Below are 72,089 nucleotides of genomic sequence, written 5' to 3'. Positions count from 1 at the left end.
AGTAATATTACTACATTTTTATCTCAAGAGGCTGAACCGGTTACACTAGTTTTTCTCTAATCAAATTTTGTATTACATTCTCACTGTACCTCAGGCAAGAAAAGTCAAAAAAAAACAGAAATAGAAGCCATGATTAAATATTCCAATCACCTTCCAGCTGCTTCAGCTATAGCTTTGCCCTTCCTGAAGGACAGAGGAGACAAGTGGGGGCAGAAAGTACCATGGAACACTGGTAAGCAGGGAAGATTTGACCCAGGAACCAGATCCTATCAGGTCAGAATCCCTAGTCTCTGAAACTCCTAAGAGCCTGAGATTCAAGCCACCTCCCAGCAAGAAGAGCAGGACTCAGGGACATTCTAGCAGTGGCCATAAGACTTAAAGTGAAGTATCAGTTCTAGAAAGCAGTGAAGGTTCCCAGTGTCCACAGAGCTTCTGAAGACCAAATGGTAAGGCCATGAGGAAGCCTTTGCTAATTTCTATAAAGAAAGGTAGAAAGGAAACCGCATTAAGCCAGTCCTTCAGATAGGTGAGGGGTGAGCTCAGACAGAACCCCCAAAATAGACCCGGGTGGCTCCTAAGTCAGCTTTCACTTCCACCAGACCTGGAGTTGCACTTCCAGACAGGCCCGGTGGTTGTTGGAAGGGCCCACAGTGGTGAGCTGTGACTCAAGCTTCTCCAGCCACTCAGTGCCACCTGCAACCACAGTCAGGTTAGTAGAGGAAGTTCCCTGGCAGAGTGCAGCCATTGTGAAACTGGCTGAAAGCAACGGGTTCTGACTAACGTCTTCACCTGTTTCACACAGACTGGGGGCAAAGTTCTTTGTGTTCTCTCAGGAGCCTTCCCAACTGCTAGCTCACTGGCCTCCATCTCTATACAACAGGAAGAGTCAAGGACCCATCAGTTCACTCAAGAGGCTCACAGCTTCTTTACCTCTTTGTACTTCTTTACATCAAAGACCTTAGGGGCTGGGGAGATGGCTCAGGAGAAGGCGACTGCTGCCAGGCCTAATGACCTGAGTTCCATCCCCAAGAATCACATGGTAAAAGAAAAGTACAGCCTTCCACAAATTGTCTTCTCACCTCCACACACAAACCACAGCACACACGTACCAATGCATGTACGTACATACACACATAGATACATAGATAGATAGATAGATAGATAGATAGATAGATAGATAGATAGATAGAGCAGCCTATTGGGTACATGCCTATAGTCCCAGCACTTGGAATGGGAAGGTAAGACAGGAGGATTGAAAGTTCAAGACTAGTCTGGACTATTTTGGAAGACCATGTCTCAAAAACAAAAGGACCTAGGTTTTCAGAGGTCCATAGAAAGAAAAGGAAGCTAGCCACACAGCAATGGCAATGCCTCACATGCTAGTCATTCAATTTCCCTTGGGTTTTTGTCTAGAGAAAAAAAGAAGTGCTACTTTTAGATCTCTATCTGTCCTAAATCTACCCAAAGAAATACTCTGTGAAGGTGCAGATATGAACTCTTGACGGTAAGAAAACTCTTAACGTGGAATGAGCAGGAGAGATAAACAGGAAAAATGCAAGAGAAAGGGGGTCTTGGAGATACAGCAGGACTGCAGAATGATTTCCCTTATGTAGACTGTAATTTTCTTCCTCTAATAAAGAAAAGCCGCCACTCTGCTATAAACAGAAATGGAGTCTTCCAAAGGTTTGTAACTTGATCCCTTTCTACCCTCACTGCCAGCCAAGGATCCACAGCCAAACCTTTCTGCATTCACAGGAAAAGTGGGATCTGAGACTCAATCTACGTAAATTGGTGGTTGCTAAGATTAGAAGAAATAGGGCAGGACTGCTGCTCAGCCAGTGCTTACCTACCGCAGAAATGGGGGCAGAGGACTGGACGTTTAAGGTCAGCCTTGGCTATGAAGAGCAGCCAAGGGCAGCCTTGGGTCCATGAAACCCTGTGTCAAAAGAGTAAATTAAAACAAGTGTGGTCATGATGCAACAGAAGGACCTTGGCACTTCACCCAAAAAGCTGGAGGTTGGTCAGTCTCAAGCACAGTCATCTGCTTAGTCCCTCCCCAAGTTCCTTCAGCAGGGTGTACTTCATGACCTGTAGGAGAGTGGTGGAGACTATTTTAACTCATAGATGATCTTACCGGTGGTACAAAGCCGAGATGAACTTCTTCTTCAAAACAACCAGTTTAGAAGAGTTATAGCATTGTGGCCATGGCAGCCATGAAGGTACTCTGAAGTAGGAGAGCATTAGATATGGACAGTTGTTATATATAGCATGACAGTGATGCTGAACATGGAGACATCAGGTCCCTTTAGTTATAAAGGTTAGGAGGTACAGCATTGTGTCACAGACAACATGATGGGATCCAGAAGGAGACAGAAGGAGCCTTCAGCTTTATGGGAACAAAGACAATGACTTGCTCTTGTAGGCCTCTGTTGAAGGGGGAGCTAAGTTCCATTCCGCATGACCTACTTACTGTACCTACCATGCATTAGGATGGGTTCGGCACTTGACAGGAGTCCAATTCAAGGTCGCCTTGGGTCTGGGTGATGGGGAGGGAAGCAGCTCTTGCTTACAGATATAAGGGGGAGGGAGAGTTTAGCTGTTCTGTCCAGAAAGAGGGAGACTGAGAAGAGTAGGTGTAGCCTGATTTCTCAGAAAGATGATCTGGGATCTATCAATCATGGGATTGGATCTGGGATCAGAGATCAGAGATCAACCATGACCCCTATGACAAGGTAAGCCTCATAGGGCTTCTCCACCCTCAGCAAGCTCCAAAGGGGCAAACAATTGATGGGAAAGCTAGCACGAAAGGAAGTCATCATCGCAACTTAACTCCTTTACCTGACTCAACTAGTTCATTGCCTCTTCATGTCCCATGACTGGGGCTACAAGGGTGAATATGATGGAAGTCTCAGGTATAGACTGGACCCAGATTCTGCTTGAACTTAAACATAGTAGACAGAGAGATGACTCATTGCTCGCGGCACCATAGTCATAAAACAGCAACTGTCATAAATACTGCATTCGCCCTAGTATCTGGTGCTTAGACACCTGATAGACCTGTCAGTCTCCCTTTCACAGGGAAGAAGGCCAAGGCCAATAGACCTTAGAGCAATCCAAGATTTAAAGCAACACCATGGGAGAGAGCAATACTCAGGAGTGATGAGGGTACATGCAGCCAGAAGGGGAGGATGGCTTAAAGTCACATCTATTGGTGAGGTTTCTCTTCTCCTTATTCTGACTGATTTGTGCTTTCATGGTCCAGGGTATAATTACTTCTGGAGTGAGAACATTAAAGTAGGCTACAAGGTGTATTTGGGGAAGAAACTAGATTAAACTTTTAAATAGAGAAAACAGCACTCTTCTTATTTGAAGGGAAAATATAGAAGGAAAAAAAGGTCTTCACAAAGTAGGTTGGGGTCCCCGGTGCTGATGTATGTCTTGACGTTGCAGCCAATACTTAAATGGGGCATGTTAGACACTGAGGAAGACAGTGGCTAGCAACACATTACTGTTGTGTACTGGTGTGCTTTCTTCGAGTGCTCTCTGCCAGGATGATGTTACACCAAAAAGGCTGCTAGGCAGACATGCTTCAAAGTGCAAGGCTGAGGCTGCCATGGACAAGCAGAACATTCTGCTCTGGGCCTCAGGTTTCTTCCATGTAAAATCCTGATCAAAGTCATATCTTACAAGGCTATGAAAATTATATAATTTACAGCATCTATGGACCTCTCATGGTATGGATGCTATTCTAAACTGCAACACATTAACTCTCTCAATCCACACACAGCACCGTGGGTAAGCTCTATCACAGACCGCATTTAACAGATCTGAGGTTCCCATTACTTCCTGGGAGGAAAACTACTGCCCATTGTCTGGCATGAGGCTGCAACTTAGAGTTTCTTTTAGATTAGAAACTCGTGCCACTAGGACTGCATCTCACTTTCCTCTCAGTCTCTGTTATCTACCAGCAGCCTGTAGTAGATGCCCAGTAAGGATTCATTGAGTTAGCAAACACAGATTCTTGAAATCCTGAAGAACCCCAGAGAGAGACCCTAACAAGTTGATCGTTTTTCTACAAGAAATCTACACTTGCAAATCAGAATCAATCTCTCTCTCTCTCTCTCTCTCTCTCTCTCTCTCTCTCTCTCTCTCTCTCTCTCTCTCTCTCTCTCTCTCTCATTGAGTTGGTTTCATAACCTAAATACAGGAATGCCAAGTAAATGCTTCCATTGAGAAAGCCTTGAATGTGTGCTATGGTGAGAGCTGCAAGCCATGGTGAGCCTGTGTGCTGGTCTTGTTGTGACTCTGCACTACCCCAGGGGCAGCTTCCCTCTGAAGGACCAACAGATACCTCAGGAGTCCCTTAGAAGCCATGGACAGGAGCCACCTTCAGAAGCAATGGTACCTCGGAATCTTGCCTCAATTGCCAAGCAAAGGCTTGTAAACATCGGCCCTCTTCCTCTTTCCCTCTTCCTTTCCTTCCACGCCTTCCTCCATATCCCTCCTCTCTCCCTCCTTCCACACTTTCCCCTCCAGACTGCAGAATCCTACAGCACACTAGCCAGAATTCCAATACAGAAAGCCTTCCCACTGGCCACATGCTGAGGCAAATGTATAAAGACACAGAGCCAGGAGACACTACTAGCTTCTTCATGCTGCTAGAGGAGAAAGAAGGCACCGTCTACAGCCGATCATAGACTCGGGAGCCTGATGCCTCCGGTTCCATCCCTGTGCAAACATTTTCTCCAGGAAAGGGATCTGTCTTTGCCATCTTCTTGGACTACATACTCCCCATTTTCAAAATATCCCATCAGACTCCACTGGTACAGTTCTTCTTAGAGTTCATTTAGGGTAAAAAAAAAAAAAAAAAAAAAAAAAAAACGGGCCATTAAACACATGTCCCTCCACAACTGTGCAATAGAACAGGAAATTGAAATGACCTGTGCTCTGGCACAGAGAAGCGCTGAGCCAAAGGAGCCCCAAATTTTAAAACTCCACTCATCCCCAGCTGCCAGTTAGGTTGGCGTTATTGCGATGATGCTCAGTGGCGTGTGTTCTGTGCTAGCCTCCACAGGGTTTTTATTGTCTGCCTTCCTAGTTCTGCCCTGCTATAAGGAAACTAAGTTACAACATCTCTATGAAACTATCTAGTTCTAAGCTGTGACGTTTGTTTGCTGAAGTCAGCACTGCAGCATCAAGAATTCCACTGGCACTGTGTCCCGAGATAAACAGTGCCTCCAGCCTGTGGCATCGACTAAGATTTATTCTGCAAACTTTGCCAACCCCCAAACAGTGATTATGCTTGGGGAGACCCAGTAGCATAGCCATGTTCATTTAGATTATTTTTTGACACCAAAGGGACACTGCATCATCTTCATAAATATTAACAAAACTTTGTTGAGAAGTACAAGCCCTGCAGCAGAAGTCAACCCACAGACTGTCCCCACTGGCCATGTGATACCCAGAGAGGAGCTCTTCTCTCCTGGAGGCACACTTTGTAGACATTCACAGAAATATGTCAATAGCCCTCCCAGAACCAGAGTTTTGTTTTTAATCGTAACTACATATTCGGTGGCAACTGAGACTTTCAGGCCCTAAGTCAGTGTCGTTCCTGCTGACCGGACGTCATTTTTTTATAAATTAGACAGGCTTTTACAGGTGTTTATCTATAAAAGTAACAACAACAACAACAAAAATGGGATTATATTCCTGCAATCATCAGGGATCTGTGTCCCCTTTAGGGGTGTATCCCATTATCTAAGGCTGATATCAAGTCTTTGTCATGGGAGTGCTTGGAGAATGATGCAGATCCAGGCTACAAGTGTTGAGTGTTGGTGTGAGCCTTTCCTGCTAGGTCTTACTAAAGCAGGGTAAGAGAAAGTCAGCTAAAAAAAAAGTCTTCAACATGTAAGCCAATTTCATATTGAGCAGTGCTTTCACGTTTTGAAGTAAGATCATTGAGAAGGAAGTGAGAGGAAAAAAAAAAGTCTGAAACCTGAGTGAAGAAAATGCACTTTAAAAAATATAGTCATAAGAGAGTGGAGTCATTTTGACTCAATTGTTTGCCAGTTTCAGGCCTATGGAAGTCCCCAGCAAAGCCACAGGGGATCCATCAGTCCATGAGACCTCTTCTCCTATGGACTGGCCAGCCACACCCCTGCCCCATGGGGATCAGCGTCACTCAGGTGAGCTGGCAATGCCACCAAGCACAATGGAAAACACAACCTCCTGACTTCAATGACGCTCATTACCATGATGTCATTGGACTAACCGGAAGTCATAGCTGAGAGGAGGAAAGGGACAGTGCTGGGCTCTTAACAAATGCTGGGTGACAGGTGCCATGACTTCAGTCGAGGTAACACAGAGGATATGTGAGTTTCATATTCAATCATTCCTCTCTGCTCTGAAAACCCAAACATTAACATGAGAAGAACAGAAAGTAAAATTCATAGTGACTAGTGAAGCCCGTCCACCATGCAGGAGGCTCACTTGTCACCTTGATGCTAAATGAAAGGACAAAAAGTCCAACCACTTAAAACCTGTTCGAGGTTCCTCAGACAAAATCCCTGAGATTCTCAAATGGCAACGCTTGCATACTGTCGAGGTGACAGAAAGCACAATTTAAATGTACGACTTTGTGATCTTTGATGTGTCTGGGGTTATTTGGAGAGCATTAAAATCTCCATCGCAGCTGTGTTCTTCAGTCCTGGTGGCATTGGGGAAAACACTTGTCAAAGCCATATCTGGAGCCAAAACTGCCTGCGTGAAAATAACTTTTTTCCTCTATTGTTAAGTAAAAATTCCATGAGAGAAAAAAAAATCCTTGCATTGTGTCCAGCAGAAATACATCTTTCCACTGAAAATGTTGCCCTAATGAGCTCGCCTGTAATGTTTATATTGAAAATGAGTAACAAAAACATGCAGGGCTCTCTCTCTCGCGCTCTCTCTCTCTCTCTCTCCTTCCCTCCATCCCTCCCTCTCATAAACTCATCTTCATCTTTTATTAAGAATGGAAGCAAGTTGGAGGGCTATCAGTTGCCCCTTTCCCCCCCCCCTGGATGTTAGGAGCCCTTCAGAGAATGCCCTCCATCTGTACCACTGTACCCTTCTCCTCTGTGATGCATAGCTCTTTAATGCATGGCTAAGGCAGCTCTGCCTCAGAACCGTGGCACAGGCTTCTGGCTTCACACAATTGCAGAATCTGGCCCAACTGGCTGAAATAAGTCTCTGCTAATTTATCTGCCGGTTCAGGTCTCAGCTGCAGTTCTCAGCTTTGATCATGGCCAAAGCCCATATCATTCTAACATCATGTGTGATCCTGAGGGTCTGGAGCAGGGGAGGCTGGGAGGACCAAGAAGCATCACAAAGGGGACAAGGAATGTGGCTGGGCCACCTGCTCCCCTCATTAGCATGAGATGAGATGCCACAGCTGATTGGCCCAGGGAGAAGTGGAGGTCTGGTGGAAACAGGGAGAGGAGGCTAGCAATGTTCCCAGAGGGACTCACATTGCCTCCCACCTGCTGCCTCTCATTAGCCTTTACTATGTACCAGGCTCTGGACTTGGCACTCAGAGACAGAGCCAAGGCCCCAAAGACTTGGAGTCCAGTGGGAGACACGGAGAGAGCAATTTCACATAATGTCCAGCAGACTGACAACAGCCTGGTCTAAGGGGAGGAGAAAAAGAACCACAGGAGCAGAGAGGCAGGTTGCAAAGAGGTTCCCTTGGAAATGTTTCTTTGAAGGGAAAGTTGGTGGAAAAAAAAAGTATCTAAGACCCTATTTTCCTTATTTGGATCCAAGCAGATACACAGAGTTCTCACCCTCTTAGAACTGCAAGACAAGGGGGAAGAGGTATGCGGTGAATTACCTGTTTAGCATTCCATGCTAGTAGATGCTTCCAGGGAAACCAAAATCTTCAAGGAGTCTTCAAGGTGAGCAGGACTTCGACTTCCCAAGATAGGAGGGGAGTCGTGATGGAAGTCTTGGGAGCTGGACAAGGTAGCCCGGCCAGGTGCCTTTGGCAGCAAGCCTGAAGAGAGGAGGCAGGCAGCCTACAGGCAGCACATCTGGAGCAGCATCTGGTGCCCCCTTAGGATAGAGGGGTCACTTTGAGATGCAGTTTCCTTGTTCTGCAGGTGTAACCACCTAGCAGGAGGGAATCTACTCTAAGGAGAAACACTTGTGTCCTTCCCTTTAGCCATCAGACTGCTGAAGTCATAGTCCCGGAGGAACTGAACTTCCTTAGGAGTCTCCTGCTGGGGCAGGAAAACGATCATCAGTGTCTGGTGCCAGCTAGTGGGGCAGCCTGTCTCCTAGAAAGAGATTTCATTCCATTCCATCACCTTGATCGGGCCTGGTTAGTGACGTACACCTCTTGCTCCATTTAAACAACCTTACTATAAGGACCCCAAAGATGGTGGGGGTGGGGTCTTTAGACCTGTTTGTTCCTCTTTGCAAAGTAAACACATTAAATATGCCTCCTTTCTCTGCTGAGACAGCACTTCTTGCTGTTCTTTCTATGTGGGTCACAGTCTGCTTAAGCCAACAATGGTTTCACACTCCTCCCAGAATTCCCTCCCCCTTATTCAGTCTGATATCAGTATCTGTTAACAATGAATTAACCTGGAAGGAGGGGCCGAATGCCAACCATGACGTATAAACAATGCCGGCAGCAGTGGGGACATCTACACGCCAGCTCACTCTTCCCTTCGGGTTTTATTTCCCCAGGACTTCCTAGAACATGCCACACGTTGGCTTGTGAGGAGTGGCCAGGCTTGGCTTGCTGGTTTCCCTTTATTTTCCTGCCAGACTCACTTCCTCCTCAGGCTCACGAGCAGGGCTCTAGAGTTTGCCTTTCATTTCAATTTCTCCTGGTGATTAAGGACCATAATTACCACAGAACAGTCTGGTTTAGCATAGGGACAAAGGCAACCAATGCCCAGTAGGACTCTGTCAGTGCTGGCAGTGGGAGCAGCCAGGGAAAGTTCACTGGGCAGTGAATGGCAAAAGAAGCAGGAGAGACACAGACTGAAGAGCCCCTCCACCCCAGGCACCCAGAGAGCTGGGTACTGAGACCTTTCTAACATGATATAGAGAAATAGCATCAGAAAACTGCAACAGACAGCAATCTAAAGTAACAAGCCTATTCTTACTTCACGGTGACACCGTGCACGTCCATGAAGATGGATCGTGTTCCAGAGTCCCTGAGAGGTCAGTGGATGTGGCATTTGGCCCTTCCCTCCAAAGGCATCTACATCCTAAACAGATGCCCACATCAAGCCAGGTGATGTGTGGGAGACCCTTGAACAACCCATGAGGTTACTGGCCTCAGGGATCCAGGAATAAATACTGTATGGAAGTTTGTTTTTGTTTTTGTTTTTGTTTCACATGGCAGACAGGGCAGGTGCATCCCAAATGCATAAGCAATACCTATGTCACCTGGTTAGATCCTGCCAGTCCAGAAACTAATTAGAGATCTGGCTAGATTGGGCAAGAGGGCAGGCTACAGGGCTTTTGAAATACATCCAAACCCAGGGTATTGTCACATCCTTCAACATGCTCCTTAGGGGGGAAAAAAAACAGTTTTAGTCAATGGCACTTGCCACTTTTAGCTTTTATCCACGTATTCAGGAGGCAAAGGCAGGCATATTGCTACATTCAAGGCCAGCTAGAGCTACACAGCAGAACCCTAAATTGAGATGCTGCCTCAAAACAAAAAGTACAACAGCAACAACAACAACAAAAAGCATTTATATGGGAGGGGGCAAAATGTGAAGTTAAGAAAGAGTACTTCTCATTCTAAGTTTGCAGCCAAAAATCAAGAGGAAACCGAAAACAGGTACATGTGTGTGTACACACATGAGTACACACATACACATGCTCATATGCACATATACACATACACACTGTATACACACACACACACACACACACACACACACACATGCATTAGGGTTCTCTATAGGGACAGAATAAGACTGTAGATTGGCTTACATGGGTGGTCTGGGTTGTTCTAACAGCAGCTATCTGCACACTGGGGAGGAAGCTAAGAACTCAGGAGCTGCTCAGGCCACAAGACTGGATGACTCTGCTGTCCCTACCTGGGCTGAAGGCCTGACAGATTCCTGGAGAGCCCCTTGCCTTCAGTCTTCCTTGGAAGGCAATGGAGTTGGGTTCTGAGATTGATGAAGAAATGTAGCTGCTGCTGCAGCAGTGACAACAGTGGCAGCAACTGCAGTGACAGGGTAGATAAACTCACCAGCAAGATATTATAGGAATGAGGCAAAACCCAGAACTTTCCCCAGGGGATCTCTTTTTATCTAAGCTAGCAATGAGAGGTACCTCTCATACTTAGGAGGCATCATTCACTTCAAATAACCTGATCAACAAAAGCTCTCGCAGAAGTTTGTCTCTTGGTTGATTTTAGATCCAGTCACATTGACTAACAAGGTTAACCATCACTACTGTACATGTATGGGTATATGTGTACATGTATGTGTATGTATATGTATACATGTGTATGTACATCTATCTGTATATGTGTATATGTTTTTGTGTGTGTATGTGCATATGAACACATATGTGTCTAAGGTTAAAGCTTTGGTCACTCTACCACAGAGACTTTGGAGTTAATAGGATGCTTCCTCTCCCAGGACTAGCCATAAGATGCACCTTCAAGGATGCAGAGCAGCCACTATGTGTAGAAAATGAGAGAAAATTTCAGCTTTTCAGAACACCTGTGAGCAGAGGCATCATGGGCAGACCATAAGTAGAGGACCAGGTAAAGTATGGTCCAATCCAGGCTGTATGTGAGAAGTTGTTGCTAATAACATCTGGGCAGCCCAGCACAAATCACACTGCCAGGCTCTAGGTGCATGAGGAACCTCGTGATGGGGAAGCAGGTCCCATGGGAAGAGAAGCCCAGAAGCTTCAAATGCCAAGATTTTTTCAGGCATCACCCTCCCCAAACTTAGTTTACTTCTGACTTTACCCAACCCACATCACAAGCTCTGTCATTTGTTGGCTTGCTTGTTTGATATAGGGTCTCATGTAGCCCAGATGAAGCTCAAGTTATAGCTGAGGCTGGCCTGAACTCCTAGTCCTCTGGTCTTTTGCATTCTGAGTGCTTCCTAGTAGTCAGATTACAATTATGTGCCACCACACCCAGTTCCTCACATGGGCATCTGCTATCAGTAAAAGCAGGCAATGAAAATGGGAAGGACTGTCAGAGAAATGGGCCAGAACCCTTGTGAAACTCTTTCAACACGCTAGCATGCTCTGCAAAGCAGGAAACATTCAGCAAGCAGCATGCTCACTGCCCAGAGAGGTGAAGCAAAGGACAAAAGTCATCCTTATCCCAGTGGTGGATTCTGAGGGAGTTGAGAAAGAAGACACAATGTATCAGCTCTGTCAGGAAATGTCACGAGGGTCTTCAGAAACTCAATGGTGTAGTGGTCACCTCAGGGTCACCACTGAGAAGAGCATCCTTTAAGTCTAGGTCTGCTTCAGAGAAAAGATCCATGAGGAATCTGAAGCCATTTAAAAACAAACAAAATTAATAAATAGCACAAAAGGCAAACAAACTTAGAGGTTTTTGCAGCCACTTTTCTTCTGGATTTTTGGTTGGTTGGTTGGTTGGTTGGTTTGGGTTTGTTTGTTTGTTTGTTGTATTTTTCTTCCTCCAACTTTTTTCTCTTCCTGTCTCCTTCAGCAGCAAAGAAAATATAGGCCTGAAAACCTGGTCTAGCTGAATTGGCATCCGCAGATGGAGAGACACCAAGCAAAGAGAAGGTTACTGAAAGCAGGCTTTCAGAATGCACACCTAGCAGTGTGACCATCAAAGAAGAAATGAGGTCTCTAATTCCATTTTTCACTCATTGACCCCACAAAGTCCATTAGTCTACAAAAGATTGCCTCTTCCACTCCCACTTACCCTCATATAGTTAGTGTTTGACAGGGACAGGAAATGGGGGGAAACATGACATCACCATGGAATACACCAATTTAGAGTAGTTCACACTAAGCTGAAGTTTGGCTTTACTTGGAAAACCTTTCCCTGATGCAGCAATTTTAACTGACAACAGCATTGGGGGAGGGGGTGTGCCCCACTTTGCTCTCTGTTACTGTGACAGGCATCATGGCCAGAATTAGCTCGGGAAGGAAAGGGTTTATTTCAATTTACAGTTTATAATAAGCCATCAAGAAAAGCCTAGAAGCCAGAATGAAGCAGGGACCTGCTTATTGACTTGCTCTCTATGGCTCTCTATGGCTCCCAGGGATGGCACTGCCCACGATGGCTAAACCCTCCTGTACTGTTGAAATCAATTAATCTTAATTAAATTAAAATCAAATTTAATTTAAAGTGTTTAATTAATTAAAGAAATGCCCCATGGGCATGCGCAAAGGCCAGTCTGATGGAGGCAACTCCTCAGTTGAGTTCCCTCTTCCCAGTCTCTAGATCATATCAAGTTGACAAAACAAACCAGCACAGGAGGGGGGCACCCAAGCACAGCACCCAAGCACATCAGTGAGTGCAGCTCCCACACACCCCAGGAACTCGCTCACAGATGATCATTACAGGAAACAGTCACCGTCAGATATGCAGTAACTAAAGTTCCCTAAAGGCACAGCGTCTATCTTACTTGTGTTTCTCGTGACTCATTCGAACAGTCTACTCTTCATTTAAGTGGGTGCTTCCCTGGGTTATCTCAAATGAGAGCCACCTCACTCTATTTGAAATTGAAAGAATATGTGTCTAAGAAGCATTAATAATTTAATTTTAATGTGTTTTCTGTGAGCTCTCAATAAGGAGTGTGGCTGGAGCTACTTCTTCTACAGGAACTGAACAACTTCCCACCCCTCTATGTCCCATCCATGCATGCTCCATGTCCCGCAGGAGATTCAAGAGGGAGGGAGGGAGGCAAGACCACTACAAAGTCCAGAGTGTGCTGTGGTTTGAACGTGTTCCCTAGAGCACATTGTTAGTTGGATGTGAGGACCTAGACGCTCTAAGAAATGATTAGGCATGAGGTTTTTGTCCCTGTAAGCAGAAGAATGGCTCTATCATTAGTAGGTAAATCAACTTGTTATTATGCAAGTAAGCTCCAAACATAATGGTGATTTGGATCCCCTTCTGCCCACCTATCTTCTAAGTTATGAACAAACCAGTACATCTTCCTGTGCCTGATCCATCTCACTTCTAAGGTTTGATCTGTTTCTTAATCTTGGATAAGTCCTAACTTTCCACATTCTGACTCACGTTGATTCTGATCCACGTGATAAGAAAACATGTCCTAGAAAATGACTCACCCTGCCAGCATATGCTCAGGGTCAATAACTGGAGTTGACATGTAGGGAGCTGGCTTGGCTGTGGTATGTGGTGTGACCACTAACAAGAGATGGCCAGTCTCACTCACTCACCGCCCTGCCCTTCCCCCAGAGTCTCAAAAAACACAAAAGACCTGAAAGCAAGCTGAATCGGGGGCCTGGTAGACAGCAAATGTACATAGTGTCCACTGTCTCTCCAACAGGGCCTGGCTCAATCAATGAATGGGTCAGCCACATCCTGGACTCACTTCAGAGATGAGAAGGCAGAACAGGGAAATGAGGAAAGACCAGATAGATACCCATGCATGGGAAGAGGCATAGGCTTCACACCATCAAATATGGCTTTGAGTTCTAGATTTCCTAACTGCTGGCCATAGGACTTGGGAGAGGGAGTGCCAACCTTCTATGTCTTAGTTATTCAGATATAAAAGTAATGGTGGTAATAATAGAAATAATAATATCTTTCCCACTGGGATGTGTGTATGTGAGGATAAAGATTGCATGATGAGTTTCCAGAGACTAGCACCCAGCTATGTAGATAAGCCAGATCATCTCTTCTTATCTAAATCTATATATTTAACCAATTATCAGTTCTTGGAAGCAGATACCATTCCTAGCTCATTACCTACGAGAGACGGGGGCTTACTGAGTGCTAATGAATCCCTGTTGTTAAATTCATACTTGAGTCCAACTTGCTGTCATCTGAGAAGGATTCTAATGATTGCAAGACACTGGTAGAGAAAAACATGAGCTGTTCTTTCTCTTTCCATACCAGGATTTCTGAGGTTGCTCTTAAACCTCCATACATCTGCTTATTTCTTGTGAAAACAACTGCAGGCCAGCACAGGAAGAGGCTTAGAGATCAGCCTGGACAGTTGCCACAATGCATGTGCAGAGGGATATACAAGGAAGCTATGGGGTAGAGAGCAGCAGGCAGGGGCAATGCTCTGCCAGAGTAAAACATTGACTGACACTCAGGCACTCTTTGAGAGCTTTACACTTCAACACCTCACTGACCTGCTATCTGGGCAGCACAAAGGCAGAGGGTGGTTATGCACACACATGAGCTCAAAACTCAAGTCTGACTTAAAACAGAGAGATGGTTGAGGTCATAGTGAAATCCTTAGTTGGTATAGCTGGAAAATTATTTGAAGCACCCACCTAAATCCACATGGCAAAGTATTGCTAAAGCTCTACAAAGAGAAGACATCAGTAAGTCTGCCCCTCTTTTTAGTGCCAATGATAAACTAAGGTGCAGTTCTGCTAAGTTTATTCTGGGAAACCAGTAATATTATTAGGCTCACTTATAGAGCAATGGGTGAGGGGTGATAGCCAGGAGCACAGGTGACCTAAAGCAGCCACATTGGAAGGTCTGAATCCAGCATGGATGATGACCACCCCACAGATGTATAGATGATACCCCCCCCCAGTCTTTCTGACCTATATACTCTAAACCTTCACAGAGTCCTGGAGGGCAAGTGCAATCAGGGCAGAAGTGCACACAACTAGCTGGAAGACGTTGCTAGATACTCAAGTAACAATTCCATGACTCCAACAACTCCTTCTATGAGGGAATGTTGACAAGCTCAGCTATGGTGATCTTTTGTAACAACTCCCACTGAATTCTAGAAGGTGGTGACTTGAAGGATAGTCTCATACAACAGGAAGAAACACAATAAAAGGATCTTTCCCATTAAAGGCGTCTTCTGCAAAGTGCCTGAGTGTAGAGGCATGGATAGAATAATGGTATGAAGTGAGCCAGTGTTCTGATAGAAGCTTCTACAATGTGAGTAGGAATCAGGAAGAAATGTCTAGTTCAAGTCTGCCAATGGGTTGTACAAATGGGGGGAAGCAACAAGAGTCCTACCTAGATATCATACTTATGAACCACAGCTATAATCATTATGACCCAACAATCCTAAAGGGTGTAACAGTGGCATGCATACGTTGGCAGTAACCAACAATTCTCTAAGTATACCTGAGGCCCACTCAACAAGAGTGAAATCATGCCTGGTACTGGAAGCCTAGACTATCTGGGGCTAGTAAAGTGTTGGATCTTGGAGGAGAACCTATAACTGCCACTTTACTAGCCCAGCATAATCTCTAGCTACATTCTAAATATGTATCCTCATACCCACGGATAAGTACATTCTTCAACTCTCATCAAGGCAACACAGAAAGCATTACAGAAAACCCCAGCCAATCGAAATGCAAAGGAGTGAAGCCCAGTCTCAACTGATACATCTGCAAAACAACTTCCACTCGTAAGGCTCACTGCAGACAAGGGATCAGAAAGATTGTAAGAGTCAGAGAAACAGGGAGTTTGCTGTGAAACTATCTCTCCTAGAAAGGTCAAAAACTAAACCCATGATGTCTTACCAAAGTGGCTGCCTAAACAAGACCCAAACAAAGATGACACCAATAGATGTGCTAACGTGGAAAGAGAAACTTCAGGAGGTTCCAATCCTCCACAAAGAACTCCAGACAACCAAGAAATCCTAACTAAGATCAGGAGAAATAGTCTTCCCCAGGGAAGAACATACCAGTTGGGTATCTAATACCAAGTGGTCAGTCCTAAAAACATGTACATACAAGTAACATTATACAGACTTAGCAGGTTGTTTTTTATATAGGAATATACATATCCACATACATACATATACATAACAACAATTACAGCAAAAGAGGCCATAAGCATGAAAGAGACCAAGGAGGGTACAGGTGAGGACTTGGGAGGAGGACAGGGGAGTAGAAAATGATGTAATTAATTGAAAAGGAGAGAGATCAAATAAAACTTTAATACTGGGCCAGCAAGATGAGATGCTTCAGCCTGCAAAGATGCTTGCCACATAAGCCTAGAAACCTGAGTTTGGTCCCCAGGAGCCCATGAAGGTAGAAGGAGAGAACTGACTCTGACTAGTTGTTCTCTGACCTCCACGAATGCCCCCATGGCACTCTTACCCACAACTCCACATTGTCCATCCTTAGTATGGTGTGTACAGACACACACCATACTAATACTAACCTTAAATTCAAGCTTACTCAAAACCACACTTGACAGTCATTGGTTCTTCAACTTGGGGAACACAGAATTGAGCAAATGTTTGTGAAAATAAGGGTTTTCTTCCCACAAAGAGGGGAACTGCAAATGGGCAGGTTCCTGTGTGAGCGTGCTTCTTTGCACAGACTGTTTCTGTCATCCTTGTAGCCCCTTCCAAATATACCTTATTCTCATTAGCTGTTAAGAAAACAGAGAGCAAAGAATTTGAAATTTAATTTAAAATACCAAGCTTAAAAAACAAAAATAGCCTGATTATAACCACACACAGGCTTGGGAGATGGCTTAGTGGGTAAGCCCTACGTATCCAAGCACAAAGAATGGAGATTAGATATCCATCACCCACATAGATGTCAGGTGTGTGACAGCCTGCCTGTAACCCCAGCTTTAGAAGGGGATCCCCAGAGCAAGGTGACTAAGACTAGCCAGGAGGTGAGCTCTGGGTTGGATTGAGTGATCCCACCACACTGAATAAGGTGGAAGAGTTATAAAGGATGAGTCCCAAGGTCAAACTCCACATGCATGTGTACAGACATATATATGTACCTGCACACACAACAGACACACACTGAGGAAAATGGGAAACAAACCCACATACTTTCTTAATCCAAAACCCACATCCATCTTTGACTTGGCATATACCAAATAATTCTCTTTTTTTATCATCAGAATTATTTGTTATTCTTATTGGCCCACCTATACCTAGGAAAACCTGAAACAGTCACACCCACAAATACTCAGACACCAGCTACCCAGCAAGAGTTCTCAGAGGCAGTGAGGAGGCTATGATTCTTATGAAAAAACAAAACAAAACAAAACAAATCAAAACAAAACAAAACAAAACAAAACAAAACAAAACAAAACAGTGAGCCCAAGAAAGACTCAAGACCCCAGCTCCTACAGCAGGGCCATCTATAGCAGGATTAAAACCCTCATGCCAGAATCAACAACCACCCTCAAGATCGCTCAGGGCTAGGATGGTGACACGAGCAAGATGGAACTTAAGAAGAAACTGACAAGACTAAGACATAATGCAGAAAAACCCAAGGGGAAGAAACTGCCAGCCTTTCTGTCAGAACTAACATAGTTCGCCATTTACTTCTTTGGTAACCCAGTGTTATGACCCAGGGTTTTCAATCAGTGTGGTTCCCAGGCCCCTGTGGCCTTTGTGTCCATTCTAGATATCATGACAGCAGTGACAGTAGTGACAATGGGCAATGCTGGACTTCATAGCTACTTGTGTTTATGGTAGAATTTCTGTTCTTTTTCTCCCTTTCGAGTTAAGATATGACAAGGAGCATTCACGTGTTCTTCCTTTTGCCTTGAACTCCAGCATGTGACTCTACCCTCCACCCCATATCATTTTGCTATTGCAGAAAAGAGACCAGAAATGGAGCCTTGAGAACAATAGTTGCGTTAGTGACTTCACAGCTTCCTGTGGGTTAACCCTTTCCATCCTTACTCAGCACACAGCTGTTAACTACAGCACACTTTGCAAATGGCCCTGGCTTTTCAGAGACACTGTGATTTTTTTTTTTTTGAATGACCTTAACAATGTTGAAATGACCTTGTCCGCCTCACAAGATCTCCTGCATGTAGCAGTGAGCAGCCCAGACATGAAACTTGTTCTTTATTAACAGGGACATTAATAATTACTCTGACAACAGTAGAGAGGCTGGAAGGCTAGAGGCCGGGTACAGGACAATGAAAACCAGACTAGAGTCATTTGCATTTAAAAGGTTGCAAGAGCAATTAGTACCTCATTAATATGACATAAATGCAAATTTACATAGCTCCCTCTCGGCCTCCGATTCTTTCCACCCAACTAAGGAAAGCAGGGTATTAGTAAATACCACTAAGATGCCCGTGCAGGGCAGACAGGGAACAAGTCCACTGTCCAGCCTCTCTGAAGAGGTCTAGATAAGAGTCTTCACTCAGAGCTTGAGTGGCCACTTAACAGAGACTGGGCAGTGCTGTCAGATGAAAGGGACTATGGGAATTCCACAGTCACAGCAGGCTGTGTTCAGTGAGGAGCCCGGCTGACTGTTGCTCATGACAGGGGGTGACAGAACACAGAGACACCAAGGTGGCCCTCAGAAGGGCTGCTTCCATGCTGAGAGGGCAGAGGCAGGCAGGGAACTGCACAGCTGAGGGTTTTTGCCATTGAAAACCCATAGCTGCTGATCAAAGCAATCACCTTAAATAATTGATTTTCTTACACCAGTATGAAGAAAGAAAAAGAAACTGTGAACAGTGGAAGATATAATCACACCGCTAGGAATGAGAGGTGCTTGGAGAGATGAGGGCTGAATGCCCAGGGGTGTGATTAGGGTACCCTACATCAAAGGACAGTGTCCTAAAATAGCTCGCCCTGAAAACGCTTCACACAATCCGTTGTAAATGGCACCACTGATAAGAATACTTCAGAAGAGCGTCTTTCTGCCTCTTATATTTATCACTAGCCCCTCAGGGGTGGGGGTGGGGGTGGGGGTAAGGGGACAAAATAGCAGGAGTATGGGATAACTGGAGACAGAGTGACTTCCTGTAGGTACAATATCCAATTACTATGGCTACCTGTTAAAATTTGGTAAGCACACACACACAATGCACTCACCAACACAAACCTAACACACACAGTAGGTGCACACATACATACAAATGTGCTTGCAAACAAACACACAAATACATTCATACATACTTACAAATCTACAAAATATAATAAAAAGCACACACAGAGAAATCTACATACATACATATATACATACTCACTAATATACACTCTCACATGCAAACACAAACTCACAAACATATAAATATACAGAACCTGTAATAAAATATGCCCCTCTCGACAGTCCTGGGTATTCCCCATAATGTCAGTGTGGTAAGGTTTTATGGCACACAGTCTAGATATATGGGGGCAACAGGCTCTGAACTCAGACCCTATGAAGTATCTCTTCAATTGCATGGTGATCCACAATGGAAATCAAACCCAAACAACATCGAAGGGAATGACTGGAAGCTCCAGAAAAGTCCCAACAGAGTGTAACCTCCCCTCCCCAGCCTGAAACCTGTTTGCTCAGGTTTCAGTGTTAGAGAGCATAGGGTGGAGCTTGCAGCCCTATCATCCTGCCACTCCCACTGCCGCTGCCTGCCAACTATCTGTTCCGGAGCTATCACGTGTTCACCTGCAACTTTACTCCAAGATGATTTGGCGGGAATCCGGCCCCTTCCCCTGCTTCATAACTGAGTGTCGGAAATAGTAAAATTGAACCTTGATCAGACTGACTGTCTTGGTTTCATCTCTCTCTCACACCGCCTAGCCCCACTCTTCTCTTCCAGATTCCAAGATGCCTTTCCAGAACAGAACCCAGACATGTGAGCCGCTGGCCGGACACAACACAGAGGGCCCTGCTGGAGAGCAGAGTTGCTCAGCTCACAAGAGTTAAATTCCTCCACACCCTGACATAGAAATCTGAATAAGGAACATCCCAAGCCAAAAATGTGTGCTCTTCAGGCTGGTGTGTGCTTCATTGGGAAATGCTTGGCTTTATACACTCAGAACTACATGCCTAGAGAGGTAGATTCCCAGATGTGTGTTTGTGTGTACAGAATGCATTGCATACCTCACTTGGTGACTATGATTTTCTTTCTTCTTTACAAGGGGTCTCTGGGGTTCTAGGAGCTCTGCAGATCAGTGCACTGGGAGCAGTCCTTCACTGCTGTCGCTAGCAGAGCCCTAGCAGTGGAAGGAATTTGATGGAGATGTAACGTCTATTGGGAGAAGGATAGATTAACCTCCCAGGCATTGTAGACATCCTTTGACAAAGCAAGTTACACAAGACAATAGCATCCTGGACAATAGTGTATAGGTTCACCAGGAGGAACAGATATCTAGAGAGATTGATGGAAAACACAGAGCTCAGAGGAGGAGACTTGAGGCTCAGGGACTCAGGTATTATTAAAATTATAAGCCATGGGGTGGAGATATGGCTCCGCAGGTAAGAACACTCACTGTTCAAACATGAGAACCAAGTTTGAATCCTGCCATCCAAGTAAAAATCATGTACAGCCAAGTGTGACTCTACATGATTGGGAGGCAGAAGTAGGAATCCCGGAAGCTTGCTAATCAGACAGTAATTGAAACAGGAGCTTCAAGTTCAGTGAAAAGCCCTAGTTAGAGGTAATAAGGTAGAAAGCAATAGAGCAGGACACTCGTGTGCAGAAGAGTATACATGCACCTGCAGATACATGCGCACAAACAAAAATACACCATCACACACAAACACGCACAGAGATACACATGTACCACAATTTCAAGTCACAGCTCCATTTTCTCAAGAGATTTCTCCACACACACACACCCTATTTTATGTGAGTGTTCCTGGCACTATTAATTTTAAGGATGCTTTAAATACTGAAAAGTAAAAGAAACATTACAGATTCACCATATTCTCCCAACCACATGACTAGCCATGCCTTGATTGGCTTAGAGATAAGATGACATTGGATGGGGTGTGTTCAGGGTGGGATTGCCATATACTACACCCAAATTCTTGACACCTAACATTAGCAGCTATCACTATTGTGTCCATATTTGAATTTTTTACGCATTTAGGTTTTTGTTCTTATTAAAGGAAGAGAAAGGGAGACAGATGAAAACAGGAGGGATTGCATGTACATGAATAGAGACCCCTACCCATCCAGTCACCCCAACTTCTCTGGGGAGCAACTCCCCACCTGGCCACATGCACACATCTGTCTCCATAAACAATAGAAGACATTGTTTTATGTGGGCTTTGTTGCACAGATGTCACATTAAGCATCCTGATCAACCTTCTTCTCTTGTCCTTTTGCAACTTCGGTTCTGAAATGTCCCCCTTTTAACATAGACTGAGCTACTGAAGTCCTTTTACTAACTGTGTAGGTTTCCATCTGGTAACAACAATGCACACACACACACACACACACACACCATGAAAGGAACTTTTTATTGCAATAATACTGCAATCAATTCTCCATCCTTGTGTCTTCATGCACATGTAGCAGTGTTTTCCCAAACTATATTCCTAGAAATGGTACTGTAGAGTGCGTTTTTTTTTTCATTACTAGAAAATGACCAATGAGGCACCAAATCTAAACCTCTTCTCTCCAATGGGTAATTGGTGCCCATCTCCCCACCTTAATGTGAACAATTGAAGCCATTATACCTAAATTTTTGTCAACTTCCATTACTTTTAATCTTACTTTCCTAAATAGTTTGATTCTGTTAGTGAAGCTGAACACCAATGTCTATATTATTAGACATTGTTTTCTGTCTGCCCAATTCTTCATGTCCTTTATCCATTTCTATCTGTGTCTCTCTGTCTCAGCATCTTTCCCTCTCCCTCTCCCTCTCCCTCTCCCTCTCCCTCTCCCTCTCCCTCTCCCTCTCCCTCTCCCTCTCCCTCTCCCTCTCCCTCTCCCTCTCCCTCTCCCTCTCCCTCTCCCTCTCCCTCTCCCTCTCCCTCTCCCTCTCCCTCTCCCTCTCCCTCTCCCTCTCCCTCTCCCTCTCCCTCTCCTCCCTCCTTTTCAACCTGCAGGTTTTTCCATTTGTTGAGTCTTAAGAACGTTTGCTCTCCGGAAGCTCGTTCCTGGATACTCTCGCAAGATGCAGTGCCCAGCACACCTTCGAGGTATGAGGAGACCCACTTTCACGTGGGTGGATTGAGTCTTCTCAGCCATGGTGACGGTCCCTCTGGCATCTGAGGAAGGAGATGTGGGGATTCTGACAGTGATTGTGCTGACATGAGTGACTGTCAACATGTGGCCCTGGCACATTGACATGAACGACAATGAGTTTCTGGAGATGAAGGAGGGTTGTGACTTTTGGCTTGGATAGGAACATCTCAGTGCCCAGACAGGGTTCCCAGGAACTTTCCACCGAGTATCTGTTCTTTCCAAGTTCAGATGTGGTACCCATCCTCATTGCCTCTTTCTCCTGGCTTACTGTTAGCAACTAGCAAGAACTCACAGCAGAACCAGAGACAGGGCTCTCAAGGTCTGATTTGTAAAGTGAGGAGGGTGGATTAGCGAGAAGCTTCCTTCTATTCTCTGAGCTGCTCCATGTTCCTCTCATAGGCCTGTGTGTGGTGAGGGAGGGTGATGGGGTTTCAGCTTTAGCTCAGGGGACTCCCTTTAAATATTTTTTATGTGTATGTGTGTTTGTCTTTGTGAGCGTTTGCCATGTGTGTCTGGGTGCTTTTGAAGACTAGAAGAGGGAACCAGAACCCCCAGAGCTGTGGTTATAGGCAGTTGTGAGTTGCCCAAGGTGGAGGTTGAGAGCTGAACTCTGGTCCTCTGCGAGAGCAGCAAGCCACTCTTAACCGTAGGTGCATCCCTCCAGTCCCAGGGAGTTCCTCTTTAATCTCTACTGTATTTTGAACTTTGCTTACATGATTTCCCTTGAAAGCAGTGGCTTCTATTTTTTTTTAATTAGGTATTTTCTTCATTTACATTTCAAATGCTATCCCAAAAGTTCCCCATACCCTCCCCTCCACTCCCCACCCACTCCCACTTCTTGGCCCTGGCCTTCCCCTGTACTGAGGCATATAAAGTTTGCAAGACCAAGGGGCCTCTCTTCCCAATGATGGCCAACTAGGCCATCTTCTGATACATATGCAGCTAGAGACATGAGCTCTGGGGGGCGGGGGGGGGGGTACTGGTTACTTCATATTGTTGTTCCACTCCTTTAGCTCCTTGGGTACTTTCTCTAGCTCCTCCATTGGGGGCCCTGTGTTCCATCCAATAGCTGACTGTGAGCATCGACTTCTGTGTTTGCCAGGCCCTGGCATAGCCTCACAAGAGACAGCTATATCAGGGTCCTTTCAGCAAAATCTTGTTGCTGTATGTAATGGTGTCTGTGTTTGGAGGCTGATTATGGGATGGATCCCGAGGTGTGGCAGTCTCTAGATGGTCCATCCTTTCGTCTCAGCTCCAAACTTTGTCTCTGTAACTCCTTCCATGGGTGTTTTGTTCCCAATTCTAAGAAGGAGCAAAGTGCCCACACTTTGGTCTTCGTTCTTCTTGAGTTTCATGTGTTTTGCAAATTGTATCTTGTATCTTGGGTATTCTAAGTTTCTGGGCTAATATCCACTTATCAGTGAGTACATATCATGTGAATTCTTTTGTGATTGGGTTATCTCACTCAGGATGATGCCCTCCAGGCCCATCCATTTGCCTAGGAATTTCATAAATTCATTCTTTTTAATAGCTGAGTAGTACTCCATTGTGTAAATGTACCACATTTTCTGTATCCATTCCTCTGTTGAGGGACATCTGAGTTCTTTCCAGCTTCTGGCTATTATAAATAAGGCTGCTATGAACATAGTGGAGCATGTGTCCTCTGAACCTGGAGCATATCATTTTGCAAAGTCTGGCCAGCCACTGACTCTCAGGATCCAGCTGTGGCCACACTCCCATTGCTGGAGTTAGAGGTGCCCACCTCTGTGCCTGGCTTTTATGTTAGCACTGGGGATCTGACTCAGATCTTCATGTTTGGACAGCAAACTCTTTACCCACTGAGTCCTCACCTCAGCTGTCTTCTGCTTTTACGTATGGAACTTGGAAGCTTAAAGGAAGGTATGTTGGTTGGAAGTGAATGGCCCCCATAGGCTCATATATTTGAATGTTTGTTCCTCTGTTGTGGGACTGTTGGGGAAGGATTCAGAGGTGTGTCATTGTGGGCAAGCCTTTGAAGTTTCAAACGTCTGTACCATTTCCGTTTAGAGTTTGTTCACTTGTTTGCTCATTCACTCTTCCTCCCTCCCTCCCCACCCCCACCTTGTGCCTAAGGATAGAAGTGTGAGCCTTCGGCTATTGCACCAGCCCAGCTGCTGCTGTGCCCCACACCATAATGGTCATGGACTCTAACCCTCTGCAACTGTGAGTCCCAAATAAAGCACTTCTTTCTAGAAAAAAAAATGTTTGGTGCTGGTTAAAATTAGCATTTTATAACCTCAATAGTCACTAAAGGGGTTATTCTTGGCTATGACCTTGACTGTGCTCCATATTTACCTATGTAAGAAAACTCTCTTCATGTTTTCTTGTCAAGTTCTACAGTGTTCTGTTTAGGTCTAGCATGAAATCTGGGATAGTTGTTGTGTGTGATCTGAGTTCATTGTGATAGTATTTTCCAAAAAGAAGATATTGGTGAATGATCAGAAATTTTTGTTTGGTTGGTTGGGTTTTGTTTTGTTTTTATTTACTTGTTTTGCAACATGGGCTAGCCTTTAGTTCATTTTTCAAATTCACTTGCCTCTGCCTCTCCAATGATGGGATTAAAAGCATGTGCCACCATGCCCTGTAAGTCAGAACTTCTGTCTTGGCCTCCTAAGCATTTCTTTTGCTGTCCCTCCATATCCCTGTCCTCTGGGTTTCATTCACCTGTCCAGCCTTACTACACACCACTCTGTCAAAAAGCCTACTGTTTTGTGAACTTAAGGTCGAAGCTGTGGTGTGGAGCCTTTCCCATCCTCCTCTATCATCTTGCTAGCTCTCCTCCTCTATCAATCATCTTGCTCGCTCTTCTCCCCTTCGTCTTTGTACATAACACTTCAGTGGTAGTTTAGGGACTCCATATTCAAAACCCTTGGCTTTAGATTGCATTTGCCAAGGGGATTATTTGGAAAGAGCACTAGCTTCACAAAGTCACTATTTCAATCCCCAAATGGTATCTCTCCCTCCATTCCTGAAGCCTTAACCTTCTTCCACATAGAAGCTTCCCATTATTTTTATGAAATTATAAGCCACATATTGCCTTTTAGGTCTTCTGCTAGTTTCTACCATGCATGATAGTAGTTTCAAGATAAATACTGATTGTGATTTTTCTTTTTTTCCAAAAGCAAAGAAACTAGGGCTAGTGCCTGTGAAAGAAGGATGAAAGTGTAGATAGTTAGGCCTTCCAGGTGGAGATAACAGAAAGTCACATGCCAAACACTGAAGGGTTTCCTTTGGCCCAAGCGGCTCGGGTGTGGACATTTGATAGCAGATGATGCAATCAGATGACTGAGAAGAGGTCAAACTGGGACTCTCGTGAAATACACAGTCAAGATCAACATGATGGCCAGGGAGACTTCCTCTCTCCATACTTCTGTTTAACCACAGTGGCTTCCAATGGCATTCCTCATAAAGCTCTCCTGATTCAAGTGGCTAGATGTAGAGGCAGCCATGTCTTCCAGCAGGCCTGGTTCCTCGGAAAGGTAAAGAAGAAGAAAGGAACAAGTGTTTGTGATTTATCCACAGAAGTACACTTTTTTTTTTGGTTTTTCGAGACAGGGTTTCTCTGTGTAGCCCTGGCTGTCCTGGAACTCACTTTGTAGACCAGGCTGGCCTCGAACTCAGAAATCCGCCTGCCTCTGCCTCCCGAGTGCTGGGATTAAAGGCGTGCGCCACCACGCCCGGCTGTAGAAGTACACTTTTGGATCTTATGTAACACAGTGTGGTTTAAAAGCCAGGAATACAACCACATCGGGATAGACAAAGACCTTCTAGACTCCATAAGACAGAAGAAAATGGGAAGAAAACAAGAGTCAGGAGAAGGTCAAGTAGGAGAACCTCAAGGACCGACATGGAAGGTGTCCCAGCAAGCAAAGGACTAGGCGTGTAGCTCCCAGGTGGATGAGTCCTTTAACAGCCTAAAGGAACTGCTGACATGAAGATAAGAGGCTCCCAAAATGGGGCTAGCCTTTGAGCATTCTAAATTCCAAGAGACCCCCAGAAGCATTAAAGAAGACAGAACAACACATAATCAATCCATGGCTCAAAGATATGGAAAGCAGGTAAAAGAGAGATCCCCAGAGACAGCTGCACCAAAGACCATCCATCCATCCATCCACACACAGCAAGCAAGGTAGACAACTTTCCAAATGCCACCTGTAAGAGCTGATGTTCATCAGAGCACAGAGCTACTACAGTAGACAAAGCCAGTGTTGCCCTTCCTGCAAACACAACAAGGAAGGTCCCTGCCCACAGCACTGCTTTAGTGTCCAATATCCACCAGAATAAAAGCATTAACTGTAATAATGACCATAAGCTCTTCATCACTCTTGATTGACAGTCAACACCAACAGTGTGAGCCATTTTCAGTAGGCAAAATAATTCTCCACCCCACAAAACACATCTAAGTCCAATTCTTAGCCCCTATGGGTGTCACGGGGCGTCACCTGGGGGGTTTTTTGTTTTTTGTTTTTTGTTTTTAGCATCACAGAACATTTAATTACACATTTAATTCACATCAACCACCAAACACTGTGATCATCTTGGCTATTTTTTCAGATCAGCAGGAGGCTCTTCCTCCAATGGCTTCCATGGCTTCCTCTGCAACATTTTTCTTGCTAGACTTAGCTCATTTTCAGCCTGAAGAATCACCTCTTCTATTTCACCACCCTGAAGCAAGTCTTCTAATTTTTTAACATCTGGTTCTGCTTTAACCATATCCAGTTTCTCATTGGTGATCTGTTCCATGTGTTTTCTATAGACTGTGTGTTTAGGGGAGTGCTTCAGAAGATGAAGAACCTGTGCATACAATATTGTTAGCCTCTCATGTGGAGAATCACACACAGCCAGTCCCACCAGGCCAGTAGTCTTCTTCAGCAAACTCACCATAACAGTCTCCAGTCACCTTCTATGGGACTTGTCAGGGATGACTAATGCCTGACACAAGACATTTATTCAGGGTTATCAGTAGAGGCCCTAAATGCTCTCTCAGGTGACCATTTGAAAGAAGGGTGCAGGGCAGAAGGTGGGAGGGGAGATTTGGCAGATGAGGCTAGAGAGAAATAATGTGGCTATGGAGGAAGAGCCTGGAGCAATCCAACCACAAGTCAAGGAATGACAGCTGCCACCCAAAGGTGGAGGAGTCTGGGAAGGAATCCCACCAAGATCCTCCTGAGAACTTGCAGCACTTGATCCTGACTGGTAACTGGCACTTGTCACAGACTTTAGATATTTAGAACTTAGACAAAGTAACCAACCAATTGAGGATTTTAGCCTCCAAGGTGGATGATTTATCAAGACATCAGTAGAAACTTCAATCTTCTTCTTCTTCTTCCTCCTCCTCTTCTTCTTCTTCTTCTTCTTCTTCTTCTTCTTCTTCTTCTTCTTCTTCTTCTTCTTCTTCTTCTTCTTCTCTTCCTCCTCCTCTTCTCCCCCTCATCCTCTTCTTCTTCTTCTCCTCCTACTCCTCTTCCCCCTCCTTCTCTTCCTCCTTCTCCTCCTCTTCCTCTTCTTTTCATTTTCTTCCTCCTTCTCCTCTTCCTCCTCCTGTTCTCCTCCTCTTCTTCTTCCTCCTCCTCCTTCTCCTCTTTCTCCTCCTGTTCTCCTCCTCTTCTTCTTCCTCCTCCTCCTCCTCCTCCTTCTCCTCTTTCTCCTCCTGTTCTCCTCCTCCTTCTCCCTCTTCTTAACGACAGGGAGGGTCTCATGTAGCCCATGCTGGCCTTAAACTTATTAGATAGAGGAAGATGATCATGAACTTTATATCCTTCTGCCTCCACCTCCCAGTTATTGCAATTATGATCATGTACTACCATCCCCAGTTTTGTGGTACTTAACATTGGCTCTAGGACAGTGGTTCTCAACCTGTAGGTTGTGACCCCATTGGAGTCAAATGACTTTTTCATGGAGGTTACCCAAGACCATCAGAGAATGCTGATATGTACACTATAATTCACAACAGTAGCAAAATTACACTTATGAAGTAGCAATGAAACTAATTTTATGATTGTGGGGAAGTTCACCACAGCATGAGGAAGTGTGTTAAAGGGTCACAACATCAGGAAGGTTGATGCTCTAGGACTTCCTGTGTGTTAGGGAAGTATTCTACCATTGGCAGCCCTTAACAATTTATCTTTAAGTGTTTATTCTCATGACCAACAACATCCAGCCTCTGTCACCATTGGGATGAAGTCACTGACACCAAAGCAGACTGATTCCTCAGGAAGGAAAGGCTGTAGTCTTTATAGGGAAGCTAATTAAGTTGGCCTACTGGAAGAAAGTCCCATCGGGTCTCAGTTGCTAGGTTACATACACCTCTTTTTACTCATTCTCTCTGTTAATTGGCTGTTCTTTTGGTTTTGGGGGTGTTTTGTTTTGTTTTGTTTTGTTTTGTTTTTGTTTATGTATTTGAGTTTGCAACAGAGCCCCAAATGTACAACCCACATCAAACACTGGGATGTGAGGCTCCCATCTTGTCATGGGTCAAACACCCTGGGGAGGAGCCTTGGTCCTGGCTTGGGTCATTACTTTCCCAAGGATGATAAACAAGCTTGTCTGCTTTCTAGAGTTGGGAAAACTTAATTAAAGGAATGTGCTCCAAAGTAAATCTTCAAGAAACACAGGAGAGAAAAGCAAATGCCTCAGACATTGCTGGGTCATTTTGAGCTATGTGGCCAGACATCTACTCCCAAGGGAGGCCCTTTGAACAACACTTCTGTTGTCTGTTATTTTCATTTTTAAAATCTGTCCCTAAAGGACTGTTTACAAACATCAATTCTGACCGTGGAAAGCCTAAAGGTACCCCATGCCTACACTGTGGTGTCCAGGCACAGCACCAAGGTTGAAGAGAAAGCAAAGGATGAGATGAACCACAATGGTGAGGCCAGAATGAGTGGAAACAGGAATTCTGGTTCCAGTGAGCACTTTAAAAGAAGGGGGCAGCCAGACTGTCTCCCAACCTTGCATCTAGGCTGCCTAATTAACTGTGGCAGCACCACTGTTCCGTGACAAAGGAACAGGAATGGGGATGTGGAAATTAAACATTGTGAGTGTGAAAGTTTCAGGCAAACAAAAGATTAATTACTATATGCATTGACTTTTGCATAGAAACAGCTCCTCTGCCTGCTTCTCTGTGATTTCCTGCAGAAAGGATAAAGCTAAAAGTATGAGTTTTCCATAATGAAGCATCTTTTTAATGTAAAGAAACATATGCAGTTGGTAACATTTCATACCCACAATGCCTTAGCAGGCAACATGCTGGAAATCACTGAGACACAGGAACACCTATCCAAGTCTAAATTCACATTTGGTTCATTTACACTCTACTTGTTCAGCAACACACTCTAAAATACTAACTAGTATTCTTAAAATTAATGTAAATATGCAATGCCTTGCATAACATAAGGACATCTCAATGAACATTAGACTATCTGTGACCTCATTGGGCAATGACTCTCAATCGTCCTAATGCTGTGACCTTTTAATACAGTTCTTCATGTTGTGGTGACTGCAACCATAATTTAATTTCATAGCTACTTCTTATCTATAATTTTTCTACTGTTATGAATCCTAATGTAGTTGTCTGTGTTTTCGGATGATTGTAGGCTACCCCTGTGAAAAGTTAAGTCTGCCCCCAAGGAGATGGAGACCCACAGATTGAGAACTGCTGCCATAGGGTCTTAGTTTATGAAAGTACACACTGTGATGCTCTCAAAGCAACAAAGTTGTCTACAGACGCACATCTCAGAGCAAGCATCCAGAGACCTTGAAGCCTGTTGGCCGTTCACATGTGCAGGGAAGAAGCCTGGAGGTACAGAGAGGCATGTGACAGGGCACATCTGGAAATCTCAGCCTCTGGCAGACAACCCCACACTGAAGAGACAAAAAGCCCCCTTCCTGTTCTGTGCTCCCTAAATTAAAGCCTGCCATGGGGTGGGAAATCAATGAATACTGAAGAAAAGGAGAGAAAGGGGGAAAGGGAAAGCGAGGAAAGAAGGAAGAGAGAAAATAAAGGAGAAGAGGGGTTTGGAAAGAGAAAAGGAAGAAACAGAGGGGTAAGGAAAGATAGAGGGAAGAATAAGGGAGGGAAACTGAGAATGAGAGAAGAGAGGGAGGGAAGGAGGGAGAGAGGGAGGGGAGGGGAGGCGAAGGGAAAAATAGTGTATATGGACAGGTGTCCTGTTAGAATATGAAGATGTCTTATAACTAAGTGGTTAGATGGTAGTGTGGCCTTATTTATTAACTTGTTGGTGAAATAAAGATTGTATGCTTTCTAAAATCTCTTGAATAAATGACAATTTCTATGAGACAAGACGGCTATATCAACTTAGTTGGCTCTTCAACTTGTGTCTTTATCTCTATTTAACAGTTTAGCCACTCCTATCTTTTCAAACAGTGCATTTGAGTTTTAGGATCCTAGCTCCTGAGAGGCTCCTCTCCCCTGGCTAGTGATCTTCTGAGCCTCAGCTCCCCACATCTGCCAAATCTCAGGCAAGTCCTCCCCTTGGCAGGGCAAGCAAGAGACACACCCAGCTCTCCACAGACATATGTGGGTTTCACAGCAGTGTTAGAGAATAGAATGCCCACATATCCTGGTCTCTTTACCAGAACAGGTCTGAGTAGAGGCCTCTTTTTCATAATTCTAAGGTATCCAGCCCTGCCTTTTGGGAGACAAGTAGAAATTGCCATCTCAATGGCATTGTATATAGGGCAATACCAGCAAAGACCCCAATGCTAGGATAGATGCCATACTGGACACCCTCATCTGGCTGCAACTGTTAGCACTTCCCAATAATGGGACAAGCAGAACCCAGAGACAGAGGAGGAAACATACACACTGCAGAGAACAAGACCCCCTGGATGTTGGTGAAGAGATGGAAAGAGGTCATTCTAAGGACTAGAGTGGGTCATCCACTAGCAAAGGTAAAAAAGACCAAGAGTTTCTATGCACAGACAATCTCTCATAAGAAGCACCTACCAATACAAAAGCCAATGGCCAATGAGCTGAAGCAGGAAATAGAAGGTAAGACACTGGCAGGAAGAGAGAGGATTCTGGGAAATAGTGAGAGAGGGAGACGCTGAGAGAGCCCCTGAGGAAGATGCTAAGGAAACTTCAGTCCCAGATGGGCCAGGACTGAAGAAGATGTAACTAACCAAGTGGTAGACATAGAATAGTTTGAATCGCTTAAATAAATTATGAGCTATTCAGGGAATGAGCCAGAGTTTATGGTCTAGGCACTTAATAATAAAAAATTAGTCTCAGAGTGGTCATTCTGGGAGCCGGGGCTGGGAAAGGAAAACTTGGAATTTATTTTATTTTACATTTCTAACTACCAAATTAGGGTGAACAAATGTTGATTTGGGACCTCCTACAATGAAAGGGAGAGAGGGAGAGAGGAAGAGAGAGAGAGAGAGAGAGAGGGGGGGGGGGGAGAGAGAGGGAGGGAGGGAGAGAGAGAGAGAGAGAGAGAGAGAGAGAGAGACTTCAAGGAAGGCCTGGCTGCAGCATTCAGACCAGGCATGGCTGCTGAGGGCACTGGGTCAAAAGGGGAAGATCATAGGGTTGAAGCAGAGAGACTTGATCAACACAGGTCTCCTGCATGACACTGGGTGTCTGACAAAGAACTGGGGAAGAACTGAGAGCAATGATGTCCAGTGGGTAAGGTAGAAACCAGGAAGCTATCTAGACAATAGAAGAAGAAAGGACCCAGGTTCATAGTATTTTAGGGCAGACATTCACTATAGGTGAAAACTGTAGGTCAGAAAACAAAGTGTGTTCTTTGGGTATGAGGACGGGGCACCTACGCGTGTGGGGATGTGCATGTGCACACATGTGGAAGCCAGAGGCTGACCTCGGGTGTCTTTCTCAATCAATCGAACTCCGTCTTATTTTTTGACTCAGGGTCTCTCACTGAACTTGGAACTCACTGACTTGTTTAGACTGTCTGGCCATCAAGCCCCAGGGATTCCCCCTGCCTTGGCTGGTCAGTATGAGGATCACAGGTACATGCCATCTTACCTAGCAATGACATGCTGTGTATCAAATTCAGATTTATTTTCTCAGACACCAAGAATGTCCTTCAGTGTCATAAACCACTCCACTTATGAACTTGGTGAAGAAGTCACCGCTGCTCAAAAAAACACCACCAGTGCTGGCCATCTGGCATTACAGAACAAAACTCCCTAAATGGAAGCCAGTGTCACATTTACTTTGAAGTGAAGCGGGTACCATTACAATGGGCACGGAGTCTGGAGTAGTAGTCAGAAAAGCCCTTCAAGGAGGAACAACACAGAGGCACACCCAGGACTACGATCTAGACAGCCAAAGAATGCAGTGTTCAAATCTACATACCCCAAAATACTTTTTTCCAAGGGGGGAAATGGTCAAGAGGCTAAAAAAATCTGCCCAATAAAAAGTCAAGCATCAGCTCTGGACCTGGTGCCTGAACCTGGGCAGTTTTCAGACCCAGAATCTGCGGAGTGAAGTCTCCAAAGGAGTGATCCCTAGACCACAGCAAGGGTATATAGTGATGGTTTTCATTGATCCTCCGCAGTCATTTAAACAGGCGATGGCATCCTGAAGAAAGGAGTGATGCGGACAGTTTGAGGACTGCCAGGCACAGGATCTGAGAAGACACCAGCAGCTGGAGACCTGAGACATTATGTGATACCACTGGTGACTGAATCCCTGGCTAAGATGGAAATATGCAGGGAATGGTTTAAAGAAAGACCTGGCTACATCTGGCTCAGAGTACCTTGGTCCACAGACCCACAGTGGGCATCCCCTCAGTCCCAAATGTATGACTCAAAGAGATTTGGGGATTTGTCATAATGTGTGCTCTAAGTCCTTGGAGCAGGTGGCAAGAATGACCCAAGGGGAAAAGATAAAGTCACTAAAATGCTCCCACCACACCCAACAACAAGCACACACACACACACACACACACACACACACACACACACACACAGAGTGTGTGTGATGGCATTGTCAACCTGATAGAATCTAGCATCACCTTGCCTGTGAAGGAGTTTCAAGACTGGATTAATTGAAATAGGAAGACAACCCCTAAATGTGGGCAGCACTCTTCATGAGCTAGGGGAACAGAGTAAATATAAAAGAGAAACTGAGCTGAGCACCAGCATTCACCTCTCTCTGCTTCCTGTCTGTGGATGCAGTGTGACCAGCTGCCTCATGCTCCTGCTGCCATGCCTTCCCCATCATGATGCACTGGATCTCAAGGTGAAACCTAGTCCATGCTGTTTCTGATGGGTATTTTGTCACAGAAATGGGACAAATAACTGAAGCATGAGTCAAGATAGGGAATCAAAGCAGCAGCATGCCCCAGAAGAGAGTGCTCAATCCCTGGAGGCTTGATGGACAGCTAGTCAAATAGAATGTGTAAGCTCCGGGTTTAGTGAGAGACCTGTCTCACTGTAAGGTTGAACTCACAGTGATCCAAGCAGGAGACTGGCCAGGCTGCCAGCTCTACAGTGTACCTGCACAGCTGTGGGCAGAGTCCAAGGGAAAGCTAAGGACAGTTGGAGGATGTCTTCAAGACAGGCACACGAAGTGTATGACTGAGAACCTGGGAAGTCTAAAAGATGCATTGTCTCCTCTACAAATGGTGCATTCGTGTCTTAGTCGGGGTTCTTCTAGTGCTGTGATAGAACACTGTTACTTAAAGCATCTTGGATAGGAGAATATTTAATTAACCTTACAGCAGATTTTTAAATCAATGGATAAAAAAGTAATATTACTTAAATCTGTAAGGCTACCAATAGATTTTTTTTAAATATATAATCAGAAATAATCAACACACACAAAAGAGACAAGGAAGGTAGGTAGACTCTAAGTTCTATTTTTATTTGTTTGTTTTTGTTTGGGGAGACTGGGTTTTCTCTGGGTAGCCCTGGCTGTCCTGAAACTCTCTATGTAGACCAGGCTGGTTTGAACTCTGATATCCACCTGTTTCTGTCTCCCCAGTGCTAGAAGGCATGTGCCACCATGCCCAGCTTAGAAACCCAATGAAGAATTCAAACACATAAAGAGTGTAAAGCAAAAACAATTCTAGGCAAAGTGATGGTGGTATCTCCTAGAAGAATGGAAAACACAAGTGCTTATCTCTGTGGACGTGAGGGGAGATATCTGAGTGCTTATCTCTGTGGATGTGAGAGGAGCCATCCGACTGTTTTTATTTGGCACTCTCCTTTGTTCCTTTCCTTGTTTAATGCATATTACTTTTAAAGACATCTTTTAAATCAGCATTAATTTTTCTGTTAGGATAGAGACAGCTGAAGGATGACGTTTATGGGAAGAGTTCTAGAAACTTATTAATAGATGTCAATAACAAAGCGCCGCTCTGGAAATAATGAACATTTAAATTCTGAAATGCCTCGAAGTTTTTCTCAATTTGCAAATCTCTCCTGAAAGTGTTCCTCCAAGTCGGACTTCTCAGATGCACTAAGTTCAAATTATAAAAATCTTACCTGTAATTGGAGCCAGCTGCAACCTTTTTGACAAGGACTAATTGCCGATAATGATTTAAGTGCTTCGAATTCGCATGCCACAATTGTTTTAAATAGGGAACCCTCTTCATGGCTTTCTCCGAAAAGAACTGTTAATCTTTACTGCTGACTTATCAGATCCTTCAGTCAGCTGTTTGCCATCATTTTTCACGAGCTGATAACGAGTTTATTAGAGTCATAATGTGCAGGTGGGAGAAGAAAGGTCTCATTTGATGGCACTGGAATTTCATCTAACATTTTTACATGGGAAAAGTTGGCACAGGCCTTGGGCTGGGACTAGCAGGCAAGACAACAGAGGCATGCTTTTTGTGGGTGTTTTATTTTTTCTTTCCCCCAAGGGAAACGGAAGGGTAGCGTTTGTTTAACATGACTAACTCTGAGTTCTATAGAACCGCCAACCCAGAGCCTAGAAGGTTTTCGTTTCTGCCTGCTATGGATATACCAGGACCCCAGGGAGTGAGGGAAGTCTCTGGGCTGACTGGGGCTTCAGAAGTGGAGCCACCCTTCATGACTTGCCTCCTGACACCCACCCTACTCCTTCTACCCATCAATCCCTCCCAGAATATCCACTTTTGATTCTCTTCCTCTGAATACCCTCACTTCCTTTTATCTACATCATCCAGGGACACTCCAGTCGCAGCCTCTAGTTGCAGAAATAGTGGTCGGCAAAGTAGGTGTGAAAGTTAGCTTAGTCCTCCACATTGGGATTCCACCTCTAAGGAGTTGATCCAGCAAAAATGAGAGCAGAACATTAAGAACTTTGAGTGTGAGTTTTAAACGGAAGACATTCCCGGGTGGGCACAGCCACAGGTTGCCGGGGAATCCCCGGACATCTGTGTTCACCACAGGGACAACGTTCAAGGTTGTGATCTGCAGTCATTTGCTTAAGCACTGTCAGCCTCTGCATCTGAAAACTGGAATCACAGGACCTACCTCATCTGTTCAGCAGGGATTTAAAGACCTCTACTCTACACTACCTGGCCCAGTGCCCAGCAATTTGTAAATACTTGATAAATGCTACATCGCAATAAGAGTAATAACAATAATGACCACAGTCGTTACTCTAAACCACCAATGTCAAGCTGAAGAGAAGGAAGAACTTTTTTTTTTGGAAAAAGGCATAACCTGAGGGAATTAAATAAGAAACAAAACAGAAGCTGCTGGGTCTCTCTGGGGACTCTATGCACAAGAGAAGTTTAATTACCGAGGTTCACACTCATGATGGTTATTCCAAATGGTAGAATAACAAAGAATGGTTTCCTTTCTTTTCATAAGGATTTCTAAAATACAAAGGATATTTCTGAAAGCCAGATTGTTGGTTTAGATTACTCCAATTCATACAAGTCTCAAAACATGAAGTATCATCTACCCAATGTTGTCAGTCCACTAATAAATAGCAAATGCCAAGAGAGTGGACCCCCTACCACTAAACCCTTCTCTCTGTACTTTTATACTCCCCCATGGCTTTCAGAAAACAATGGTCAGAACTAAGGTTCCCTGAGGCTCACGGTGTAATTGTACCTGGGAATCTACTAGAATGAGACCTGCCTTGACTCTCACATACATGGCATGTTCTACTCCTAGAACATAGTAGGAGCTTGATAAATGTTTGTTGAGTGAATACATGAAAAGATATTAGCCATCTATACACCAGAAGGATTGTCATCTGCTCCCATGAGGGCTAGAAGAGCCACACTCAGCATCCAAGAAGGCTTCCTAGAGATGTGACAAGCCAGTCAGGTCCTAAAGAATGCATCCAACGCAGACTGGATATGCAGCGAGACTCAATATGATTGGGTGAAAGAAGCTGTGTCCTTTTCCGCAAAGTCAAGAGTCTAAGTGACAAAGAAGTCACAAAACAGAAGAATTGACAAAGAAGTAAGGGGCACGGTGTCCAAGCTTCCGTTGACTTGTAGGTCAGTGCAAGGGGCCAGGAATGTAGGGGCTGTGATTTAAGATAAAAGGATGAGAGCTGTGGATTGCTTAATGCATTTCTCTTCCAGGTGACAGTTGCATTTCTGTCATGGGGCCTCTGCCTCTGCCCCTCAGCTCTAGGGGAACAGCAGGCAATCTGGGCTGGTAAGCAGGCAAGTTTCTCAGTCAGGGAGCACCTCTGGGCCACCATAAATCACCTTCCCTGACAGCATACTTCCTCACCCACCAACATTTCACATTTAGCCAGGGAGACTGTAAAAGCTAACCCCACACTTCTCCTCCAACCATCCAAACCCCAGCCTCACCCTATAACCTGCAGCTGATGGGCTCTGGAGAACATTTTTATGACAGATTTTTTTTTCTAATTCAATCATATCCCTTTCATCCACTCTACCTCTCTCAACTTAAGAGAGGCTCAAAGAAGAAAATACTATCATTGATTTCCCAAGACTTGATGCTTCAGCACCAGTCTTGATCACAGGCACTTAAGACGTGACACTTTGTACCGTGGGAGCCCATTATGTCCCTGGGAGATTCGATGTCTGTTTTGATAGGAGCAATTTATCACCCTGGTGAAATCACACTGCTGTTCTGAAGGCAGGGCTAGGATTTATGAATCCCTGTTCACAGAGAATGAATTTAATTCCCAGGAGTGGAAATGGTATTAAAAGATTTGGCCTGCCACACCTGTGGCATCTGACAAGGTTTCAGGGTGAGGGGTACACCCACCTCGGCTCTGCTGTGCTGAAAATTCATTGCCCTCCTAAGCACAGAAGCAGCTCCAACAGGGCGTGAAATCCAGCCTCGTAGGCTACAAAACACTGGGTTTCCTTAGTAATCAACAACAATAAGCTGGTCTCTCCTCACTCCACCCTACCCCTGTCTGTGTGTGTGTGTGTGTGTGTGTGTGTGTGTGTGTGTGTACATGCATGTGTGCAGAGGTCAGAGACCTAACTCAGATGTTTCCCAGATACATCCACCTTACTTTGTAAGATAGTATCTCCTCCCCCTCTGTATGGTGTGTGTGTGTGTGTGTGTGTGTGTGTGTGTGTACATGCATGTGTGCAAAGGTCAGAGACTTGACTCAGGTGTTTCTCAGACACATCCACCTTATTTTGTAAGACAGTATCTCCCTCTCTCTCTCTCTCTCTCCCTCTCTCTCTCTCCCTCTCTCTTTCTCTCTCTCTCTCTGTGTGTGTGTGTGTGTGTGTGTGTGTGTGTGTGTATGTGTGTGTGTGTGTGTGTGTGTGTGAGATCAATCTAGGGCTTGCCAATTAGGCTAGTTTATACTTATACATGATGGCTTATACACACAAGCCATCAAGACCTGCTTTATAATTGTTTAAGGTGGGTGCTGGGGGATTGAACCCAGACCCTCAGCCTTGCGCAGCGAACACTTTCCCACGTGACCCACCCCCCAGCTCACATTTTCCACATGTGCGTGAGTTTTTAAATTATTATTGATTACATTTTCAAAGAATATCATTTTTTTAAAATGCTGAGCCAAGTTCTGGCCACATAGGAGTGGGGGTGTGACTTCTTCCCGAAGCTCAGGATCCAATGCTCATGGTTCTAACCAAGGCGAGACACCACAGACACACAGCGGAGTCCCCTGTGGACTCATTGGAACCACTGAGAGCTGGTGTCTTCCCCAGAGGGAGATGTTATTTGAGGCATAGTCTGAGCATCCGGAAGCTTTTACATCTCCCAGGTGATCCGGCTGCCATGCTTGGGAATCATTGCTCTATGATGTTAGACGTCTTCCTTCCAATCTGCCATCTATTTTAAATGAGCCAACCCTGACTACCCTAGTCACACCGTTGGCCTCATTTTATAGGTAGAAAATACCTTCCATTTTCACAGACAAACGTGACTCCCCCAAAACAAATCCCCTTTGTTGTCTTAAATGTGTGTGCTGGTCAGCAAGCCAGCTCCTGGCAATCCTTTGTCATTTAAAAAAATTGTTGCATGGATTTGGGTGTGGGCTGTGGGGTCATGTGCCATGGTTTGGATGTCAAAGTCAGAGGCCACCTTTATGGAATTGGGTCCTTCTACTTCCACATGGGTTCCAGGGATAGAACTCAGGTCACCAGGCCTGCGTGGCAAGCACTTTGCCTGCTGAGCCCTATTGGCTGCCCCTATGTCCAATTCTGTTGTCCATAATCTTCCCCACCTCACTGACCATCTTCCTGGTAGCAATGGCATCACCTGTTACTTGGTCTTTGTTCGTTGAGTCAGATAGTGGCCACTGATTTTCTGCATACTATGCCAGTGCTGGGACATGATAGAAAACTATCGTTGCTCTCCTAACAACCTAACACCCAGGGAGGTTTCAGTATGAAACCTTATTGAAACTCCAAAGGAGTGTATCATGTGAAGACAGAAGCCCTGGGCACCCTCAGACCTCCATCTCCCTCTCCCTCTCTTCCCCCTCTCTCCCCCTCCCTCTACCCTTACCCCTCCCTCTCTGATTCTCTGGGTTCTAGAACTTTTGTTTAACCCATCGGTAACAGAGAACATAGCCAACCTCAAGATTAGCTATTCTCCATACCTGAAGCAAAGGCTCCCTCTGCTCTTCCGTCCAGTCCACCTCCCCACACCATCCTCAACCCCACAGCTGTACAATGCAATAGGCCAAATATCATTCAACCTTACCAAGATCAAGATAAACCCCTCACTGAGCCTGTTACATGGCCTCCTTTATCATGGCATGTCCTGTTGTCACCCTTCAGCCCCAGGCTGACCTAGAACAAATCAAGTTTCACAGGGAAGGCATGGCAAGCAAGGGATACTGAGGACTTAGAGCTATCACCTATCACAGAGCACTGGCTGCAAGTGTCTGGGCATGACGGGACAGGCTTATAATCCCAGAATTTGGGGGAGGTGGGGCAGAGACGGAAGAATCAACAGTTCAAGGTTAGCCTTAACTATTTATAAAGTACCAGGCCAGCCTGTGGTTTATGTGAGACTGCGTTTTAAAAAAAAAAAACAGAAGAGCAACAAGACCAAAACCACAGTGCCGGTGAGTGGAGTGTCAGTATTTTCTACGAGTATTGAGCTGTGGCCAAATGAACTTCTCCCCTCTCAGCTGTGTTCTTATCTACATAGGGCAAAGCAGCATTTTTTTTTTCTGCCCTGTTGCTATGAAGATGGTAGATAGGAGGAGGCAGTGCTTACAGGGATCAAGTCTAATTGTCCTGGCATAAACAGCAACTACCCTTAAAATCTCTCTCTCCGTGTCACTGTCAGATACTCCTGAAGCATCGCAAGACTGCCACCTGACCTTCAGAGACTGAGCCCTGAGGCTCATACACTGTCGGTGAGGAGACGGAGATGACCACACAGGTTCTGTGGAGAAGAGGGGATTAAGAAAGGCTGACCTTTATAAACCGAGTCTAGGAAATACAAATGGTTGCTAACAAAAGCCATCTGGGAAGAGTTGAGATGGCTCAGCAGGTGCCGTTTCCATTTCTAGAAAAACAACCCAGACCACTTCAGTCTCACCTGGACCTAGCCTGTAGCACAGTTGTAGTGAGTTCTAGCTCAAGACAGATGCTACATGGACCAGGGCTTTGCACAGCCCTCTCCAGTCACCGCCTGGAGTCAACTCGAAGTCCCAAGCCCACTCCTTAGAGCTCTCAGTTCAGAAGAACCTTCAGGGGGCTTCCTGGGAAGGAATTTCAGAAAGGACCTGACCTGAGATGCTTTCAACTGCAGGAGGCAGTCCAAGGGCAGGCAGGTGCAGCCTTGTGGGGCTGCGTGCACATTTCCTGCTGGCTGCTTCCCAGCCTGGCTTGCCAACCAGCACCCACATTGGTTAGAGCACTCGGCAAACCTTTGTGCTGCCCTGGCTTCAGCTCAATATTCCAGAGATTTCCCTTTGAGTCACGCCACTTTCAGATGCTCAGACTGAGCAGACAAGCACACAGAGCTTTCTTATTTTTCAGTTTTCCTAAGTGCTTAGTGGTAGTTTGATGGATAACCTAAAATTGCATTTTATATAAAGTTGAAGCAAGAAGTACTGACTAAACCACAGCCCATGCCTTCAGTAGAGCTTTTGCCAGTGCAAAATTTGACGGCTGTCCAGTGCCAATCCAGTTTCCTCCAGACCTCAGTCTCACCACGTCACACTATCTGAAAGCAGCTGGTCATTCCAGTGTGGCTCCACTAAGGAATCCTGGAGCCCACGTTAGCCAATGGCTTCCGCTTGGCTTAGTAGTGACGTAGACTAATAATATTCTCCTTCCTATGGCCTTTCTTTCCCCTTCTTCCCATCTCATTAAAAGAAAGAAAAAGAAAACTTTTAGTAACACATCAATAGCTGGATTAAGATCCACATTGCTTAGCCAAATGACCCAACCATAAGATAAATAGCCAGGAGCCCCCACTTCCATACTGACTGACACCAGGCTCTGTTCTGAAGAGATTTACAGGTTCATTTCTCCCTCACACTGATTCTATGCAGCTGATACTCTTATTCACACACCCCCCACTAGACAAAGGAGGAAGGTAAGGCACAAAAAGAATGAAATCGCATGGCACTGACATCCCTGAAGTTTGTGACTCAGGCTCTCCATTCCATGTGGCACAGTGCCAGGCACATGCAAGGCGGAAACCATGGTATTCGTTCTTAAGATGTCCAAGGATTGTAATCTGTCTTCATCCAGAACCACTGGGGCTATGACAGAGGAAGCAGGGCACTTCCTTTATGGAAACCGCAGGAGTTGATGGCTTTTATGCCCCCCCCCCCCAGTGAAGGGGCCCCTGGAGTCCAGCATCATCTTATAAAAATTTCAGGATGAAACCTGTTGAGACCACTATCCTCTGGGCATCAGCTGTGGCATCTGTAGGCCAGTGCCTAAGAAGGAAAGGCCATTGGCTAAAGTCTGGATGTGTCTTGCTGCAAACCATTACCAGTGAGAGGGAACCACACACACACACACACAGTGCCTCATTCTTAACAACCTGTACCTCCAGCCATGATCTCCTGTTTGATACAGCGCTCAGGAAGAATTCATAAGGTAGATGGGGAAATCTTCCTACTCTCCTCCAACCCCCAGCAAACAGTTTAACATTCATTGTCCCTTATCCTCAAATGGACAATCGGGCATCGAGGATGCACAGCTCAGTTCTAGAAGTCAAAGCAAGGAACAGCAAGCAGGCCGGTGCCTCTCTGCTGAGGACCTAGAACTTGGCTTCCTGGCTTCTACACAAGACAGACACTCTGCCCCATGAACAGAGAGCTGTCGGGGCCGTTCTGGACTTGACTCTCTCTACCCCACATCACTGGATCTCTCTGGAGGAGCATATGATCTGTTGTGGTTTGAGACTGAGCTGAGTAACCCAGGGGCGGCTAAGAGTGTGCCTTCTTAGAGCTTGGTCTGCACCTGCTGTCAGGACAAAGAACCGCGATTCAAAGATTTCTGAGCAGGAAATATTGGAGAATAGTATATCTTGATGAAGGCGACCAAGAGAAAGAAAACGAAGTGCGTGCTCTGCTCACAGGGGCTCCGGGCCTACACATCTCCAACCAGCCCAGCCTGAAGCCCTTCAAAGGCTTTGAGGCCTATGCAGGCGGCTGGCAAGTGTAGGGTACCCTCTTCACTCTGCCTTTCACAGGTAACCCACCGCCCACCAGACACCCAGAAAGAAAGGAGGATGCTGGCACAGGAAGGCAGTTGTGAGGAGCAGGCCCCTCAGATATCTAAACTTCAACCTGGAAGTTCAAATTCCAGCCCAATTCCCTTGCTGGCTCCAGAGACTTGGCTTAGAGGTGGGCATTGCGCAAGTTACCTGCCAAGGACCAAATGGCATGAAGGGACTCGAAAATCCTAGGGGCTTAGATGCACTGTGGACACTGTCAGGCAGGACTAGAGATGGTGTCCAGCCAAGGACACCTGTTGCTCCAGAATGTATTTGCTGGGCCCTGCATCAGCTTCACGTCCTACTGTGTGATTGTACAACTCAGTGTTGATGGCCTCCAATCTATCCAGAGTGTAGAATGTGGGCTCGGAATTGATGGGACTCTTAGAGAGGGGAACCAGAGTCAACAGCTCTTGGCGCAGTGTTGGTGTTGTGGGGTAGTGGAAGGGTCCACACAGCCAGCTCTTGTCCAGGCGCAGCCCTGGCATGCCCTCCAGGCGTGGAAACTGCTCTTGGGCAGGTGACTGAGGCTCAGAGAGGGAAGGGAATAGGGACATGGGGATAAGGGACCTTGGTGGAGCACGAAAGGCTGTCTTCTGGCGCACCCACACCTCTGGTGACAGCAGCACCTGCCTTGCAGCTGGGTGCCCTCTTCTCCCCCACCCTTCCCCCAAAGGCCCCAGCGTCCTGCCAGCAGCGCCTGGCTCCGCCTACACCCATCCTTGCAAGCAGTGGGACCCAGGACAGGACCGCCTGCCTGCCTGCCTGCCGGATGCGGAGGAGGGGACTGGTAGGGGGTGGGGTGAGGGTGGGGGCAGGCCAGGCTGGGAGAGGCTAGGCCCACGGTGCAATCAAACATTCTGAAGCGCATACAGGGTTATACCTGTGATCTAGGTATACAAGGAAGCTTGCAGTTTTATTTTTAGAGTATATTCATTCATTTAATTAATTAGCTTACAAATAAGTAACTGGTTCTCTGATAGCATTTGCAAACGTACTGTTTTGTAATTGATTCTCGTACCACTCTCTCCCATTTCCCTGCCCTGTGCTCCAGTGCCCCCCCCCCCCCGACCCTTTTGCCTCCAAGATTCCCCTTACAGTTAATGTGTAATGTGTGCTATTGTCATTCCTACCCCTTCCTTTAAAGCCCCCTTTTCCATCTCAAGGATCCCTTTCAGTTTCCTGCCCTTTATCCACAGTTACTCCCACCTCAACACATACACATTTAACAATGGGAAGGGAGGCTTTGGGGTTGGCATAACAGAGAACACAGGCATTTGTCATTGCGGGCCTGGCTTAAGTTCAATCCTTTTCGAAAGCAAGAGGATGTGTGGAGAAATAAGCAAGGTCCCAGAGGTATATCGCAAGGTAGCAAGTGACAGAGACGTGCCCCACGTGCACACACAGCTCAGGGTTGAGCAGCCTCTGTACACCGCCAGAAAGTAAAATAAAGGTTGGGAAGCTGGGTGGAGAGGCGCCATGGAAGGGAGTGCAGAGCTGGAGGTGTGAATGAACAGGAGCCTGTGGCTGCATTCTTCAGAGGTTACCTAAGAAAGGCAGGTGCAGCCTGCCTGGTGCTTATCTTCTTGGCTCCCCCTCCTCCCCACCCCCACCCCGAAATAGTTACCCCTTATTGCCTGCTGAACTCTATGTAGGAGCCCACTGGGTTTCTCGCCCTTCCTGGTTGTTGTTTTTATTGTTAGCTTTTTTGTTTGTTTGTTTATCTCTCCTTATTGCCTCCCTCTACCTGAGTACCTCTAGGGCAGCAGCTGGAAAGCCCATTTAAGACTTTGAGCTCTCTGACACACCCCATCCCACTGCCAGCCATCTGAACAGGTCAAATCAACTTTCCAGGTGTTAAATAACATTGAATAATAATTGTGTAATCAGCATAAGTGTTAAACCCGTTGGTCCAAGGCAGGGAAAGTACCTGTGTTTGCTGCAGATGTCTGAGGCTTCCTTGAATGCCCGGGAACCCTGCCCTTCCGTTGCAGTATTTGTCACATTGATTTTTGGTGGATTCACTTGAAAAATCTTAATTTCTAACTGGGGGTAAGGGGGAGGGGGGATGAATGCATTTTAAATGTGCTGTGTGAGCGGTCTGAAGACCCACGGGGCAAACGGTCTCCATTCTCTGCCTTTGTCTTTGTTCCTCCAGGTGGGAAGGGCAGCTACTCTAATGGGGTCACACTGCAGGCTAACTAGCCATTTATTTGCCTGCCTGCGACTCTGGTCTCTCAGGTTCTTTTTGTGTACATGCTGTATTTCATACTAAAATGAGGCTTATTACCTTACGAGCACCATTACAACATGCCCTCTGGTATGGGGGCAGGGCATGAGTCTACGGGACTCCTGTGCTTACAGATGCTGAGGGCAGAGCCAGCTTCACACCCACACCAGCTCCTCAGCTTGGCCTCTGGACGCTGGCATAACGGACCACTAACTGAAATAATGTCAGGATTCAAACCTACACCTCCAGGCATGAGATATTTGTTATGAAATCCCACCCACCTCACCCCTGCGCCCTAGTTGCAAAACACACCAACCGAACCAGACAGCGCTTTGACAGCAAGAACCATTGACTAGACCATTCCTACAAATGGACTTCTTAAAAGCCACAGTGAGTCCCAGACTTTTGTCTGGCTCACTACATGGCATGTGTACCTCTTCTCTGTCGGAATCTCCTCCCAGGTGCAGATGTCTGGTCATCCCTGCAGGCACACAGGCATCCGGCACACCAAATTCACCAGTGATCTCCTGCAGCACTCAGAAATAAGGAGCCGTGACTTTGGGCCAGTTCTCAATTGCTTTTGGCCCTTGCTGCAATGAGACTGTGCCATCTTGGAGTCACTCAGCTCTGTCTAGCAACAGCATGTGGCTCCTGTTTGAAACCCAGTAACCATTCTGTCAACCACAGACACAAACAGGTTCCACTCCCATTCTCCCTAGGTCACCACAGGTGAAGGTCCTAAGCAGGGAAGTTGGCTTGGGTTTCTGGTTCTCTCGTGCTCAATACTTAATACTTCTGAATACTCAGGACTTCTGTCATGCTTATCCTGGAGAAGGTCCATGTATGAGAACTGGCCTGTCTGATGGATAGAGCAGTACCTCCTGAGGACACCAGAGGGTACTGATCCAGAGTCTTCAAACCAACACAAGGGTTCAAAGAACAGCTGTGTTCATCAGCCTTCTGGGCCTCAAAAGTTTCCGGGCCCAAGCTGAGTGAGAGGCATACATTCCAGGAAGTACTTGCTATGTGAAAGAAAAGCCCAAGCATAAAGAAAAGAAACAGCAGGGATATTGTCAACTGTCCCCTTTCTGGGCTGTCCTTACCAGCAATTAAGGAGGAAGTTTTAAACTTTGATGGATTACTGCATTTAAAATTTTTTTTTACACTTCCACATTGCTGTTCATCAGGGAGGAAGGAAGGAAGGAAGGAAGGAAGGAAGGAAGGAAGGAAGGAAGGAAGAAAGGAAGAAAGGAAGAAAGGAAGGAAGGACAGGAACTCAAATAGGACAGGAACCTGGAGTCAGGAACAGAGGCCATGGAGGGGTGCTGCTTTCTGGCTTATTTTTTATGGTTTGCTCAACCTGACTTCTTATAGAACCCAGGACCACCAGCCCAGGGATGGTACCACCCACCATCAATCAGTAATTAAGAAAATATCTTACACCTGGATCTTATGGAGGCATTTTTCTCAGTTGAGGTTCCCTCCTTTCAGATGATTCTAGCGTGTATCAAGTTGACATAAACCAGCCAGGACATCGACCTTTGATTTTTGTCAGGGAAGCTGGACGTGAGCAGCTGTCATTGTTACGTCATCAAAGAGTAAAAGATGCTGCAGGAACTGGAAACATTTGAAGGAGAAAAAAAATCCCATTTGTGACTTCCTTCCTTCAGTGGGACCACTGAGAACTCTTTCAAAACTTGACACTGGCTTGGGCTGTGCCCATGGGCATAGTACATAGTCATACCCACTACTATGGTACTCATTTCCCACCCCACACTGTCCCACACACCATTCCCTGGCTGTTGATTTCTGTAGCAACAAGAGCCTTTCCTTTTCTTTCACTCTATTTAACTCCTCTCTTTGAAGTTCAGCAGAAAAAGCCCCTCAGTCTAAGAACCACAGTTGCTCCCAGAGGCTTCCTGCCACGCCTGCAAGGTCCTCCCCTCTCTTGTGGAGAGGACTCCAAGCCTACCTGTGACTGTCTCTCCACAGTGGCTCATTCCTTCCCCTCCATAGTCCTGTCCCAAGCAGGAGGCCAATGAGCAACTGAGTTGTTGACCTGCAGAACTTCTTCCATTAAATACACACAGACATACACACATGCACATGCATGCATGCACACACATGCACACACAAGCACAAGCACACATATACATGAAAAGAAGAAAAGAACCAGACCTTCCAAACGAATTGCTATTCAAAGAAGATTTCTGGTAACTGCTGTTACCAGTTTTGGAATCTCGGTAAATGTCTAGTCCCTTTTGACAGCCAAGAGCTTACCTACCCTGATACCACAGACTCCAACACAAATAGCGCCCACAGTAAAGCTCTTAGACAACAGGTAGGAAGTGAACGACTGATGTTGCCCTGGCCTAAAATGCTCCTACCTTCCTCCAACCTACCAATCTTTCAAAACTTCCACCAGGTTCCACCTTCTCCAAAGAGCCTTTGTCGCCTCTCCCAGCCTTCTCCCATTCCTTCTGCTTTGGATTCCAACGTCACTTCTAAACCTTCAAATTAGCATTTAATTATAAGCCTGTCTTGTCTGCTCTCCACAGTTGTATGTGGGTTATTCTGGTCTCCCTAAGTGGATGGTAGTGGGCAGGGCCAATGTCTTTATGTCTTTCTCTTTACTGGGTCCTGCCCAAAGGGACCAGGTGTAGTTCTAGGCACTTGGAGAAACACTAAGCCCCCACCAGATGGTGGCTTAGCTCTTTCCAACTACTGTCAGTCTCTAACTGGCAGTTCCTTTGTAAGCAGAGAGAGGAAACTGCAGAAAAGTCAGCTGGTGAGAGCATTGTCCCTAGCTGGCAGGGATCTACCCTGCCATCCTTACAGCAGTGTGGTGGTGAGTCCCGCCTTCCCAAGGACGCTTGTTGAGAACTTCAAGGAGAGAAAGAGTAGGCAAAGCTGAGTTGCAATGTGTTATACCATCTACCTAAATACACTGGGAAAGGGTGTGGGTTCTGGAAAGAAACCCAAAGCCTAAGTAAGGGCACAGAGGAAAAGGAAACACTTTCTTGGAGTAGCCCTGACCAACATCCACAGAAGTGGTCTGAAGAGTAAACTCAATCAAGTTGGAATGGATTCTACTTGTATCTTCAACATCCATCAACAGCAAGACAGAATGCTGGTCCTCTCCATAACTCAGGGTGCCATCTGGGCCATGGGTATCACCAGGGACATATATATTACCATCTATTTACAACACTGAGTCCTATGGGCTCTTCCAGAAGCCTGAGGGCAGGACTCTGCATTTTTGATGCTTTCTGGGAGGTTCCTTATGCACACTAGATCCAGTGCATCTCATGATACGCAAAGCCTTTCATTTTCTATAAAGAAATGATCCTTGCCCTTGTCAGTCACCTACCAACTGGCCCATACTGGAACTAAACTCATGGTTCATTCATGTCGTCTCCTACACCAGAAGAGCTTCTCTGTGGGTGGTCCTAGAACCCAGGTCAGGCCAACTGTTATCAACTAGACAAGCCCGGGCAGGTTTGATCACCCTGGAAAGCTGATTTTGTCTTTTATTCGAGATGAAGATAGAAGAAGAAGTTGGGGCATTAATGGCTGTGTGCCACCATATGGAGAAAGCCGCCACAGCCATGACTACTGTGCACCATCCTACAGAAGATGTCAGAGTTACAGTTACTACCTAACTATGAGTTAAACTCAGAGGATGTTGGTGTATGACCCACAGCGTATAATGCCATGGCTACTTGGCACCTGAAAGTAGATTGAATAAGAACACTAAAGAAACACTTCTCGTCATGACCTTCTTTGAGTCTGGAGAGCAGAGTGAGTCTTAATAAGCCATCCCATCACAGGTTCACCCAACTCTCTTCAACTTCAGTCACCTTGTTTGGGTGACTTGCCAATTAAATGAGCTCTTGGGTCCATCTGACCTACTCCACTGCTTTGAGCCACAGCAGGTGCTAGGTATGGAGAGATACTATTACTGAGGCTGAGGGTGGAGCTGTGGTGATTGCCACGGCCCTCAAACTTGTCATTAAAGTCTGTGTGGACTTTCAACAGCTCCAGTTTAATAGCGGAGACAAAGCTCAAGACAGATCATGCTGACCCATCTTCGACTCATCTAAAGGAAATGGAGGCTTAAGGGCCATCCTCTAATAAAGAATAAAACTGGAGGGGTGAAAATTGAAGGCTTGGATGTTCTGAGCAGTGACCAAGAGGCACACATGCATATGGCATAATACCTTAACCTAGCACAACATAAGGTCAGTCTGTTCCCCTAGGAGAGAAATGTGCTTCTCTCTGCCAATGCATCCTACCACCTTCTGAGAACAGAAAGCATCCTACTCGGAGGAGTTTCAGTACCTGTGATGGGGCAAACCTGGATCGGTCCTGCTCTTCCCTTTATTTCCTGGAGCAAGACTCTCAAAGAAGACCATGAGCTCTCTGCTATTGCTTCCACATCTCAATCACCCTGCATCCACAACCTCCATCAGAGCACATCTGACATAGGCGGTCACAGATGAGCCTAGCCCTCCTTCAGAGCACACCTACTTCAGGTGGTCACACTGGACACACTCACCAATTCATGTGTATCTGAGCCCAGGCAGTAGTGGCCAGACCTGCCCTCCAACCCTGTAAATCTACCATGCAGAGGTCAGAGGACGACATAATGTGCCCAACTCCTACCCTTACCCTATTCCTTTGAAAGAGAATCTCACACCTGGAGCAAAGCCTCCTGGATCCTCCCATCTCTGGTGACCCCCAGCACGTGCATGGTCACATGCACATGCATGGCCATGCCCAGCTTTTATGACAATCAGAAGAATCCTAGAAATCTCAGGTGCACGTGCTAGCACAGCAAGCACTCTGACCCACCATGCAATCTTCTCAGCCCCCGTTCATGGCACTCTTGGGTAAGACTTTTGTAGTATTCATGGTTTCACACAGACTCTACAGGCCAGTTTATTTTCCCAGCAGTCTTTATTTCAGAAGGATTCATCTATATGCCTCTGCTGCATGCGTATATGTTCTAATTTAAATTCAGAATGAATGTTATGGTTTAGCCAGCATCACAGACATTAGAGACAAAAGGTTCAACTTTCAGTGAACAGAAAAGCCAAAGTCCCTGATGCATTCTTGCCACATGCTCTCTTTATTGCCATTAGTTATTATTATTCATCCCACAAACACTTATTACTATACACTCAATAAATGCACATGCTAGCCACTAGTCGTAGTCACTCAGATATACCCTGGGCCATTAGGTGCTGGAAGTATGTCATCTGTTTTTTGATTTTGATTTTACAGAGGATTACAGTCAAGAGATGGCATGAATCTCAGAAGAGACTTCGAACTTTGGACTCTTAAACAAATTTGAGACTGTTATAGACTACGGGGTCTTTTGAAGTTGAACTGAATGCTTTTTTTTTTTTTTTTTTTTGGTTTGTTGTTGTTGTTGTTGTTGTTGTTGTTGTTGTTGTTATTTTTCAAGACAGGGTTTCTCTGTATAGCCCTGGCTGTCCTGGAACTCACTCTGTAGACCAGGCTGGCCTCGAACACAGAAATCTACCTGCTTCTGCCTTTCGAGTGCTGGGATTAAAGGCATGTGCCACCACGCCTGGCTTGAACTGAATGCATTTTGTATTATGTCATGGCTACAAGCCTTGGAGGTCACAGAATGGAATGTGGTGGTTTGAGTAGATATGTCCCTCAGAGATTCATGGTTTTGAATGCTTGGCCATTAGGAGTGGCACTGTCAGGAGATGTGGCCTTGTTGGAGGAAGTATGTCACTGTGGAAGTGGCTTTGAAGTCACCTATGTTCAAGCTACACCCAGGGTGGCATGCACTCTCCTTCTGCTGCCTGTGGATCAAGATGTAGAACTCTCAGCTCCTTCTCCAGAACCATGTCTGCCTGCATGCTGCCATGTTTCCTGCCATGATGATAATAAACTAAACCTCCGATTGGTAAGGCAGCCCCAATTAAGTGTTTTCCTTTGTAAGAGTTGCCATGGTCATAGTGTTTCTTTTCAGCAATGAAAACCCTAAAACACCATTCATCTCCAAACTGAAACTTTCATCTTGCTAAAGTGAAACTCTGTCGCAACTAAACACTAACTCTCCATTCCTCCCATGCCCTGTCTGTGAAGAAGCAAGCTTTCTTTACCAAATCCTGTGTTTGAAAGACCTGTCCACATACAGGCAGACCATGTATAGAACATTTTAACTGCTGCATAGTATTCTACTACTTAGTGACAATTTGTTTACCCTTCATCCTAGCACTGGTGTTTACGATGGTTTCAGATTTCCCTCAATAGGAGCAGTGGTACAGAAATGCTTTGTGCATAATTCCACCCACAAGTGTGAGAAAGTCTCTAGAGTATGTCCCTGGAAGGGGATGCTGACACAGAGGTGTGCCTTTCTTCACATCTTCCAGATACTGCCAAACTGTCCTCCAAAAAGTCTGTAGGGAATTGCTTCTTCACACATCACGAATGACATGTGGCATCTCTCGTTGCTTCACACCCCATCTCCAGGCACTGGGAGACCTGGGTTTTTGCAATCTGGTAGGTGTGAGATACAATCTCATTGTTGATTTGCTGTGCATCTGTCTCCCTGGGGTGAACATGTTCTCCTGTCTTGACTGGTCTTTCAGGTTTTTTCTCCATGAACTGAACTAGAAGTAGATTCATGCACTATTTCTTCTTGTGACTGTGTGTCTTCATGGGACAGTGTGTTTAAACTTCACTCATGTTGAAGCATGGGTCAGAATACCCCTCTGCCAGAAGGCTGACTCATAACTCATTCATCTGGGTTGTCTCCACTGTTTCCAATGCTAACACTCCTATGAGTATTAAATACCTACCCAGGCCCTGCTTTCCATCCTTTATGTGTGTTCCCAGAGGACTGTATCCCAAACTGACTGTCTAGCACTGGGCTGAACTGATGCTCTTAGCACTTATTCTTCACTTTCTGTGTTTGTTACAAATATCCCCCAGTATATAACTGTGTTTATGTTTATTATCCAAGGATTGTAATTGTAACACCATGTTAAGTAGCTTGGTATATCATTCATACATACACACTTAGATCATGTCGCTCGTCCAATGTTGGAAGACGTTCTCCTGTGTTTCTTTTTTTTTAATATCCATATTTCTTTATCTAAATCAGCAGTTCTCAACCTGTAGGTCTCAACCTTTAGAAAACACATATTGCTCTTAGGAACTGAAACACTATTCAGTAGAAAAGTGGCAGTTTTGAAGTATCAATGAAAATAAATTTATGGTTGGGGGTTCCTAAGACCATAGGAAATAAGTGTTTTCTAATGATCACTACCCAGAGGTTAAGAACCACTGATCTAAATTGACTGAGTGTATGCTGTGAGACAGGGATCTTACTGACATTTTTCTGATATGACAAACAGATACCTGAAGAGCAAATCCCTACATTTCCCCGTGGTCCACAATTCTACATCTTTCTAAGGCCAACTACCTAAATGGGGCAGTTCCTAGGCACCCACCACAATGGTTAATCCATCTTTGAATTTTTGGCCTAGTGTTGCCAAGTATTCATTGCAACAGCTTTTCAAATGTTTTATTCTTTCCCAAATAAATTCCATGCCACACTCTTCCTTTCAAAGTGTCGCATTTGTGTTTGGCCCTTTACTCCTGAATATAGATACTGAACTAGTAGTAGATTCAGTGGATTAACAACTTACACTGACAGTTGGGCTACTGTACCTTCCTCCCATGACATCTGGGTCCTCCCACTACTTCCATCATTTTAGGATTGCATGTGTCATTCCCATGGCCATGCAGGAAGTAAGTAACCAGGCCTAAAACCCACAGCATTCTGGTGAGACCCAAGCCTCACCCCCGTAACTTCTCTTGCCTTCCTATAAATGTCTAGGCATTGGCTTATTCAGTCTTCAGTGAACATGAACCAAGACTGATGGACCCCTTAGTTATGGATATGGGTATATTTCCTTCTCCTAAGAACTTGTACTAGGGCAGAGTTTTGTAGTCTGGAAGCATTGCTCAGTGGTTAAGAACACTGAATGTTCTTGCAGATGACTGGGGTTCAGTTCCTAGCACCCACATGTTGGCTCAAAATCATCTGTAACTCTAGTTCCAGATGATCTGATACCGTCTTCTAGCCAGAGAGGTTGTGGGTGAGGGCCATGCTGACTCAAGCTAACCAACCCATAGGAGAGCAAAGCACAGAAACCAGACAGACCATCAATTTAACCAGTTACTGCTAAGACAAAACATAATGACCAAGTCTACTTCCGACTGCTAAACATCCATTCTGTGTAGACAAATTGCAGACTAGCCAGGAGTTATAGTAAGCTTTGGATAGGTGACCTTAGACTAAGAGCAAAGAGGCTGTGCTTGAGTTAAGTGTCTTCTGACACCAGGTGGAATTGAGTTGCTAACAGAGCTTTGTGGACAACTGGAGAAGACCTATCCCAGGCTCAGGAAACTCCCTTTCAGTGGAAGGACCATGCATCCACACCCTGACTGCATTCCTGCTGCTTCCAAGACAGCGCTCTCTCCTTCCATGTAGCTTCTCTCCCAAACAGCTGTAGTTGATATGCATTTAGAAGATGTTTTTGGTTCTCTAGTATAAATTATATTTAACTCTTGATACAAGCAAGTTCCAATTTGGGGGATGTGAAGAAGGCGTATCTGGAAGATTCAGCATATAGGTCTCTGGAGGGAGACAGAGGCTATAGGACTCTGTTATCTGAGGTTGCCTAGCTCACGATGGCCTGGACCCATTCATTGCAAGGCCAGTTGTAATCTAACTGAGAAGGGGGCATGCCTGAGAAGAACAGCTGTCAAAAGCTAAGTGGCTGAGTTTGATGTCTAACCACATTGGTCTCTGAGGTGAAGAGCCCAGAAAGTGAGACGCTGTCTCCTGCTCTTTCAACTTCCAAAGTACCTCGTCTGTCACAGCATGTCTTGAGTCACCTACAAGTTGCCTACAGCTCCACATGGCATCTCTTTCAGATGCTGGAGTTACTGTCTCCTTCCGGGGTCTGCTTCCTACAGTTTAGCCCCACTTCCTTCTGCGTCCATCCCCTGCTGACCCCAGTGAAGTGTCTTCACATCCTTAGCATCTCCTCTAGTCCTTAGGGTGCTATCTTTGTTTCTTTTCCTGCTGCTGTGATAAAAACAATAAAAATAAAACACCCTAACAAAAGCAACTGAAGGCAGAAACAGTTGATTCTGGCTCACAGCTCAGAGGCACAGTCTGTCACGGCAGAGAAGTCAAGGAAGCAGGAGCTTAGCATCCACATAGCATCCACAGTCATGTGATTCATACAGTTATCCAGCTCCCTCTCTCGGTCCATAGAGTCAGTATCCCACAAGGAATGGTGTGACCCCTAGTGGGTGGGTCTTCTCACTCCTGTTAACTTAACTAAGGTAACTCTTAGAGCCAGGTCCAGAGGCCCAGCTCCCAGGTGACTGTAGATTCTGTCAAGCTGACATCAACCATCACAGTGGTTAATGTCCCTGATTTCTGGTCCATCCCCAGAGGCAGAGATCTACCCTACCCACGAATCCTGTACCAGAGTCCTTGCCCTCACTATAACCATCTATCCCTTCTTCATAAGGTTAGTGCCTCTGTGCTATCCAAGCCTCCATGCCTGCTCACTAGATAGAGGTATCTTACCTGCGAAGACCTGGGTGCACATGGAAAACTCTGTGCTACCCACTTAGCACATATTGAGTACCGGTGGAGCAGATATGTCCTCATGAACTGAGTCCTGGGGAGGAAAAATCAAGACATGAACTCTACTTCCCACTGAACAGGTAGCCTGGAGGCTGTTGGGTAAACTCTCTTTGACCCTGTTTCCCTATCTGTAAAGTAAACAGGAAAATATGACTTCTGAACTCACCTTCATCGCTGATAGCCTGTGGTTCTCCGTGAAGGAACTTTTGGGTTTTTTTTAAGTACTGCTGGAGCAGAGGATAAAATCACTGATAGACTTGGTACAAACATAGGGGAAACCTTATTCCAATGAGATATATATTTCTTAAGGTTTTTATGATATTGGACATTGGTTCTGAGCAACTCCTTGAAAGTCAGCCTTCTGTGGCTTCCATGCTCCATTTCAATCCTCAGCTTGGTTAGAGGCCATGATAAAGTGTATTGCGAGTTACATTTCTCCTCAGGCGTGGTCTCTGTGAAAGTGCTCTGAGAGTTGCCTGAGAATCTCCACACACAAATGTCCAATCTGCAGGCTCCAATACCTTCCCCAGGAATCCCTCACTAGAAGGAAAATGGCGGCCACACTCACCCCAGACCTTCACTCGGCCACTTGTTTTGCCTACCTTTGCCAACAAAGCCACTTCCTTGTCCTCGAGGCACCTCAGGATCCAACTTCTTCTCCCTTCTTGACTTTCATTTCTCAGACCTGTCTAGAGCCACATCCTTCATTTAGAAACAGCTCCCACTTCCTGTGGGCCCCCGCACCTTCAGAGCACTTCCCCTGCACAAGGTGCTATCTGCAATTTTGACACTTGAATCTTGGGGAGCTCTCCAAACCCTCATGTCTACCCTGGTGAGTAAACTAGCAAAGTCAGTGAGTTCTCTATAAAACATGAAGTATGTTGTGGCCAGGGGCCCTGTCCTATCCCCTGGGTCCAGGGTCAGATGATTCAGACCTACCTAGTTTCTACCTCAAAGGTAAAGAAAAGAGTCCTCAAGTTGGGAGAATTTGAAACTGCCACCTGACACTATTTTTCACATTTTTCTAGGATAAAAGGATATGGGTCACTGTTTTAATCTCAGTTTATTGTTCTTACCCCTTGACCTCTGTCAACCTCAATTTAATAGTCAAATAATACTCCCTCTCTATTACAAGGTGGGTCATAGATTCTGTAGCCAGACAAAGTGCTGCAGAAACAGAGAGAGAGAGGACTGCTTCCTGGGTGTAGAACAAAACATCAAAGCCGAGCCCATTTAGCTCCCAGGAGCTCAGGGGGTCCTGGAGCAGTGGACAGCATGAGATGATAGCTAGCTGTACAGTAACAATAGCAATGGTGGTGGAGCCTCTGCTTGGTTGTAAGTTCCATTGGTCTTTACCCTGGGAACATGGACATTCTTACTCCCTGTTTGCAGATATAATGAGACTGAGCTCTCAGATCTCAGCAGAGAAGTTTCTTTCTACAAAAGATGGAAGTTAATGCAGAAATTCAAAAGTAGTCAAAGTGTTGGTAGGTGCTTGGTCCTAAATGGAACATCTCTGTCTGTCTGTCTGTCTATCTGTCTCTCTCTCTCTCTCTCTCTCTCTCTCTCTCTCTCTCTCTCTCTCTCTCTCTCACACACACACACACACACACACACACACCCCTACACACACATACACACACAAGTACAAATATCCCTCCTCCCCCACAGTGTGCAATCACACCTCCATGCTAAGGCTCAGGGTCCATTGTGGAAGAGGAAACAAAAACATTCTAAGAGCCAGAGCCAGAGGTCAGGAAGGACCAGAATAAACCTCTGGCTTCTGGACATAACGAGATTGCCGCACCATGAACTCACAGCAGCTGTAGTTGCCTGCACAAGACCTGCATAAGATCAAGCCAGTCGACACTCCAGCCCAGATCATGACTCTGAGACGACAGTCTACAGGGCTCAGGAGCCCCTGCTTGTAGCTGAGGGGATATTGGCAGTTGGTGGATGCTGGTGAAAAGAGTTGTATGTTTTTTAAGGGTGTGGCCCCAGGGAAATTGAGCTTGCACAGTTTGGAATGGAGGTAGTAGGCATGAAGTTAGAACACGTAAACTTCTCTAAGAATTGACAAAATCAATCCACTTCTTCCTTTCTTTTTTCAAAAGAATGAGGCTGAGGTATAAATGCTGTCCATCCCCGCACCCCCATCTCTGGGAGAGCCAGGGCTATCTGGCACCCTGCCACTCCACTGCCCTCTCCCAACAGTGCCCTTTGTGGCTCTGGAAGAAAGAACACACTTTTCCAAGACTCCTTGCCAAGGCCCATTGGTATTTCAGAGAGGCCCCTGGCTTTGCCTCCCTCTGTCATGAGACAACTCTTAGGAGCTTGGCTGGCTCTAAACCTGTCAGTGGACAGGACAAAGTTCAGGACAACGGAAGCTAAGTTCAACCAGCAGTGACTGCATCATGGGGCCATCATCCCTTCCCCGGGGCTGTGGCTAACTGCTCTCAAACTACAAGCTACTGCTCTAAATGACAATGCCTGCCTTTCCAGATTCAGAATCTACAGCCTCCAGAAAACCAGTGTCAGCACAGGCCTTCTCAGTTGGAAGACATTCTACAGAGCCAGGGCCTTGTGTTCCAGGCCAGCTCTTCCCCAAAGCCCAGGCTCAGTTGGCTAACCGCATGCACTTGGCCCTTGGCAGTGCCCAGGTGGCCAACACCTGAGCTTCCTGGGCAGGTGTTACTAGGTGAAACGGGCCTGGCTGGTCCCTTTAAGGAAGTGGAAATGTAGCAAAAAGACAAAAGCTACAGAGAATTGGTTAGGACAAGGGGTGGACAAGGTCAGCCCCAAGGATCCATGGGAGCTGTTATAGAAACAAAGCCCACCCAGGGGGGGACAGCGAGGGGGAAGGGGGCCTCTGGCATGCCTCTGAGCAGGTGCTATGGTGGAGAGGGTAAGATGGTTGCTGCTCTGACAGCTGGAAGATCTGTGACTTTGACTTGGTTCTTTCTGTCCTGTGGACTTCTGTTCTCACTGCTGTAAAAATGAGGTTGATAGGAACGGCCACCTCCTGAAGACCCCATAGTTCAGGAGCCCAGATAGGCAAAGCTTTCCATAATGATAGTGGGTACTTTTATCAGTACTGTAACAAATGACCTGACACACATGCAGCTTAAGAAAGGAAAGGTTTCTTCTGACTCATGGCGTGAGGCACAGAAAGCCCTGCAGCAGGGGCAGGAAGCAGATGGGGAGCAAACATGGCATATGCAGTTGGGAAGCAAAGAGAGATGTTTGCTCTTCTCTCTCTCTCTCTCTCTCTCTTTCTCTCTGTCTCTCTCTCTCTGTCTCTCTCTCTCTGTCTCTCTCTCTCTGTCTCTCTCTCTCTGTCTCTCTCTCTGTGTCTCTCTCTCTCTCTCTCTCTCTCTCTCTCTCTCTCTCTCTCTCTCTCTCGTGTTTATTCAATCAGTCCAGGACCCTAGCCCACGTTCTGGGTGTATCTTCTCACCTCAGTTCATCTAGAATCTCCCTCACAATGGAGGCTTGCCTCCAAGGTGACTTAAGATCCTATGGAGTTGATAGTCAATATTGATCATCACAGCAATTAATAATGGAGAGCTGGAATGACTCTCATCATGGCAAGGTCAGCTAACTAGAACAAGTGACTGGAAATTCTGAAGGCAGGATTCTCAGGGCATGTTGGGAGTTGGGCCCCACAGACCAAATATGGTGAGAGGCACCTTCCCCTTCCTAGGCACCCACAAAATCACCCTTGGTTTCTGTGGGCCCCTGAAGAATTGCGAGAGAACACAGAAGTATGAATTTGGCACATTTCTCAAGAGAAGTCACAATGCTTGCCTTCCCTTTTGTTTCCAGAATCCAGTGACCAAGTAGTCACCAACAGAGACCAACAGCCCAGTTCCAGCCTGCATACACCAGTATACCAGGTGCCAAGAAACTGGTAAAAGGCAGATGACTTGCTCAGGGTTTCTCCCCTCCCACCCCTCGAGGCAGGTTGCCTCCGATGATTGATAATCTCCATGGCAACCTGGAAGTCCTGCTCACCTGAACTCCCTACCACTGCCTACCCAGCCAGCTCCTAGGATAGTCCCCACTGCACTCAGATACCAGAGATCCCTGAGCACAGGTGATTTTGCAATGGCTTGCAGGGCTGCAAGGCGAGAACTTTGTTCCTGAAACCAGGTGCTGAGATGACAAATACTTCCCCTTAACGGTTGGGGTTTTATCAGGCAGAGCATCGGGTCTGATGAGCACTAGAATCATCCACCAGACTGAAGCAAGAAGGACATCAACAGGCCAGAATGACAGACCCTGGCCTGTGGGTAGTTTCTGCAGCACTATGAGCCAACATAGTCTTCTCTTTCAGCATTTCTACAATAGTTTATCATGGAGATGCAGTCACTTCTTGTCGTGGCTAAGGAAAAAAAGTAGGGGATGAGGAGAGGAAGAGGGATAGGGGGAGGGAAAGACGAAGGGGAGGGGGAGAGGGTAAAGTTATTTGAGCCTAAGCAGGGTCTGGCTGTCGCCCTCTAGCCACAGGTCTGTGTGCAGAGCCTTGTGTCATTTTCGAGGTGGTCATTTTACGTGCATTTTGGCAGGAAAACCAATGGGGTAAATCATCAACTGGGGCCTAAGAGTTGAGGTGCTATGAGCACCAGGCTTTCCCAGCCCTGCCAGACAAAGGACAATGGCAGGGATTGAAACGAAAGGACAAAGACACAAGCCCCTTTCATTCAACTTCAAGGGCAAGTTCTTTTGCTTGGCCAGCAATGCTTGCCAACCCCTCACCTAGGCTTCTCCCTAGGGAAGATGTGTGTCAAAAAGAACCCTTAAAACAGCTTTTGTCGTACAGCCTAACCTTCCACAAGGTGAGAAATCTGGCTTTGCTAGTCTCTTCAGGAGGATGGGACACAAAGCTGGAAATAAATCACCAGGACCAACAAGGGAAATGAGGGGCTCCCCAAGAACCTGGTCCTCTCTGCACTCATCCACCCAGAATTTATTAAATAACTCTCCCTCCCTGACACTGTGGGAACAACTGGGATTAACCCACGTGACTCTGTTCTGCGCTCATGGGGAGCAGTCCCAGGGAAAGATGGATGCCAGAACATGAACAAGACGAGAGGGAGCCCATGGCCAAACTTGGAAGTTCAAGACCAAGGGATTTCACTGTATGTCAAAGGGGAGAGACAGGGTGAGGGAGGGTATGCACCATGCTACCAGAAGCTCAGCAGTGAGAGTTCTAGCCCCTCCTGTTCCTGGGCCTCATTAGAATGTCTTCCAGGGAAGCCAAGGTGATGGCTCATTGAGTAAAGTGTTTATCTGTGCGCATGTGAGGGCCTGAGTTGGAGAGCCAGAACCCACTTAGAGCTGGCATGGTGGCAAATGCCTTTAATCACGTGTTTCTAAGGTGACATTGGAGGAGAAGATGTGAGAACTCCCCCAGAAGCTCTCAGGCACTCACATTGTACATACACACACCACATACCACATGACACACACCATACATACCACACACCACACCACACAAACACACTTACACACACACACACACCACATATCACACATGTATACTTATCACAGACACTCACACACCACATCAGAGAGAGATTAAAATATCTGCTGTCCAATAATATAGAACCAAAAGTCAAGGTCAGGAGAAGGAGCACTCAGCCACTGTGAGAATTTTTAAGAGGAACACTAAGGCCGTTCTTCACCTTTCCCAGCTATTTCATGTTCTCTGTGCTTTTGGCTGGAGCAACGCACCTCTGCCTACCACCATGCCTGCTGCTGATTAAAGCTGATGACTACTTTGAAAAATAAATAAATAACCAAATGAACCCATTTCCTTCAAGATCTTCAGATCAATTTTTCTGTTGTAATCAATTAAGGAGAATTTACTGAGCTCCTCCCAGGTGCCATATCCTGTTTGACATCTGTAAACAAATCTGTAGAGATGTAGCTAAGAAAGAGGCAATGGGTAGCCCCATCGTCTGCCTTTCCTTTCCTTTCCATGTCCATATTTCTATCAGTGTGGAGCCCAGGAAATAAATTCCTCAGGAAAAGATTCAGCCGGTCATACTTCGCGGAAGCTTTCTTTTCTCGCAAAGAGCCTGACTTGTAGAAGAACTACAGCAGCAGCATTTGGCAAGAGTGGCAAATGACTTCAATGGAGACTAGATTTCCTCCATCCCCAGTGAATGGGGGTGCACTTATGAGCTATGGTGGTGAATTCCACATGTAAAGTGTCCCCACTCACAACAGATTTGGGAGGACCAGTTGGTAGATGGAACCAATACAAACTGGACAATCTGCCCAAAATCACTCAGGTTCGACCACCCAACAGGACATGCCCGGAGACTCTGTGCTCCTGAACCAGTAAGCCTCCTAGGAGCTCCTGGGAGAGAAGAGCAGCTTCCCAGGAGCTCAGTGACAACACGGGACTCTGTTCTGTCCCCCGGCTTACCTTAGCTGTGTGTGCACTCTTCCTTTAAGGGGACAATGGGGGTAAGCATGCCAGGACTACTTGTCCACTGAATGGTTGAGAAATGTTTGCCATTGAAAGCTGTTTCACTTCCTGCCCGATGCCTCAAAGCAGCTCCTTAATTAAGTTAGCCTTCGCTGTTGCTAACGCCGCTGTGTGCGGATGCCCTGTTCCTCCTGATTTTCATTTTCAGAACTGGGTTACAATAATGGAACACTTGGTTTCTATTGCTTACAATTAAACTTCAAGGCAGTCCAACTAAGGGGAGGAGTCAGGGATGTCAGGACAGGAGCAAGTAGTACAGAATGAGAGGGCCACCCACTGGGGACTGAGCCAGCAGGCAGCAAGGACAATCTTTCACCCTGCTCTGCCACCTTGATCTATGGGAAACTGAGTCCTTAGGCTTTCCGTAGACTGTGCAGCTAGCACCAACCCTCAAGAGCAAGGGTCACCTCATCGGAAATGAATCTTTGCTCACTAAGGTCAGCATGTGACTTCCCCCACCCCCACCCCCCAGTGACAGACACCAAAAGTAACAGGCAGGATAGTTTTATATTCTCCAGACACCGCCAGAGTCCTGTCGCGGGGGCCTGCTGGTGGCTGGAAGATCCCGTTGCTGCGAAAATATGAGTTCCTCTCATTGCTCACAAGCGTCTAGCTTTAAAAATACAGACAGCTGCTGTGTCTTGCATGCTAGCTCTGTGCCAGGTACATGATATACAATGTACACCTGCTCATTTAATCTTCCCATGACGCGCTGCTCTCTCTCCTTACAGATGAGGAAATGTAGGCACAAAGTGGCTAAGGGACTTGACCTGGGCCAGCTGCTAACACAACTCTACCCCAGGTGTACATGAATACAAGCCTGGGCTCCCCATTCCCAGCACACCATTCCAGGGCTTCTTGGCCTACAGCTACCATTCTGTATAAGAAGACCCCCTTGCCAGTACTACAGATGTATTTGTTCCTTCAGCAAACAGTTGGTGAAAGGGCTCCCACATAGTAGGCCTTGAAGATGAAGAGGTGAAGTACCTAGAGTCTCCTCCACCAGATAAGATAGGGCACATTCAGGGCAGCATGATCTAGCTTTATTTGTATCAGAAGGGATTCCAGGTCCCTAACCCTCTTCTTGATCCTTTAGTGGAGATTCAAAATCCTACCTGTGTGCCTCTTATGAACACCTCCCTCACCCCAAACTATTTGCAAACCATGGTGTGCATCATTTGTCTACCTGATAACCTGTTTCCTTGTTCCTTGCTAGAAGAACCCCCTTTGGGCCAGACAGGCCATGGACCAAGCCCTGAGTGCTGGACACAACTGGTCAAGATGTTATTAACATTCTTTTTTTGTTTGGTTTGTTTTGTTTTTTCGAGACAGGGTTTCTCTGTATAGCCCTGGCTGTCCTGGAACTCATTTGTAGACCAGGCTGGCCTCGAACTCAGAAGTTTGCCTGCCTCTGCCTCTGCCTCTGCCTCCCAAGTGCTGGGATTAAAGGCATATGCCACCACCGCCCGGCTGTTAGTAACATTCTTGATGCTCTCTCCCAGCCTCCCTAGTAGCTAGCAGTAGAATGACACCCAGCTATGGCCAAGAGACCAAAGATGTGGGGTAACTATAATCAAAGCTTTTTTCTGGACAAAATGAGATAAGGTGGGTCTTAGAATGTCTCCCCATGCTTCCCCATAACCTTCATCCTGCCTTTGACAACTAGATCTGTAATAACTGTATAAAAAACAGTCCATTAGACTGTCACAGGCCAACACTGAAGTGGAGCCCCGGAAAGAAAGTTTTCTAATAGATGACATCATGCCCTCCTTTTCCCACCCCCTCAGTAGCCACGCCCCACACCACCTGTTTCCCTATAGCATCCTGCTTCCTTCATCACTCCCTCAGGTCAGGAGCCACATCACAGGCCTGAGCACACGTGGGCACTTTGAATGACTACAGGTCTCCTAGAACCAAAAGCGATTCCAAGTGTTCAGGGTGACAATTTCACAAGGGAAAGAGAGCCTGCAGATTGCAGGTTTGATGTGGCTTTGACAAAAGGCAACTCAAACTAGTTGAGCAAATCAGGCTCGATTTGTGGCCTGCTTTCCTTGACGGCATCTCCTAAAAGCACAGCTTAATGACTCCATGAACAGTTGTGCTTTTATTGGATAAGCATAGTAAAAGTGTACAAAATAACTCTCTGCTGAAATCGAGAATTCTTTGGCAGCACCTGAACCAAGCTCATTTGTGCATTTTAAAACAATTTGCACTTGGCCTTGTGCTGTGTTGTTCTTGCCCACATTGCCCCGATGGTGCCAGTGCAGGATTACTCTGCAGTGGCGCATACACTCCTTGCCAGGACAGCCCCATCACCCATATGCCCTCCTTCCTGGCCAAGTCACCTAACAGCAATGACACTGGTCTCTTGAAAGGGGCACTATGAGGCTTGTACTTGACAGCTTCCAAGTGCTTGGAGCGCAGAAGCAAGGACCGTGGTGAAGGGACCAAATGGAAGTTTCCAGAGCACCCTTCCACTAGCTGTCACGTGGTCATCATGTTTTGATGGTGATAATAATGCTAATGATGCCGGAGATACTGCTGGTGGTGATAATGGCATAATGGTGATGCCAATGATATTAGCCTTCCTCGGGGCCTCCCTTTCTCACTGGGGGCAGTGAGAATGTCTTTGCAACCGTTTATTGCCTTTTCCACTGACCAAACGCACCTAGGCTAAGGTGCATGAAGTCTCCTGAGTAGATTCAGGGTTGAAAAGGTGGCTCAGTAAGTAATGTGTTTGCTATACAAATAAGAGAGCCTATGTTTGAATCCCCCAAACCCACATACAGCCAGAAATAGTAGCATTGATCTATAATCAATCCCATCACTTCTACAGTGGGATGGGAGGTATAAGCAGGAGGCTGCTAGAAGCCTGGGGGTCAGTAAGCCTGACACACACAGGAACCGGCAATAGGAGACCCTGTTTCACATGGAGTAAAAGGTGAGGACCAATTCACACTGGAGGTTGTCCTCTGACCTCCACATGTGCACACATGCACACATCACACAGACAAGAAAGCGAGTTCAGAGAACATTGAAGACTTCCCACCAGCCTCTTCCACATTCTCTTTAAAGAGAGGAAAGCAGAAACGAACCCATCCACACAGAACCAAGAGTCTCCCATAGCCCTCTTCTGGTACAGGGCCAGCAAGTTGTAAAAATAGAATTCATAAATGTATCCAAAGCTTTCAGAAGTGCATGCCAAAAGCCATCTAGGACCCTTTATCAGACGAGAGATCGCACATACCACACAGACACATGCAGGAATGCATGTTCACACACAGGCTGGTTGCTGTATGGTGATAGTGCTAAACTCTTACTCCTCCACTCATTTAGATTCTGTGTGTGGAATTATTCACAAATTTATAGATGAGGTAAGACCTTGGGAGATAAAGAGACTGTTTATCGGTGGGGCTGGAATGCCAGCGCAGACTTGGCTAGAACCCACAGTGTGTTCCTCTCTGTTTCTAACTGGCCTCTGGATCCATATCTGGTCCAGAGAAGGAGGCAGAAGCTAAGAGGCCACATTCTCATATTCTGGCTCAGATGTCAGGGAAGGAACGGTGGCTTTGGGGACACCTTTGCCTAAGTCCACAGCACCAGGCTGAGGGGCCGAGCTCCAGAGGTTCCATGAAGGAGATCTGGGATGACGCACACTGCATTCTCAGTGGCTGAGTCATTTCTGTTAGTTGAGTCAATTTGAAATATTTTCTAAGGCAGACATCATTATAGAAAATTTCAAGGAAAGCAGAGCATTCTGGGAAAGGAAAAGGAAATTGGTTACAAATGTCTCTTGGCCAGGTAGAGCCATTCTTCATGTCTTGTATATTCTTTCCTATGCACACATACACACACACACACACAGAGAGAGAGAGAGAGAGACTCGCATGCACAAACACATGCACACACTCACAGACACACACAAAATCACACAGACAAACAAATACATATATCTGGGCATATATTAATGATGGAGATCCATCCTGAGAAATGGACCTTACACAATTGTGTCTTTGTGTAAATTCCCCAGAGTATACTCACCACCAACCTAGACAGAGCAATGTCTCGGGCCTCAGCTGCATGGCACCACCCATCTCTCTTAGGCTGTACACCCATCCAGCATGATGCCGCACTGGATGCTGTAGGCAGCTGTAGTGCAATGTTAAGTATTCATGTATGCAGCCAAGCTTCTGATGACAAATGCATAAGTAATTTAAGCAGTGGGTTGAACTACAGAGAATGTGACCATGCTGCTACTGGCTGATAGGAATTTTCCAGCTCCATATTATTAACCTTATGGGCCCACCAGCCCACATGTGATCACTAGCCAGAAAGTTCATGTAAGAGTCTCTCTCTCTCTCTCTCTCTCTCTCTCTCTCTCTCTCTCTCTCCCTCTCCTTCTTCCCCCATCTCTTCTATTCATGAATTCATATAGATGACAAGTCTACATATATATTTGTTTTTACATGTTTTATTAGATATAATAGTTTACAACATTAGCATCTTTCCATATCATTAGCCACTCTTTAAACAGATTTAATTTCTATTTAATTTCTTTTCTTTCTTTTTTAAAAATTATTTTTGAGACAGAGTTTCTTTGTATAGCCCTGGCAGTCTTGGAACTCACTCTGTAGACCAGGCTGGCCTCGAACTCAAAAATCTGCCTGCCTCTGCCTCCCGAGTGTTGGGATTAAAGGCGTGCGCCACCACTGCCCAGCTGATTTAATTCTTTTTATATACATTTTTATTAGGTACTTTCCTCATTTACATTTCCAATGCTATCCCAAAAGTCCCCCATACCCTCCCCCCCACTCCCCTACCCACCCACTCCCACTTTTTGGCCCTGGCGTTCCCCTGTACTGGGGCATATAAAGTTTGCATGTCCAATGGGCCTCTCTTTCCAGTGATGGCCGACTAGGCCATCTTTTGATACATATGCAACTAGAGTAAAGAGCTCCAGGTGATTTAATTTTTATTTGTGTGTTTGTGTGCATATGCATACATGTGCATGCAGGTACACATGGAGACCAGAACTCAATGTCAGATGATTTCCATCTATCACTTTCTACCTTAGTTTCTGAGACAGGATCTCTCGTTGAACTAATGAGGAGGAAGAGGAGGAGGAGAAGAGGGAGGGGGAAGGGAGGGGGGAGGAGGAGGAGGAGGAGGAGGAGGAGGAGGAGGAGGAGAAGAAGAAGAAGAAGAAGAAGAAGAAGAAGAAGAAGAAGAAGAAGAAGAAGAAGAAGAAGAAGAAGAAGAAGAAGAAGAAGAAGAAGAAGAAGGAAGAAGAAGAAGAAGAAGAAGAAGAAGAAGAAGAAGAAGAAGAAGAAGAAGAAGAAGAAGAAGAAGAAGAAGAAGACGACGATGACTTCGCTGGTAGATCTGAGGTCCACATGACCACATTCTCTCTGAGGGAGTCAGTATTTGAAATGAAGATATGCTGTGTAGCATATTTAGTGCAGGGGACAGGGGATCAGAGAAGTGACCAGTGGTGTCTTTCCCAGCTAGCCTTGGAGAAGAACAGACATAGACTTGCTCAATAGACATATGGAATCTCTGGGGAGCAGATCTGCTTCATCACTAGAATTCCCTGACAGAAGCCATCCTCCTGCCTCTGCAGGAAGCCAAGGCCTTCCATCCCATTAAGGCGGGAAGTATAGTATCCCACAGGGTGACATCTGCCACAGCAATGATGACCTTAGGACAGGGACAGCATGTTCATTTGTGGACAGCAGCCTTTAACAAGGAAGAAGATGCAAATGACTTGATTCAGGGGGTACCCCAGGCTGGAGGCAAGTGGTAGCCCCAGGGTGGGGACCACACTACCCCTTAGGTGGCAGTTCAGACCCGACAGTTTTGAGCTACAGACAACACAATCAGTTTTCCTAGGTTTCCCCGAAGATTTTAAGCACTTCATTATGCTTTCTAAGATGGACATCCATTCAACATCACCATGTGCCAAAAGAAAGTCATTTTCTTTCTTTTTTATTTCAATTTTTTACTAGATATTTTCTTCATTTACATTCCAAATGCTATCCCGAAAGTCCCCTATACTGTCCCCCTACCCTGTTCCCCTACCCACCCACTCCCACTTCTTGGCCCTGGCATTCCCCTGTACTGGGGCATATAAAGTTTGTAAGACCAAGGGGCTTCTCTTCCCAATGATGGCAGAGTAGGCCATCTTCTGCTACATATGCAGCTAGAGACACAAGCTCTGGAGGTACTAGTTAGTTCATATTGTTGTTCCACCCATAGGGTTGCAGACCCCTTTAGCTCCTTGGGTACTTTCTCTAGCTCCTCCATTGGGGGCCCTGTGTTCCATCCTATAGATGACTGTGAGCATCCACTTCTGTATTTGCCAGGCACTGGCATAGCCTCACACGAGAGAGCTATATCAGGGTCATTTCAGCAAAATCTTGCTAGTGTATGCAGTAGTGTCTGCATTTGGTGACTGATTATGGAATGGATCCCCGGGTGGGGCAGTCTCTGGATGATCCATCCTTTTGTCTCAGCTCCAAACTTTTTCTCTGTAACTCCTTCCATGGGTATTTTGTTCCCTAGTCTAAGAAGGAATGAAGTATCCACGTGTTGGTCTTCCTTCTTCTTAATTTTCTTGTGTTTTGCAAATTGTATCTTGGGTATTCTAAGTTTCTGGGCTAATATCACAGCAATACCTCTCCTGGGCATAGATCCAGAAGATGTTCCAACTGATAATAAGGACACATGCTCTACTATGTTCATAGCAGCCTTATTTATAATAGTCAGAAGCTGGAAAGAACCCAGATGCCCCTCAACAGAGGAATGGATACAGAAAATGTGGTCCATTTACACAATGGAGTACTACTCCGTTATTAAAAACAATGAATTTATGAAATTCCTGGGCAAATGGATGGATCTGGAAGATATCATCCTGAGTGAGGTAACCCAATCACAAAAGAGCTCACTTGATATGCACTCACTGATAAGTGGGTGGTCCTTTTCTTAACTCATGGGCTTTGGTGTGGGACAAGGGATGGGGATGCCAAGGTGTCAGTTGTCGGATCTCAAGCTCTCTCCTTGCTCACAGCCCAGAGCCCAAACTCCCCTGTGTCCACAGGTGTCCAAGGGCTGAGGAGACCATCATTTAGTGGCTATAAGAGCTTGTGAGCCACTCATTGCACCGTACACTGAGGGGGGGGGGGTGTTGTTAACTCAGCGACATTGAGAAACCTCAGTTTCCACTTCCTAAATATCTAATTCTTTATTTAAGATTTGGCCTTGTTGCCAGAAATTAGCAAATGACAATGTATATTGACTCTTTGAAGTGTGCTGGGAACACATGAATCTACTTTTCCATAAAAGAGATTACTAATCGATACTTAAATTTGTGATGGTCAGAAATGATATATAAGACATTTCCGCAGTGTTCAAGACCTCGAGAGTGAGTGAGAGGCTGGGAAGCTAGCCCAGTGGATAAAGCGCTTTCTACACAAGATCCCAGAACCTTCGTAAAAGATGGATGCCACAGCACATCTGGCCACAGCGCTCCTACAGAGAGACAAAGGGCAGAGACAGGAGCTCATAAGCCAACCAGCATGTGTAGCAAAAAAAACCACAGAGACCCTGTCTAAAACAAGCTGGAAGGTCCCTGACATGAGTCACATGACACAGTGAGGGTGAGAGAATAAATTAGAAGTCTAAAGAATCCAACTCGTATAACATTACCTGCCTGATTCTTCCTCTTCAAGCACCTACCCAGCCATCTACCAGCAAGCATAGCTACCAACTACCAAATGCATATATTCTTGGCATGCTGTCTTAGACTGTGCAAGCTCTGTGATGTGGGTAATATTGTTTTTCCCATGCAGACGACTTTTTTATTGTGGTAAGAACTCTCAATATGAGATTGCCCGTGTTACCAGACGTGCAAGTATTCAAGAAATTACTGCTCACTGGAGGTCCAATGTCTATACATTCATTTTATACATTCAGCTTCAGGGAAACTTCCTGCCTGTTCCCTTCTCTCTCCACTTCCTGGTATCATCCCATTCACTGAGGCCATGAATGTGGCTACTTCCAAATGCCACAAGTACATGAAATCATATAGTGTTTGTTTTCCGTGGTTGGCATATTTTACTTAGTAAATGTCCTCAAGGCTTACCCATTCCTTCTTCTTGAGGGCTAAATAATATTCCATCCTTTGTAGATGCCATGTTTTCTTTACACATCTTTCTGTCAGTGGACATTTGTTAGGACTGTTTCTACATCTTTCCTATGTGGGCAGTGTGATTAAACCCATTTAACAGGTGAGCTAACTGAGAGTCAGAGAAGTCACAAAGCCCTCAAATTCAAGTACCCTTGTCAAACTGGGTCTTGACTGGCTCCCCACCTTCTCCCTGCCTATGGCTTGTGTACCTCAAGCATTAGCAGTCACACAGAGGGAAGTTGCCAGCGTCCCCTTTCTCTCTGTTTTACATGTAGAAAACAGGGATCTTTCTGGGATCTTGTGTAGAAAGCGCTTTACGCACCCTGCAGGTGCTAAATATGAAGGGAGCCAGGCAAGGCTAAGCCATCCTATTTTAAAGGCCCACTTCTACCATTCCACATTATCCTCCTCCAACCTGCAATGAAAACACACAGGGGAGGGGTATAAAAGTCTTGTGGTGTGTGGCCTGGCCAGGCATGTTTTGTACCCATAGGGTCAGTTTCCTTGGGCTGGCAAGTGCTAAGTAGGCTGCTGGCTTCCAAGGATATCCTAGGCAGAGAGAGTGGAGTGGTGAGAGAGAAAACAGTAGCCAATTAGGACAGTTTTACTGCCTGGAGTCCCAGGAGGGGAATCTGGGCCATCCCCTTGGAGAAGGGATTGGCTGGGAAAAGATTCACGAAAAAGGAGGTGCTGCCATGGTGTTAAGACCAGACTGAAGAAAGAAAGAGACCAGTGACCGTGTTAGGCATCTCTGTGTGTCTGTAGGGATGGGTGGGCTGAGGCAGTGTGAGTCACCTGGATGACCCACCAGCAGTTCCTCCTGCCCTGAGACGGGACAGAAAGGAGGAGTACTTACACGTTGTGGATGCAAGGCAGAGAGTACGCTCTTCACCTCAGCACTAAAGCACGAACTGAAGAGCTGGGCGAGGAGCCCTTTGGGATTTGTTCCTTCTGGTTGGGAAACGCACCCAGAAAGGTTAGTTAGGAGGGCTCGGATGAAGAATCTCTTGGGTGAGTGTAACCAAGCAGCGTTTGTGGTCCCCCTTCCTTGGGAACTTACCGGACTTAGCAGGAAGTCCCCTTTACCCAGACCACTTCCCAGCATCAGAAAGAACAGGACATCCTGTCCCCACAGCTCTGCAAGGTCAAATCAACCAGCGGCATCTCTGTCCCCTTTTCTCACCAGAGGCCAGCGCACGGCCTCCTCATCAACATTCTGCCGGCTGGGCGTCGAAGCTGCGGGAACTGAGAAGTAGGTCACCCCACAGGCTAGGAAGGCTGCTGTGTGGTTTCAGCTAACTGGGTTGCTGGAAAGCCCCCCTGCCCACAGTTATCCCCTGAGTCACCACCTCACAGTGGCGAGGCAGCAGGCTGACTCTGTCTGAGCTCAGCTCGCAAGGCTGTGCTGTGTGGGGCATGGGAGAAGAAGTGAAGCCTGCCTCTGAAACAAAATCCAATAGTATCACCCTTCAAGAGCCTTCCAGAAACCAGCCTGGGTAGAGGAGCACCCGGGGGCACTGCTGGGGAGGACTCTGCCTTTGTCCTAGATCCCCAGTGCTCTGACAGACCTAAGCACCTGGGCCACAGGAGCTGGAAGCAGAAGTGGCCCAAAGGCCTGGGAGGTTTCAGGGGGCACAGGTCAGGTGTACAGAGAGGGAAGCCTGGGACCAGGGGACATCAGGGTAAGAGCCACCCGTAACTAGGTGGCAGTTGTTTAGATCCCCGTGTAGAGTCAGAACAAGGGAGGAGGGTAGTGCAGTATTCACCCTCATTTTCACCTTCTTTGGCCCTGTGTGTTTTTTGTTTGGTTGATTTTGGAGGTTTTGGGTGGGTTTTTTGTTTGCTTGCTTGCTTTTTTGGTTTTGGTTTTTTGGTTTTGTTTTCATTAATTTATTTATTTACTTTACATCCCAATGGAAGTTTCCCCATCCCCCTCTCCTCTCAGTCCCTCCCTCTCAGCGCCCCTCCCCTCCCCCTCCCCACTTTCTCCTCAGAGAAGGGGAGCCTTCCCTTGGATATTATCCCACCTTGGTATATCAAGTTCTAATAGGATTCAGTGCATTTTATTCTAGTGGGGCTAGGCAAGGCAGTCCAGTTAGTGGGGAAGGGATCCAAAGGCAGACAACAGAGTCAGAGACAGCCCCTGCTCCTGCTGTTAGGGGTCCCACATGAAGACCAAGTTGCACATCTGTTACATATGTGCAGAGGGCCTAGGTCTGACCTGTGTATGCTCTCTGGTTGGTGATTCAGTCTCAGTGAGCCCCAATAAGGTTCATGTGTCTTGCTAAGGAGGTGGCATTTTACCTGAAGACACTGAAGACGGTCTGGGTATTTTCTGGTGGAAAATTATGACCAGATATCTACTTTAGAAAGATGCCTCCGGGGCTGGGCAGTCCATTCAATCAGTAAAGCACTTGCAAGATCCGAATTAAATCTTCAGAGCCCATGTAAAAGAAAAGGCATGTGACATGGCTCCCATTCATAATCCCCATATTGGGTAGACAGAGACAGGCAGATTTCTGGGACTTCCTATCAGTCAACCTAGCCTAATTGGAGAATTCCAAGCCAATGAGAGACCTTCTTTCAATAAAAGAAGTAGACAGAACCTAAGAAATGACACTCAAGTTTATCCACTGCTGGGAACAAGCATCTACAAGTATCAACACACACACACACACTAAATACACACAAACACACTCTCACACACACACACACACACTAAATACACACATACACACTCACATAAACACACACACACTAAATACACACAAACACACACACACACATACACACACACACACACACACACACACACGGAACCCAATAGGAGGAGAGTGACTCAGGACAGAGATTGCTTGGAGGGACACAAACTCACCCAACAGATGACAGTGTGAGGGAAATGGGAGAGGCAGAATGTCTGATGAGCTGAGAATGATTTTGGTCTGCACATAATATCTGTTGTGTGTCCCTGGGTACGTGACCTACCTTCATCATCTTGCCCAATCTCTCCAGTTCCCTGATATGGGGCCTGATCTTGTCCACTTGATGGGAAGGGGATGATACACAAAAGGCATCAGATCCCAGAGCTGGGGAATGCTGATTGAGGGTAACTGCTCCCAGAATCTCTTGCTAACCCCAGCCTGGCACACCCAGCTTCAAGAGTCAGCCAGAAGATCTGGATGGGTGACATGGCTAGACACAGGCAAGGGGTATGTCAGAAAGAAA

General features: G+C 46.0%; 1 long non-coding RNA gene and 1 pseudogene across 4 annotated transcripts; both read right to left on the bottom strand.

Annotated features, from left to right (window-relative positions):
* Positions 1 to 24,611: 24,611 nt before the first annotated feature.
* Positions 24,612 to 60,821, bottom strand: LOC115032767 (uncharacterized). Of its 4 annotated transcripts, none has more exons than XR_003838388.2 (6): positions 60,617 to 60,821; positions 54,783 to 54,869; positions 54,121 to 54,214; positions 45,907 to 46,082; positions 44,900 to 45,116; positions 24,612 to 25,611 (listed from the first exon to the last, which is right to left on the bottom strand). It is a non-coding gene; the product is annotated as an uncharacterized LOC115032767 (long non-coding RNA). The 4 variants fall into 4 exon arrangements; XR_015045108.1 differs by having other exon boundaries at positions 24,612 to 25,604; XR_015045109.1 differs by having other exon boundaries at positions 44,900 to 44,992.
* Positions 26,684 to 27,025, bottom strand: LOC110307314 (NADH dehydrogenase [ubiquinone] 1 alpha subcomplex subunit 5 pseudogene; annotated as a pseudogene).
* Positions 60,822 to 72,089: the final 11,268 nt, after the last annotated feature.

This window comes from Mus caroli, unplaced genomic scaffold (genome assembly GCF_978045245.1).
Source record: "Mus caroli unplaced genomic scaffold, Mus_caroli_1 scaffold_14, whole genome shotgun sequence".
In the NCBI taxonomy this organism is placed as follows: domain Eukaryota; kingdom Metazoa; phylum Chordata; class Mammalia; order Rodentia; family Muridae; genus Mus; species Mus caroli.
Note: the sequence above shows the minus strand (reverse complement) of the source record. Positions and strands in the feature narration are given on the sequence as shown.